The sequence below is a fragment of the Cottoperca gobio genome, chromosome 4 (genome assembly GCF_900634415.1).
Source record: "Cottoperca gobio chromosome 4, fCotGob3.1, whole genome shotgun sequence".
Classification (NCBI taxonomy): domain Eukaryota; kingdom Metazoa; phylum Chordata; class Actinopteri; order Perciformes; family Bovichtidae; genus Cottoperca; species Cottoperca gobio.
In genome coordinates, this window is record NC_041358.1 from 14048528 (window position 1) to 14120616 (window position 72089).

The window sequence follows — 72089 nt, forward strand, 5'->3', positions numbered from 1 at the left end:
GTGGATACAAGCAGATTAAGTCAGTTTTCTTTACAGCTTGTGAAGAAGAGACACCACCTGGACTTCTCCCTTTACCAAACATGTACAACTCGGAGGAATCCCCAAGGGAAACCAAGAAGACAATGGAGGGACTACATATCCCACCTGACCTGGGATTGCTTTAGGAACCACCACGAGGAGATGATGTGGCTAGGACATAAAGGACATAAAGGACTTGCCCTGTGTGGCCACAAAACATATAAGTGAAGAAAAAATGAATTTTCTCTCAAAGTATAAAACTATTTTAATACAGATATTTATAGAGGTGATTAGGGGGGAGTGTGGTAGAACAAGAATAATTCCTGTGCTCTTTATGCAGGAACCAAACAGCCTCTAATAACTTGTAAGCATAAGACATAAGTACTAGAGTGCTGACTTACAGTATGATGGGAAATCTACCAGGCAAAGGCTCAGCATACAGAGCTTTCCAACTAGCATTACAAGTAATGTGGACCTCTTAAGAGCAAGCAATGAGGAACGAACGAAGAAGAAATCATAAGAGGAAGAGCAACAGTGACCCGATAGCTCTGCTCTTTGTTCTGCATCTGACCTGTTTGTTAGTGGACATCCTGCTGCCTCGCACACCTGGTACACATTACAACGTCTACTTTGCATGTGTGTGCGAGAGAGAGAAGGAGAGAGCTAAAAGAAGGAGGAGATGGACAGATGAAGGAATTGAATGAGGGCTGTAGTTCAGTTTTAGTGGACTACCATGTGTGTTTCCATGAGAGAGATTCGGCTGATGATGTGACACAAACCATATGTGTGTTTGTCTTCAATAGAGAGGCCCTTATGTAACAAAGGAACAGATAAAGCACTGCAGTCGATGAGACAATGCTTACCTTTATCTGTTTCTCTTATCCTATCCCATTTGTACTGCAAAAGGCATTGCACTCACTAGAGGAGTAACTGTGTTAACCTTTTACCAATCTCCATGTATAAATGATATAGTATATACAGTTTGGAAGACTAATAATATATCATTGCAGAGTAATTGCACCCAACATGTCCTGCGGATGCACTTTACTGTCCCGTCATTAAGCAAAGTTTTTGTTTGTTTGTTTTTTAAACAAATGCTCCTGGGATTCTGAGATTAAAGATGATTAAAGAAAATATATTCAAATACCTTGTTATTTTTAATTGTTTCATGCCACTTCCTAGAGAAAACAATGAATCATTGCAAGCTTTTGGCCTCTTAAGTAAAATAGATGACATGGGAAATTTAATTCATCCTTTAGTTTCGCAGTGCACCATTTTTTGTGTGCGGGTGTGTGACTGTGAGTGGATACACTGACTATGTGTTACACATATTAAAACTCAGTGTGAACAACCTCATTCAGCACTGCTCCAAATCTGGGTAAGGACCCAAAAAGGAGTTGAGGGAAAAGTAACACCAGTCCCTAAATTATTCTGTAAAAATCTATCAAAAGTTATTGAGTATGTTACACTGCCAAAAGGCTTTATGAGATCCTGCAGTGGAATGTAGGCTGAGACCAAGTCACATTTTGGGAGATTTGCCTTACTAATAACCCTAAAATTGGGTTTATGAACATTTTTAAAAATTGCTCCCCAGAAAAAAAGTCTGAAAATCAAACTGAGCTGTGCAGAGTAGTGTTTTCCCTCCAACAGATCAACAGCTAAGGACCAGTGCATTCACTACGTGCTCCTGGCTGACTCTCGTTCTCTTTTTTTTCTTTGCAGAGAAAATGGTGCAGACTATTTCACTTAAACAATGTTTTAGTTGCAACTAATAGTGTCCATAAGACTTAGACGGTATGTTATAAAGGTAAAGCTCTTTTCTGGCTCGTTGTGATCAGACACGATTAATATTTGAGAGCTTTGGCCTGTTTTTATTTCTAAAAGTAAAGTATAAAAAATAAGTATTATATTGTTTAACAAAACTCTGGTTTCCTATCAGCACTAGTTTTAATAAGACTAAGAGCCTACAGCCAAGCTAGAGACTCTGGGAGGCTTGTCTACGGACAGTGGTGCTTCGAGCTAACTACCAAAGACATTATGTTAAAAGGCTCACAATGACGATGCTAAAATGCTGATGTTTAGCAGGTATAATGTTAAATGTTCACAATCGTACTTAGCTCAAAAATGTACAAACTATCAATAAACACAAAGTAGAGAAGAGGCTGATTAGTTAGTTGTGTAGGGATTCCTTCATTAATCAAGAATTGGACAAATTGATATTTTGACCGGATAATTGATGATGATGAAAAGTCAGGAAGTTGTTACAATCTATCCCGAGGGGAACATGAATGTCTATAAAATATTTGATATATTGTTGTTGAAATATTTCAGTCTGGATCAAAGTGGCGGACCAACCCACTGATTGCAATCCCTCTAGCCGATAGTGTGACTAAAATATGTTCAAACAATATTGTAGTCGGTATCTCTGGAGTTCATTATAACCTGTCCTCGAGATCTGTACTTTACCTTCTTATATATATATTCTTATATATATATATATATATATATATATATATATATATATATATATATATATATATATATATATATATATATATATATATATATATATATATATATATATATATATATATATATATATATATACATTTTTACCAAGAACAAATGCATAATTATCCGAATAGAGTATGGTAGACACTTGGGAGCATTACACAGTGTTGGACTTCCTCTGCTTTATAATTCATTATTTTGATTAATCTTGGCAATTATGGCTGAGGACTGGGGTACGTAATTTTCTGTTCTAATTTATTTTTGTTGGCCTGTCCTGGTGACTTTTACAAATTGGGCTGTGTCCACTTTCAACAGACTGTAAAACGGTAAGAATTAATAACTCTGCAAATCAAACAAACAAGAAAAGACAATGAGTGTCTGTGCAGTATCAGCCTGTCTGTGGTTTACACAGCGGCAGCCCCCACTGGCCAGTTTCAGAGACTGTTGTTGGACGTTGGTTACAGCACACTGGTATTCACACATGTAGAACAACAAGACACAAAGCCAAGGTACTAAAGTTTAGACGTGGTATTAAACTAGAAAATATTTTCTGTTCTCATTCTCTTGTTATTGTTGTTGAAATCTAAGCATCATGAATAGAAACAAAGGAAGGGAGAGAAGGAAGGAAAGGATATAGATAAGTTTGGTTAAGGTCAAAGGAGCTGTGTGTTTGTGTTTGAGGTGGTGAAGGGGGGGTTAGGTAAAGATGAAAGTTGCAGTCAGATGTTTTGCTCAGTGCGGTATCCACTGCAACCGTCTGTTGGTGGGAGTTGTGGAGGGTTGTTGACATTAACCCCAGCTGACCTCAACATACACACACTACTGACATACGCGCAGTACAGAAAAAAAGCTCACTCTCACGCCCGTTTTGTGCTTTTCCTTTGTCCGATTGTACATTTACAGCAAAGCTTGGAAGTGTTGCAAGACATAAAATACGACTCAGGTGTTCATTCAGCTGGGATAAAGCTTTTAGGTCTGAACCTGAACGGAGAGTTCAGAAAACACATCAATAAGAAACCAGACAGAATCTTTCAAGAAGCCATTAATATTGAGTAAGTTAGGGTCAGTAAGTAAAAGGTCATGGAGTACAGATATTTTACAGATATGTTTGGGGCTGTTGTGTATATGTTACACACTATCATTATTTAGTCCAGAAAAGAGTTTCTCACATATTGTGTTTAGTGATAAACATCAAGGGCAAAATCCAATACTAAAGATATTTCCCTGTGTTGATCTTTTAGCCTTTCTGATTTGCATAAAGAGAGACCAGCGGTATAAAACACCCACAGTAATGCCCAGAAAGCTGAAACAAGCTGGAACTGCTGCAGAGTGGACAGACTGACAGCTAAAAATAAACAGCATGGAAACTCCTCTCAAATCAAACAATGAAATAGCACACACACACGCACACACACACACACACACACACACACACACACACACACACATACACACACACACACACACACACACACACACACACACACACACACACACACACACACACACACACACACACACACACACACACACACACACTTCCTGGCAGGCAGTGTTAAGTGAATAAACAGGGCATAATTTTTGCTCCAGGCTGGAAGGATAATGGGGATATAGGGGAGGACGTTATTTTAACTAAAAACACAACCTTTGCTATTACAGGAGCCGTGTAGTGGGTGTAAAGATTCCACACACAAGGGAAGCAAGAGGAAGACTCTCCCTCTGTCCCTTTGCCTCTCGCAGCAGAGATGAAGAGTGACACTCTACCTCTGTTTACTGTTGCTGTGACGGATTCATTATACTCTAGGATCAGGATACTTTGTTGTGTGTTGTCACACTTATACTATAGCCACTTAATACTGTACAGCCAAAAAGACAAGATGGGTTCAAATCATCAATCACTTTTTCCCTCTGATTTGGACCATTACACCAGTGACAGTTAGATGGTAATGTAGCAGCAAGCAAACATACTGTTGCTACGATTAACTGCATTTTAATGTTCCTTGCCCACCGATTTAAACTGTTGAACAGAATTAGTTTGAGTTATGCCACATAGTTTCCATGGCCCTGGTATAACACTGAGCCGAGACATGATACTTGTACATCATATGATGTCCCAAATAAAGCCATACATGTGTTCTGTTTAATGTGCCACTGGAGCCCTTTGGCAGGACGTATTGTTTAAATAAAAAAGAGCAAAACATCTGCTTTGCACCAAAAGTATTATTTAAGCTTGGTGCATATGCAAAGTGGATGTTTTGATCTTTTCTATTGCTGTTTTTGCCTCCAGCAGCTTCTTTTTTTTCTTCTTGGTAGTGTTTTGGGAATCTTTTATTAAATCACAGAGAGAAGTACTTGTCCCATTCTTCATGTTCATATTTGAGGACAAGTCAGACAGAAAGACAGATCCTGTCCCCTCAAGATCAACAACTTATTTTATAGTTAAAGTAAGACTTTACCCTTTTCACTGCTGACTCTACTGTTGTTTTGGTGCTGCACAAGCTTCTTCTACAATGCAAGCAGTGAGCTTCACTAGGAAAGTTGTAGCATGCGGAGGGTCCACCCAAACTAACCAGTAGGAGTTGCTAGTGCAGCAAAAGTGACATGAACCCTAACAGGATTACCAACCACAAACACAGCCATATGTGTTTAATGGATCAAACTACCAAATCAGAGTTATTGTTACCACAAGTTAAACCCTTTACTCCTACACCAAAGACTTGGTTTTAGGGTTATGACTGGCTTAAGAACAGGGTTAGGGTTGGGGTTAGGCCCAAAGTGATTCATTAAGTAAACCTTAAGGGAATTGAATGCAAGTCAGTGAAATGTCTTTAGACATGAAGCAGTAGGCTACAAGTTTGAGTATTTACCTGTGCGCAGCGTCTGTGGTTTTCACACCAATCCAGAACGTGGTCACTCTGGAAGAGACGGAGACGATGAGGATTAAAACAAACACAGAGAGCAATACATCTTCCACAGACAAATCCTTTGTTTGACTCTTTCTGCCCACATTTGACCTACTCACGTAAGACTGCCGTCTAACATAAAGGAGACAGAAAGCTAAATATTGTTACTAAAACGTCACCATAACCAGAGCAAACCTGGCATGTAGACAGACACAACCTTTCTCCTAATTACGTAATTATCCTCAGGGTGCAAAATGACCTAACACACTGTGTGTGTGTGTGTGTGTGTGTGTGTGTGTGTGTGTGTGTGTGTGTGTGTGTGTGTGTGTGTGTGTGTGTGTTTGTGTGTGTGTTTGTGTGTGTGTGTGCAGTTACTGCTAAGTGAGTCAAGACCACCAGTAAACATGGCTGCTATAACCACCGTGACAGAGGGAGACGTCATCTCATGACCACAGGGACAGAAATACAGATTAACCAAACCAACCCCTCGTCCTAAAGTCAAAAATTGTTTTCCATCCAAATAAAACACCTCAAAAGAAACTTGTTCTCATCCATACTTGGTATTGAACGCACAAGGCAACGCAAAAACGGAAGGATTTTACCTGGAACACAAGAAGTATATTGATATCTGAGTATATACATTTATGTTGTCATTATAAGATTATTGTGAAATTCTCAAACCTTGTTATAATTAGATAAATAATAAAGAAATAATACCATGGTCAAGATAACTGGTAGCCTCTAGATTAAGTTCACACTTCCTATTATGGATTCATCTATTGATTGTATTAGATTAATCCAGCTTCAATTTACTTGTTTTGTTGAACTTAATTTACAAAAGCCAAACATATTCAATGACATGAAACAGAATAAAGGAATAAGAAGCTGGAAGAAATTAATGTTTAGTGTTTTGGATGGATCAATGACAAACAACCTATTATCAAACAATGTTTAGAATCATTATCTGTCAATCGACTAATTCATTAATCAATTTATCTTTCAGACGCTGCTTCTCCTAAACCCTGTTGGTTTCACAGTGCTGGTGTTACATTGCCTTTGAGCTATTTCATTTTAGTTAAATTTTCAGTTCTTAGGAGATGTTAGACCGTTTAAAAATGGTTCAAATGCAGACTGAAAACCCCGTCAGCTGTTTTTAACTCGCATTAAGACAGTCAGTGTGGCAAAACTGCTGCTCTTTGCTTTGTCATCATCCGCACAATCACGATGCCATCATCCAACATCAAAACAACTATTACAATACTGGAGTGTGTGTTTACAATAGTGTATCTGTCTGTTGTCATGTGTGTGTGCCTCCAGGGAGTATATGAGCCTCTAGAGTGTGTGTGTGTGTGTGTGCGTGTGTGCGTGTGTGTGTGTGTGTGTGTGTGTGTGTGCGTGTGTGTGTGTGTGCGTGTGTGTGTGTGCGTGTGTGGAATAAGCCCTCTTAACGACTCCTAAACCCTCTCCTGAGCTCGCTGTATTTAGCCTGAACCAAGCTCATCTCTTTCCCCACAAACACACACACGCACACACACACACACACACACACACACGCACACACGCACACACACACACACACACACGCACGCACACACACACGCACACACACACACACACACACACACACACACACACAGGACTTCTCCTCTTTTAAGTAGCCTTTGTGCTTCTGGGTTGGGGGTTAGAGTTGGGGTAGCAGTGCAGAGGTTGAAGGTTAGAGATTAGGGGTTCGGGGCTTTCACGGTACAGAAGATACTGAATTGACTCATTCATTCTTAACATTCAAAACAGATGCATACTGAATATTTGAGTATAATACCTGCAAAAGAAGCTAAATTGGACTTTGATGTATGAAGATGAAGACTTATTCCCCTTATAATATAAGCCTTGGAAAGACACTTCAAGCAGCAGCTTTGAGAATTTCCACTAGAACAGCTGAGGATTTTACTGAAGTGAGAACAAGATTAAGGCCAGGACATACTTTTAAAGACGTGCTGGTCGGATAGTACGGTAAAAAGCTTCTTTCTGACTGTAAGATGGGGAGGGCTGCTTCTCACATTTTTTGTACATTTCCAAAACTGACAAACCATTAGTCACGCCTGCTTTCTGCAGAGTCTGGCCATTAAGCATATGTGTGAAATTGGTCAGAGATCCAAGTTCTCCACAAGTTTTGTTTGCTTCATTTCTCTCATACTCTCACCCTTTTCCACCGCTACATCTGCTTACTATTGCCTCGGTTGTCCAGCTGTTGGCAGCAGTGAAGAGGTGGTTAGTTTTCAGAGAGGAGACATCAGGAGTGCAACCAAAATCAGAGTTTACAACACTTTATCAAAAAGGTTGTCAGGTTGTTGGACATAATCTTGGGAGAAATACAAGTGTAAGTATGCCTTTAAGACTAAATCAGTATTGATGGGGTGGACAGACACCTTTGGCTTAACAGTAAATCTGTGCTAGTTGTTAAAAGGGATAATGCCTCCTATAGAGACAAATGAGAGAGAGAAGAAGAAGAAGAAGAAGAAGAAGAAGAAGAAGAAGAAGAAGAAGAAGAAGAAGAAGAAGAAGAAGAAGAAGAAGAAGAAGAAGAAGAAGAAGAAGAAGAAGAAGAAAGCAGATCTCTGATGAATAAATGACTAACAAGTCTGTGGGGAACGATGGATGGAAAGACGAATAGATGAGGAGGAACAGAGGAACAGAGGAACGGCTGTCATGGTATCACTACAGAGACAGAGAAACACCCTCCTCCTCCTCTGCCCACCTTTTCTCTTCTTCCTACCGTCTTCAAGGCACTTTCTGACTACGCATAACTGGTGTAACTCACTCAATTAGAGGAGGTTCTTAACTCTCTCAAACATTAAAACACAGTTTTGAATAACCTCATTAATATGTGCTCGTAATGTTACAGACACTAAGTCTCCCTCTGCATTTTCACCATTGTCACTACTATCTACCTAAAATAGAAGGAGTCTCTGTCTGTACGCCTGTCCTTTTATTTTTTCGTCAACCGTTCATCTGATCGACTTCACATGGGTGTATTGCTGAGGACCCAAGGAAGTGCAGTGTCGAGTGTGAGCTTTTGAGATGTACTGTTACACCGGCCAAACGGCATGCTGGGTACAGCTCTCACTCCTCATTCCTCGCTACAATATTACCGTCGCTACAGTACATTCAAGAACAGATAAAGAGAGACGGGAGAGACATATTTGACATATTTTAGTAATGTTCTCAACAACTGTTCATCCGATGGACTTCATACTTTGCGGGTGTATTGCTCAGGACCTATAGGAGCGCAGTGTTGAGTGTGAAGTTGTTTGGATGAATTCTGAGGTCTAAAAAATGCATTTAAATTTCCTTCATAAAACATTTGCGAATCCAATGCTTTTGGAACATTTTGAAACCTGTATTGTTTACATCCAAGTGTACTTGCTGGCAGTCTTCTTCTTCATAGCCTTTGTCAGGGCATTGCTGATTTCTGTAGAGTTTAACCGCCACCTGTCATTCAGTGGAATAATGTGAAAACACTGGTAGGAATGTCTGGGTGCAGATAAACAAAACGGGGATCCACTCATAAGAACATTTCTCCACAGGGTAGCTTTAAGTTGCATTAGTGCTGCAGAATCGGGATGCTGGGGGTGCAGCGGAGAAGAAAATTCCACCCTCAGATCTCCTTTCAGCATCAGTTTGTGATGTTCAAGGAATATATAATATATTTTGTGATGTAGTGATATAATTTACAGCTTTTATTACTTTGGCTTCTGTTACACATTCCCCAGATTTACCACAATGTCTTTCTAAAGTTGCCAGATGAATATACCTGAGCTGGTAAGGCTGTATATGTATGGTGGGAGACCAATAAGTGTATGGGGGAAAGAGTCTTACAGCTGCAATGCAAAATCTGTTTATTCAGGTTGCTGTAAAGTAGAAAACAATGTTTCTGCCTCTTTAAAACATGTATAGATATGTCACGGTATGACTGCTGAAAAGTTACAAGTACAATGATAAGAAATACATCAAGGGAATGGGAGTTTCAACGCTATACACTGCTGTGGACTTATTGAATTAACTAAACACAAATGTGCAATATTGCTCTGCGTTGTCCTGCTTGTAGATGCTCAATCAAGGTGGGTCCTCCAACAGAGTGATGGTTAATTCAACCAACCTCCCTTCTGTCTTTGTTTTGGTAGAGAGAGAAAAAGATACAGAAGAGCACTCTGTTATTCTTTGTGTCTTTCATTTGTACCCTCCATCTTTTCCTTTCAGTCTCTCCACATGGCTGCCAACTTTTGTAAAAATGACAGGGGAGGACATGAAAATGATGGTGATGATATGTTGTAGATGCTCCACTCAAAGAACTGAGGACAGTTAAAACATCTCCAGATTTTCACTGATGAGATATAAAGCTGCTTTCCACACTGCTGGCTTCACATCTTCATTCCCCATCTTAATCTTTTTCACGCTCTCTTTCTTTTTCTGCCTTCAACGCCATAACATCCCCCTTTTTCTGTCACTCCTTTCCAGCCCCCTATGTAATACACACATTGGTGCACGCACACACGGATTTACACATACACACAATGATCCCAAGTCAATTTCATGGGACATATTTGCTGTCAGAGCCAATCAAGGCAGTTTAGATGGGCCTGTGTGCCGTACGGCTATTAAACGGTGGTCAGAGTGGGGTTTCGTAGGGTCTCAGATTGTGTGTGTGTCTGTCTGCGGCAAAACAGCTGCACATGTTGAAAAAGTCTGGGGAAAGAAAGGAAGGATTGGAAGAAGGTGACTGGAAGAAGAGAAAATAAGTTGGATGTGGAAGGCTGATAGGAAATGGGAGGGAGGGAGGAAGTTGAAAAGAGCAAAGGGAGACAGACAAAAGAAGGCAAAAGATGGAAATAAATATTAGTTAATAGGAGCAGCAAGGAGACTGGTGGATAATAGTTGTGAAACAGGACGCAATAAATTTTGTTGACTGCCGTTTGTCTGGCTGGAGTTATTTTACTAATGGGGAGCCAATTTTTAAGTATATTTTCATCCATAGTGGAAGAACTTTATTTAATTGTATTGTGGCACTATACTTCTGGTTATGGATAAAGTTGTATTTGATGTATTGATTTAGCAAAAGTTCTATATTTAAAAATCTTAAAGACCAACAAAACCTTTTGGTCGAAAAGCTTTTGTGCATGTTATGGTTCATGCATCAGAAAACATTGTTGATAAAAAAGATACCTTGCATGAAAAGTATCCCAGTTTATGATCCATGACTTGGAGCAAAAATGTTCAAAAATCCCATTAATTTTAATGATGGATTTCCACATGGCCGGATTTCATACCAACACTTTAAACGCAGGGTCTTAAACTTTTTTTTCGATCCTGGGATCCACAAGAGATATTTGTCAGAGTCTGAGTCCAGTCAGAACCAGAAGTGACACACGAAGTTAGAAAAACCTGCACTAAAGGACTTCCACATGTCTCTGATGACTGCTGAGTCCAGTCATCATTGTTAAAGAATAACAACCTGATGTTACTGGATGCAACAGCAGGAAAAAGGTAGGGACACAGACACACACACACACACACGCACACACACACACACACACACACACACACAAACATGTGCACAGACAACATGCACACGCACAGCTGCACACACCCTTCAGTGTTTGAAAGAGAGTGAGATATAAATCACACTTCTGCCAGATGCAGCGATAAAAACTGTGTGTGTGTGTGTGTGTGTGTGTGTGTGTGTGTGTGTGTGTGTGTGTGTGTGTGTGTGTGTGGAGAAGAGACACAGAGGCAGAGAGAGTGTGTGGACATATTATATGTGTGTGTGTGTGTGTGTGTGTGTGTGTGTGTGTTGTGGTCAGTGTTTGCGGTAGAAAGTCTATTTAACACGAGGCATTAACTCTGCTAATCACACCCAGATGACCCAGAAGCAATCACAGCTCCGGTGTGTGTGTGTGTGTGTGTGTGTGTGTGTGTGTGTGTGTGTGTGTGTGTGTGTGTGTGTGTGTGTGTGTGTGTGTCGCGTGTATGTGTTCTTTGTGTGAGTGTGTGTGGTGAAATTTACATCAGGACTTCCACTCCACAGAATATGAAGTTCTTCTAAAAAAGCCCATGTTGAGGTCTGAACATTCCCGACAGAAGCCCCAAATTAACTTACGTGCATGCGCCCGTGTGTGTGTTTCCGTGCACATGTGTCAACGTTAGTGTTTGTGGTGCTCCACATCCTGTAAACAACAAGAGTCACAACAAAGTGGTTGTTGTAGGTTCCTGAACTTTGCCTCATCCGACAATTACATCGGCATCCGTCTTTCTGTTTCAGTTCACTTCCTACAGCAGTAATGATGAAACTCAATCGATAAACAACATACTCTAAATGATCAACAAGTTAAAGGAAAAGTACAACATTTTGGGAAATATGCTTCTTGCTTATTCACTTTCTTAATGAGAGTTACATGAGAAGATTGATACCACTCACATATCTGTAAACTAAATAGGAAGCTACTGCAGAAAAGCGCTGGCATTTTTTCTTGCCTTGCGCATTCACATTCCCTCCTCCGCTCTGTTTCACTCCCACACACACACACATGCACACACACCTACAGTCAGAGACAGAGAGCGGAGGAAAGGAGAGGAGTGAACTACGCATCAGCACCCCCCCCCCCCAATTCCCCCATTCCCCTATTCCTCCATTCCCCCATTCCTCCGTTCCTGTCGCAGCATTTTTAATACAGGTAGCTCATTTGGACCTGGTCATTTTAAAAGTAGCTCACAAGCCAAAAAAGTGTGGGCACCCCTGCTCTAGGCGGTCGCATGTGGCCACATACGCTCTCGCCTCATTGGGAGCAATTGAAAAAAACACTATGTGGACATTCAGCCTTAGCTTAGCACAAATACTGTAAACATGAGGAAATCAGTTCTCTGGCGACCAGTGGAGACTTTTAATTTCTTTTTTTAGAGGTGCTGGTAGGCGGACACAGGCAGGCTAGCTGTTTCCCTCTGTTTTTAGTGTTTGTGCTAAGCTAAGTTAGCCAACAGCTGGCAGCATGCTTCATATTCGGGATATGAGAGTAGTCACCACTGGGAAGAAGAATGGATGCCTGGTTGCCTAAGTATCAGATATAATATGCCAAGTCTTTTTGTCTGCCTCTCTTTTTGGGGCTAGAAGAACAAAACCATGCCGCTCAATGCTTTGCCATTCCAGCTGTGATTTACTGTCTTGGAATTTCTTGTCCTGGTTTCAGGTGAGAGTCACTCCTACGCTTCCACAATTTTATCACCATCAATCCCTGGTTCTGCTGATCAAATGACAGGGCGATCACCAAGCCGCAGAAAGAGGTAGATGCTTTATCTATGAGGTGAATCAAGCAAGCCTTTGTCTCCTGCCATCACCCACCATTCTGCCTGTCTCTCTGCTTACCTGTCTGCCTGCATGTCAGTCCACTTTTTAGCCAGAATTTAGTTTATCAGGTTGTCTGTCTTCATGTATGTTTGTTACACCTGTCTGTGTGCGTCTACCTGCCAGCTCACCCTACCGTCTTTCCATCTCCCTTGTCTGTCTTCGTGCTTGACCGCGTCTGTCTACCTGCCTTTATCTCCCTGTCTGTCTCTGTGCAACCTGACCTGACCGTTGTCTCTGGACTTTTTCAGAGCGTGACTGGTTGGCTGACCGACCTCTGGGCTGATTAGAGTTACCTACCGCAGAGCAGCTGGGACACACACACACACACGCACATAAACATGAATGCACAGGCAGCCCATTCAGCCTCACACTGGCCCTCAGCCCTGGCTCGAACCGCTAGCCATCCGTTCATCAGCACCACAGACCTGTGAGTGTTCAAGACACGCAGTCTAATCTCATCTACTACGTATGTGCAAAAAGATCCAGCTCTGCAGGCGAGGCTGGGTTTTTTTCCCTTATTTTTAAGAGTTTACATCAAGGAGGAATTTGGGAATATGACAACATACCAGCCAATATATACTCATGAGCGCACACACACACACACACACACACACACACACACACACACACACACACACACACACACACACACACAGAGCTATAATTACACTATTACACCATACAAGGGAAAGTAGTGGAAAACCCAGAGAAGAAGCAGAACGCGAGGTGTAAATAGAAAACTGGTGACTCACATTCTAGTGGCTACACACTCGCCACACACACACACACACACACACACTGAGAGAGAAAGAGCCAAAAACACAGGGTTCACGCACATGAAGCCAGAGGAAGCAATGTGTGTGTTTGTGTCTTTGTGTCTGAGTGTGGTGACAGAGTAGGATGAGTAAAGCTCTATTTGCCCTCACTGATGTTATAGTTACTGGAGCCCTTATCAAAAGGTTTTTTGTTTTTTTAAACGTTATGTTCTTTAAATGAATGAACGCTTTAACACACAGTCTCTCCCGCCCATTAATCACTCTGTGTTCTGCTACACTGCCCTATAATAGGTTCAGGGAGTGATGCTGTTCCCCAGGATGTGGCTGAGAGGAAACTTGTTTCCTTGTTTGCTCAAAGTTTAGTGGCTCTTTTTAATTTGGTAAAACACACAGAGTTTTCAGTGCCTTTTTATATCCTGAAATTAGTTTCTGAGTCACAACATCGTCCTTTCCTGTTTGTAACCGTCCTACTAATCAATCAGTGTCGATTTCTTTTTCTGTAACATATTTCAATAAGGGCTGCAACTAACGATTCTTTTCATTGTTGATTAATCTAAGGATTCATTTTTTAATTAATTGTTGTGTATAAAATGTCAGAAGGTAATGAAACACCGATGTCTTCAAATGTCTTGTTTGTCCAACTAATAGTCCAGAACCAAAGATATTAATTTGACAATAGTGAAAGGATGAAATCCTCACATTGGAGAAGCTTGAAAAGCTAATGTTGTCATTTTTGCTTGAGAAATTACTCAAAGTTAAACATAGTTGCAGATTCCTTATCTGTCAATCTACACAATGCTAATTTCAATGATGAACAGCAAATAAATATGAATTTTAAGAATAACATTCCATGTAGCATTGAGTTCTTGATTTGATTTTTGATTTTCCTAAAGTGAGTAAAATATTACTTACTCACACCTTCCGTCGCAGACTGAAAACTCACCCGTTTCGACTGCACCCCGGCGAATGAAAAAAACAACTTTGTATATTGGCTTATTTGTAGCTAATAGTTGAATTTGTATCCTATTGTTTCTGTATGTTGCACTTGGTTTGGCTTATTTGAAGCTAATATTCTGCACTTAAAGAATTGTACCTATTCAAAGCTAATGTACTTGCAAGATTCTTGCTATTCGGAGTTGTATCCTCATGATTGTTTTGACTTATTGTACGTCGCTTTGGACAAAAGCGTCAGAAGCGTCAAGAAGTTTCATGAATCAACCTCTGTGTTCTTACCTGCTTTGTTTCAAGATGTTTACAGTCTTAAAATCTGAAAGAAACTATCCTGAAACAAAACAAATGTATAAATTGTAAGTGGAATTGTCTGAATGAATATAAATATTCTGATAACTTCATTTGTTTTTAATAAAAAATAAGATCTTAGGGGGGAATATGACTCTGAGATGGACAATGTGCTGTACACTACACCAAACAAAGTGGGAGGGTATTTCTTTTCGTTTCTGGATTCTGAGATATTTTCTCAACAGGTGAGTTTTTTAGAGTTTAGAGTTTATGGTTTGAAGATATCAGCGTATCAGTGAGTCAGACATTCCTGGAAGTCTAAACACACCATAGATGTCAACTAATGCCAAGAGTAGAACAGAAAACAAACTCACAAAAGAGATAAAATAGTTGTATCAGGATGCAATGCAATATTTTTGTTTACTAATAAAAAATGAAACCCAAGTAGAAAATGAATGTCTGCCCTGTTTGCTACCTCCCAGTCAGTTCGTTTCATTTCCATCGCTGTTGTTTGATGCTCAACATCTGACTACTGCACTCCACTTCATAAAGTTTAAACCAAATGTTCCCTTTCTCACACCTCCATTCCAGAAACCCCACACACACACACACACACACACACACACACGCACACACAGTCACACACACAGTCACACACACACACACACACACACACACACACACACACACACACACACACACACACACACACACACACACACACACACGCACACACACACACTCTGCAATAGAGTCATCCAGGGGCCAGCCTCATTACCCAATGCACAGGTGCCGGGAGTCTATTCTGGATGGACGAGGACCAGACCAAGCTTTGTTTTATACATGAACATATGCAAACCCACACATACACACACACATAAATACACACACTTTCTTCTACACACATCAGAGCCACTGGGGCTGAACTCTGTGGTTAATGACTTTCCCACCCACTACACAGCAAGCACATGTTGAAGCCGTTAACGATAAGTGGCTTTTCGAACTTGGTAACGTCCTAATGTCCCCGTTAATCTCACATTCCTCACTACAAAGGCCAAAGAACTTGGTCCAGCGATTTCACTGAGATGAGTAATTTTGTCAACTATTATATAACCTACATTATTTTCAGGGTACCTTTGGCCCTCTGAGTACTGAAACAAGGCAACTTCAATCAAACAACATCAAATCTTCCTGATGCAAACCATGTTGGAAACAGCTCACTGTTTAAGGTGAGATCACACAGTTTCTTCTGATTAATTATTTAGGCAGTAAGTGCTCCACTGTGCATGTTCTGTTGTGCCTAACAACACCTCCTAGCTGATCTAAAATATCTGCACAATGTGGCAATGAGAGGCCATTGTTTCTCTAAAGACCCATAAAAAGGAGAGAACTGCAAGCTTTTTCTTTTTTAAAGATTTGGATGATATCTACAAAATTGTAATGACTACTTACTGTATTTATCCAGCAAGCAACACAGTTCATGACAAGAGTGAGATGACTCAGTGATGCTTCAATGTTTTAATACAAGTTAATGATGCAATTAAAAGTTAATGCTAATATCTGTGGTCGGATGTATCATGAAGAGCAGTCATTTCTGCATACTGTAGTGCTGAATCTGAGAATTCACTGAGGAATCATCACGTCAGTGGATTATGAAAAAGTCATTTTTAAACTCCGACCCTTCTGATTTATTTAGCCTATCAATGTGACTAAAGACTGCACCTGATTGATTCAAGATGTCCAATGCCTATCTCCACTTCTGTTCCCCCTTCAGGATTCCCTTGTGTAATATTTAAGAGAGATGGGTCACTCTGAAGATTAAAGCAAAGAGTTAAGATAATAAAATAGCATTAAGCAAGACGATGTAACAACTATTAGGTACCACAGACAAAACCTCTACTGATCCCACTGAACTACATGCATGAAGACTGATAGAGTTGCAGTATCCAGTACACTGTCAAAACAACACATACAGTGAATGCAACATACAGAAAATCCACCTTTAAATAAAGAGTAAAGGGTAAAACAATCTAAAAATATGCATCTTAACTGGCCTTATATTTGAGGGATACAGTTTACTCACCTTTGATGGTCAAATAAATGTTTAGGTATTACACTAATGTAATTAGACTGGGGTTTAAGCGGAAAAATCCTCAGTGAGGGCTGTTTTATTTTATGACTTTGAATTTTATGAATTTATTTTGTATACATTGGTGTTCATGTTGACCGTTGACAGCTTGTCATATTCGACCTCAGGGACGGTAAACAAGATACAAAGTGGTTGTAGGTACCTGGAGGTGTCTGAAGGCAGCGGTGAGCTGAGTCATATGTAGAGTGAGGCACCTGGAGGTGCATCTGGCGTTGTTGATTTTCTCCTGAACATCCTCCAGCTCCGATGAACTCCTGCGGGCACGAGTCACCGCCAACACCGCGCAGAAGAGCACCAAAGCAGCCCGAGAAACAGACATTACACCGTGCAGAAATACAAGAAAACGAAATAAAAGGACGCACAAATTAAACGGCAGACTCTTCTTCCTCGTGTCCGGCTCGTCAACGCACTGCTCTCGCGACCCTTAAAGTTCAGAATGAAAACATCTGAGCGTTGCTCCTGTCTGCGCGCGAGCACTGAGTGGAGCGGCTCTACCCTCCTCGCGGACACTCCCACCTCCACCACCGCTACAAGTGCAGCCACGCGAAGTTATAATGGTTTTCAACCTCATTATTCTTATCAGCACCCTCATCCCCCACAGCGATTTCCCTCATGTCTTCCTTTAATAAGTCTTTTAGTTATCCTAAATATTATCACTCAAACCTCACTCCCATCACCTGTGCACATTTTCCATCTTCTCACTCCCTCACTCAAACCATCACTCCCACTGTGCCTGTGCACATCATCATTATCCTGCATGTCAACATTATCTTCACTGCCATCAACATTATCTTCACTGCCATCAACATTATCTTCACTGCCATCAACATAATCAATACAGTCACCTTCATCATCATCATTATCATCACAGGTGCTTATGTAACAGGCTATACAGATCAGCACCATGCTGCTAGGATACATAGACCTTTGTTGACATAAGGCATAGCACAGGTGTAAAAAAATATCTGTCCTGTTCATGCTAATGTTATTGTTTCATGTTGGCTCACTGGGACACTTGAATAAAACAAAGCCTTCATTAATGTTATCAGTAAAAACTTTGCTTTTCCTACTATTACAACATAATCAACATGTCTGCTGTTAAAAAGGCCCATTATTCATATCCATCCTCATTATCATCATCATCCTCACCTCCAACATGATGTTGATCCTTATTCTCTTCATCTTCATTATCACCATTATTTACAGTCTTCATCATTACATCATCATTTTCATCCTGGCTGCCTCACATCCACCTTCATCATCATATGTATTTTCTCTTGCCTCATCCTATCATCCTAATCTTCCTCTTTTTCAATCATCATATCATAATCATAAATATCATAACTAAAAATAAACAGAGCCATATGTAAACTATCAACAAGTGAGTTGTGAGATAAATTAGGAGCATTTTGTTGAAAATCAAAATGCTACTATAAATAGATAAAAAATGGGCAAGGTATTTATGGCATAATGGTTGGCACGACAGGCTATTGTTCTTAACCTATTAACACATTACTATTCATTTTATAAAAAACAAACTTCCCTTTATAGTCCGGGAATTCTCTCTGGTAGTTATTAGAGCAGACTAATAAAAGAACATTTATTAATAGGAAAATTACCTGAAGAATGTGTTGAGGTAGGTGTCGCAGAGCCAGTCAGTGTGTTAGTCACCACTTTTCATCAGCAACTGCAGAGCCAAGTGGTGTTTATTAGATCCAGGGCCAAGTCGATGTTTAGGACACATGGTTGAAAGCCCTATTTGTTTACATAAAATTGTAACCCAGCAGAGTAGTCATCTCTGTTGGCAATGAGATGTAGAGAGAATCACCTACATTTTGATTTAGGGGAAATGGAAACGTATAAATATTTAGTATTGGCAGGACTGCTCTTGGCCCTGCAGTGGAAACCCGACTTGATTGTGTCCTCATATAGAAAAGACTGCGTACTGCAGGTTAGTATAATAATCAAGAGCAGTGATTTACAACCATTATGGCTTGTTAACCCTCAAAACTAAGATATTGGTATAGCTGTAACTAATGATTATTTTCATTATTGATTAATTTCCGGATTGCTTACTCAATCGATTGATTAATAGTTTAGTCTGAAGTGTCAGAAAATAGCGAAAAGTGCCCGTTATAATTTCCTACAGCTCAGGTTGATGCTTTTAGAGAGCTTCTTTTTTTTGACCAACAGGCCATTTAAGAACCCTGAACCAGCAAATGTTTGTCATTTTTGCTTGAAAAAAATAGCTACAACAATTTATTTATTGCCGAAAAAGGTTACTGATAAAATTCCTGTTGGTCCACTGATTGATATTTGACTAATTGTTTTAAATATATCAGCTACTAATATGTACTTGTGACCCCTCATTATCGGCCCTGGCCTTGCCTTAACATGGACATGAGAGCCAAATGTTCTTTATATTCTTCCTTATCCCCATAATTATTGTTACCCCTAAGATTTATCTTGGGATCCTTTGGGGGGTCCAAACCCCAGCTTGGGAACCACTGGTCTTGACAGTGTAAAGGCTACAACAAAACCTGAACAAAACTGCATAACTACTACAAGAGAGAGAAATATATAAAGTTAGAGACCACATGTGAATAAGTAATGTGCTGTGAAGCCAATGTGTAGTCATTGTGTTCAGAAGTGTGTGTGCGTGTACGTGCACACCTGACCTCAGAGGACCGAAGCAGTCCTTAAATCAGAAAGCATGAAATCAATTCTTTCACACACACCCACACCCTCACTCGCACACGCACACAGTTGATGCACACACAGTAGTTGCCCAATGCCCATTATCTAAATGACCAAAAGAATATTTTCATATTTTCACAAAACACCCTGCTCAGGTTTCTGAATAAACCTTTAGGGGAGCAAAGACCCTCCCAAAACACATACTCAAACATCTCACACACACAAACACACACATACACAGACACACGTACATAACAGAAGCGTTCACCGTCTGTCCAAATCTGCTCATTGATTAAAGCCAAATGTCTTCGAATTTCATGAAAAGAGAGAAGGCGAAGAGGGATAAAGAGAGAGACAGAAAGAAAGAAAGTGGAATTGACTGTATTCGGTGTGATTATCAGGCAAAGTAAGTAGAGCTGGAGCTCCTATTGAGGACACGACTTTAGTGTTTCAAGTAATTTGTGGATTTAAATGACACGAGAATGAGTTTACAATCTGCAATTATACGAAACAATTCTTCAATATCTGAAGTTTGTCTATTTATTTGTAAATGCAGTGACTTTGTTTTATTTATTAAACATTCTGTAATAATGCTACGTATTATCATGTAGAGATGTGGGGACTTTCAAACAGTATTTTACTCAAATGTATTTGAAAGAAAATTAAATAACTTTTTAACTATTAATATTGTCAATGATTTGCAACGGCATACAGACTTCAACTTTTAAAGGATTTCAAATAAAATCCCTTTACATGTAAACATACTATGGCGTCGTTTCATTTCTTACATTTCGCTGCTGTGTTTGTGTGTTATATGTTCAGTGATTATCACTACAGATGTGTAAATTATTATGGGCTGAGTTTCTGCTGAAGAATGATGCATGTTTAAAATGTGCTAAACAAAAAAAGAAAATACATAAAACGTCTGCAAAAAATGTATCAACATAAACCTAAACTTCAGATGGTGGGTTTTTAAAGACTGCTGTTTTATATAGTGTAAATCATTACTTGTGACTGTTATATAACAGTTGAATTAATAAGGACATATTTCTATTTGTGTAATGGCTTTTCATGTTCACAGAAAAGATTAAGTTTCATGATTCATGATAATAGTGGAAGCTATACTGCTACATGTAGCCCTCTGATGATATCTGCTTGATATCTGACTTCTGGACCTTCATCACAACTTACTACATAAACACATTTTTATCACAACCAAACCCAGCACAATGAACCGTCTACAAAACAAAGAAGCTGCTTCCAATTTTCAAATATAATCTCTAAGTATTTAACATGTCACTGATCTAATCCAAACTGTTTCATCTGCTGAATCCCAATCCATTTAACTGTTTCTGTCACAATTCATACATGTTGTTATTATTCCTGTCCAAGATTATTGAAGTGGTCAGAGATTATTCCCTGCAGCTGGTACTACTCACCGCTCATCTGTTAGTCGTCTGATCTCTGTCACCTTCAAAGTCTTCAACAGAACTGATTCTCAAGCCATGGTCCAGGGACCCACAGGTGGCTCATTGTGAATGCTTAGTGCAGTCGGTGTTTGTGAAGAGCAAAGAGAGGAAGGCTGTTTCTGAATGGAGCTACACTGTCACTATGTGGCATATTACAGCAATTGCTGTTGCAGTATTGGGTTCATAAAGGACTGTACTGTATACATCTGTAGTTTCAGACAGGTTACTTAAACTTGGCATTGCATGTATGACAATCTTATTTTGGGGTTAGCTTTTGAAAAACTGTGTAAGCATGTTTGTGAATGTAATGGTTGTTTGCAATATTATTTTGTTAACACATTTTCACTACCTCTATAATGATCATTATTACATCGCTTTTATTAAGGTAACGCTTTTATCTAAAGCGATTTACATTACAGTAAGTGCATTCGACCATGTGGATGAAACCCAAAAATTGCTAGAAGTTTGCAGGTACTAACTTAATCAAATATGCTGGAATGCTTCAAGTGCTACATTTAGAAACATTAGGAGATAAAGAAACAGGCAAAAAATACAGTTCAGCAATACAATACAGTTCAACTTCTGAAGTACAGTATGTTTGTTATTATTAATGAATTTACCAGATTCAATGTAATCGCCGAACTCTTCCTCATACATGTCTAGCAGGCTGCCCTTCTGCTGAATTACTGTCCATCTGTCTGGTTGTATTGCTGTAAAGGGTAATGTACAAGGTGAGTGAAAAAAAAGTATCTGCCATCAGTGGTGGAATGTAGCTAACTACATTTACATTTACAAATTTCAGGTTCTTTATACTTCTACTTTCCTACATTTGAAAGGCAAATATTGTTGTTTTTAATCCACTACATTTATTTTACAAGTTGTTTTTGTTACTAGTTACTTTGCAGATTCAGATTATCAATACAAAATATAAATAACAAATAAATGATTATGTAATATTATGGATCAAGGTACCAAGCATTAAAAAGTAAGTAAAGATAAAAAATGTTTTTGGTTTTAGTTTGAATCCCCTTGCCATCTACACATTTACAAGGATACAAGGATAATTTATGTTCATTGTACAACACAGGGTTGCGCAACAAAAAGCAGTTATAAGAGAAAGAAAAATAATCCAGAATTATTTTTTCATGTGGAGTTTCATGAGTTCAGGCATCTCAGACCCTGAGGTAAGAAGCTGCTCTGTAGTCTGGAGGTACGACAGCAGGCACCTCTTCTCCCCAATATAACTGATGCTCGGTAGATAAATCAATAATTATATTCCAGTAATATATATATATATATATAATTTTATACTTTTACTTTTGGTATTTTCATTTTTAATAATGCTAATACTTTTACCTTGTACCTTTACTTAAGCCAGGTTTTGAATGCAGGACTTTTTCGTGCAACAAAGTTCTTCTACACTGTAATCTTGCTACTTTTACTGAAGTAAAATATGTGAATACTTCTTCCACCACTGTCTGCTGCACAACCTTAAAACACTGTGGTGTAACCTTGGTGAAAAGAATGTGTTTGTGTGAAGCAGTCATGATAACATAGATACTGACTCCCGACTGACCTTGCACGAACGTACTCCCACAATATGAATGTATTTGTCTTTCTCTTTTGAGAACACACACACTGTATGTGCATGCTGTGCATCTCTTCTCCAACAGGACAACAACTGCTTTCATTTATCACAAAAACAAAATCCACTCCAGTCCAGCCTCTGGCGACAACGTAGCAAACAGAGGAAGAAATTGTCGTAGTAGAAGAAGAAAGAGGCGGAAGTGCAGCGGATGTTTTGGGAATCTGTTGGCGTTACAGTAAGTGATCTTACTGGGCTGTGAAATACACATTATTCCTACTGGAACAGCTTTATTCCACTCACATAATGTACGCGAGACAGTTAGCTAGCTTCTACGGTGGCGGTGTTGTTATTATTCATCAGCTAGCATCAGTTTAAACAAGCTAACGGTAACATGTAACTTTATATTGTGGTTGTGTGTCGTGTGTTGTGTATCTAACAATCAGCTCAACACTTTTTATTATATGGTTTTACATATGACATTACTTCAATATGGACTATTCTATAATTTAATATATAGTTATGTTTGTGTCATTACACAGTCCTCCCTGTGTTAGCCCCAGTTTGTTTTCATGTAGTAAACAACTGGGTTGTATCTTTGAATTCATGACTACATCGATTAAGTTACTTTAAAAATGCAGGTAGAATTGTAGACAGAGAGCCGCAACGATGAGTCGACTAATTCATTAGTCAGAAAATAATCCCCAGCAGATATTTAATTTATCATTATGTAATTGTTCATGCTAAAATGTCAGAAAATGCTGTTTTCAGCCTCTCAAATATGGACATGCTCTGCTTTAACCCAATATCTTTGAGTTAAAGACATTCAAAGACATCACTTTGAGAAACTGGGATGAACATTATTCAATATTTTATGACATTTTATAGGCCAAAATATGAATCTAGAAAATAATCGGCAGATTAATCAATAAGGAAAATAAGTGTTATTTGCGGCACTAGACAGAATATTTAATCATGTAATATTAAGGGATATTTCTATTTTATTTTCATACTCCCTCATTAAGAGAAGTTTAATTCTGTATTTGTTAGACATGTCTATAGCACATTGTCCTGTTAGTTTATGTTGAGAGCAAAAGAAGGTGTTCATTTATTGAAGATCAAAATGGATTGTTGTATAATCTTGTTGTATATTCACTAAAGACCTGCTTTTCAAAATTGCATTCATAGGAAAATGTCAAAAAAGTCCAAAAAGAGAAAGCGCAAGAAGTTTTCATCGTCAAGTGATGAAGATGAGAAGGTAAGAAGGCATTCAACAGTGTTTTGTTGCTAGGAGCAGACGATATGGATAAAATCCTCTCGTTTGAAACATGTCATATCATGATATCAATATATTGTGGTATAATATCACAAGTGGAAAATCAGTTGAGAAATTGTTAATGGGTAAAATTATTATCAATTATTCAGCCTTTTGTCTATAGAATGTCAGAAAATTGTGAAAAATACCAATCACAATTTCCGTACATAGATTAATATCGCTTGTTTTGTCCGACCAATAGTCGGTGTTTGGGATAAGAGATATTTGGAACCTGCAAACATTTGGCCTTTTTCAATTTCTAAAACTAACAAATTAATTAACTAAATTGTTGCACATTCATTTTCTGTTGAGTGAAATATTGACAAGTCAACTAATTGTTTTAAATTCACCCTATATACAGTATATATTGTCATATTAACCGCCCCTAATTGTTTCATTGATCTACTCCGTATTCACTGACAAGCTGTTCACAAGAGATTACTCTTTTTTGGTTTTCCATGTTTTCAGGCATCCAAGGAACAAGATGTCACCAAGAATTACAAAAGTGGCAAGAGGAAGCAAGATTCAAAAAGTCAGAGGTTAGATTAAGTATACTTGATTTATAGCATCAAATGAATGTTGATACTATGTAGCCTAGTTGAACACCATTCACTTGGTTGCTATGGTCATTAATTATCTCTGACATGTGACATTTCTTCTGTTCTTCTACATGTAGCTGTGCAGCAAAGCAGGAAAATTGTGCTTATTCTTCCGTTAAAGATGTTTCCCAAAGCCCCCGCCACATCAAAAGGCCTGTCTATAGACGGGCAGAAACACAAGCAGCAGACCAGAACCCTGTTAAAAAGGAAGAAGAAAGTACAAAAACAAAGCATGTCTATGTTTCATTCCATGGGGGAAAATGCTCTAGTAAAGCAAGAAATCACACTTCAGGAAAAGATCAAACTGTCAGTGGGAGTAAGACTGTGCAAAAGGAATGCTCAAAACACTCTTACAATGCAGGTACATCTCCTCAGAGGACAGAGAAGATATCTAAAGGCAGCTTGGATGAAAAGTTTTCCCAGAGGAGCCCATCCAAATTAAAAAAGCACCTAACGAGTCCCAGTTTGGTTTCTGCTGAACAGAAAGAACAGAGGAAGGATGTACTGAAGAGGACGTGCAGAGCCGAGAAACCCCCAAGGACGGGAAATTACAGCAACACTATCAAGACCACGGAACCCAGCAAGACCTCCCCAGTCTCCAAGGATTCTGCGTGGAAGAAGAGGAGTGAAGTCTTCAAGAAGATGTGCCAAAGGCATCAAGAAAACAAGGCCAAAAAGAGCACGTGTACAGAATCAAAAACTCCATCTGCCTCTACCACAAAGCATTCCTCCACTTCATCCAAGCACACTACCTCTGTGAGGAGCTCAAACGTGGTGAAGAATGTCACTTCTGTCGCAGAGAAGGTCACATCAGTGTCACATAAGTCATCAGTTGCTCAGCAACAACGCTTTGTCGCATCATTTGTGCCTTTTAATTTTAAGATACCAAAAAAGGCTCGACCAAGGCCAGTCGATAGCACCAGTGTGAATAACGATGCCGATTCTACAAACAGGAAACCTAAACATGAGACTGAGTGTTCAGACTCTGGGGCCTCAGGGAGCAACTCCAAGCAGCAAACTGTCCAACAAGCTCACAGCTGTTTGGATGTCACACCTAGTGTTTCATCTGAAGGACAAGATAAAAGGTCATCTTCGCCAGACCAACTCCCAACTACGTCTCATACTGTCACTGGCTCGTGGAATGACCAGGTAATAAAAAGCATCATTCATTTAATCTGAAGCAGTCAATGTTTGTTTTACATTAGTTGTTTTCTTTCACGAGAGAACGGATTCTATTGAAAGCAATTTGTCAGCTAGTTTATTAAAATGACATTAGAACTTTGTAGTTGCATTGGTTCAAAATGGCAGAGAGGATGTTTGCATTTTGTTTGTTTTTAAATTGTGTGTTTCTGTAGATACAAGTGGTTGAAGAGCTTTATCTTGCCCGCTCAGAGAAGAGATTGGAGGTGAATGTAATGCAAAGCTATGGGGAACTCACCTGTATGGATATAGACCCTCCAGAAGAGGGAGTTGCAGACACACACTGTGAGTTTTATTGTTTTATTGAGAGATGCTTGAAATGTTGTACACTCATCATAAGTGTAAAATATAACCTCTTTGTGGAATGACCACATGGAGGCACTGTCAGTTAAAAAGGAATTATGACACATAACCTTCACAGGCACTACACGTTCGCTGAAATTATTGTGTAAGATTTGATTTCTTTTAGTTAGTTGTTCACTTCTTGTTTTTTTTGCAGGTAAACAACCTCCTCATCAAGACCTAATCCTTGTTCTGGACACCAACATTCTCCTCAGTCACCTGGATTATGTGAAAAAGATCAGATCTCACGGCCTTGGAGGTGTTTAAAATGATTTCTCGTTGAACGATTTATGGTTATTTCACATGTTATTATACAATGATATAACATTATATACATTATAAAAGGTATGTTAGTTTTCACTAATAACTTAGAAGTTATTCCGCAGCTGCGCCTGAAGTATTATTACACATCATCAAGATGTCCTCACCCTATTTAAACACAAAACCTTTCCAATAGAAAGAAGCAATACATGCTCAACCCTCTTTGTATTATTATTGTATTTGCCCTTCCACGTACATTTCGTCATTGTAATTATTTGATTCATATTCTAGGAGGAGACCATGTTAACAAGCATCTGCTCATAAAATCACAAAATCAATACAGTGGAAAAGGACATAAAAAAAACTCCTCATGATGAAATGCACTTATGTTATGAAATATTGAATCATCACTACTTGCTTTCTCCCTACTTGTCTTAGCCCTGGGCTTCCCAATAGTCCTGATCCCCTGGGTGGTGCTTCAGGAGCTGGATTCCCTAAAAAGGGGGAGAGGCCTGACAGGTTCTGTTGCCCACCTTGCTACTCCGGCCATCTCGTACATTTACAACTCTTTGAAGAACCGTGAACCTCACCTCTTGGGGCAGTCTATGCAGCAGGCCACTCAGAGCAGTTGTGAGTGCTGATTTCAAGGAAAATAAGTGAATTTTCAGTGCGTTGAAAGTAGTACTGACTTATTACAACCAAGTATGGAACCTAAAAGTTAAGATTTGTGTTGCCTCCATAACCGGTCCATGAGCTCATGTCAGATTTCTACTGGGTGCTGTTATCTTAGACAAAAACATGGTGACTGAGCCATTGGTTACAAAAGAGCACACATACACGTTACAGAAGGCGCAGGCAAAACAATTAAGCACTTTGGTAAAAGCAACACAAAAGAACAATCTTTCTTTCAACACTCCGGTTGAATGTGATCTCTCCATGTGTGAGATCTGTTAGAGCTCATCATTGACTTTTAAATGATTACATAAAGATGAGTTTGCATTATTTACTTAATATATTTGTAAAGCCAGTATTTTGGTAGTCTTGGGCGGAAATGATGAACATAACTATTGGCTGAATAAAAGGTCTGCACTTATTACACTTCTCTACCTAAACTGTAAGTTGTTATTGTACACACACATACACACACAGCGACAGAGCTGCCATGCACCCCGCACCAACACTAGGTGGCACTATCACTACTCTGGTCCTCCAGAATTCCTCATCAGAGCATACATTGTAAAACATCTCAAGGACGGGGTCCACCCATGCATGAGGTAACCCACTTCTTAGCTGTATATAATAATGATCAGACATACATTTTTCAACAGTGGTACGAATATCCCTTCAAAAAGACATGTGATAAAGGAGATTCAGCAGAGATATTGTTTACTATTTCAAAGTATTTGAGAGCATTTAAGCATTTTGTTCATCTCTTGAAATCTCCATGTTGTGTTCTTCATCTTCGAATCTTCCCCCTTGTCTTTAAAAGAAAAGCTGCTCTCTTGTACACTGTGTTAACACGCCTACCGCAAGCTTTTTTGTGTCATGAAATAAACATTTGTCCTCATACAGACTGTCATGTTTGCCTTTGTCACACTTGTCTTTCTCTTTCTCTCTCTCTCTCTTCCTCTTTCTTTTTTAAACCTCTTTGTCCCCAGATGGTCTAAATGCTGAGAATAATGATGACAGGGTGCTGCAGTGCTGCCTGCAATACCAGAGTCTGTACCCAGAGTGTGCTCACATTCTATGCACGTGAGTTCCCCCTCCCCCCTACCATATACTGCTGCTGCTGCAGAGTCTCTGTCCTCTGCAATAATGCACATGCATGTGACTGTGAGTGGGTCCAGCCAGATAGTTCCAGTTGGGGTTAGAGAAAGAGAGAGGCAGACAGAGTAATTGGGCAAGAATAGATGTGCTGAGCAGGGAGAGTTTAGCTCAGGGATTTTTTTTGGCTTACATAGTGGGGTGGCCATTGTAATGATTCACCTTCTTTTTCCTTCTGACCTATTTCTCTGACTGCCACTATTTCCAGACACATGTTGCTAAATTAACAAACAAAAGTGGGCAGACATTCGATTAGGCTGCTGTAAAATATATGTGACTGAATGGTCTTAATGTTGTTTGTGCTGTTCTCTGCCATATAGAAACAAACATGGTGTCCCCTCTTTCTTCTTTAGTAATGATAAGAACCTATGCAGTAAGGCCCTCCTGAGCGGAGTGAAGGCCCTCTGCAAGAGTGACTTGGAGACAGAGGTTGGCTTTCACCCTCTGCAAAACATTAAGACTTCCATGCTGCCTCACATCAGCCCTCAGGTCTCATCACAAAGGCAGAGCCGGAGCTATGCACCAGTCCAGCCACACAGTCAAGAGAGGACAGGCCTTTCTGTGGAGGAGAAAGGTGAGACAGGGATTAATGTGCGCTTCTCGCAAAACAGGAATTACTTGCCATATTCCAAAATGATGTAATAGTTAACGGCACATGGAAGAGAGACTGGCAAACTGCCTGGTCCAGTATATAAGAAACATTTCTTAAGAAAGCCTACATACCTACGTATATTCCCAGCTAACACACCAGACACGCCTTTATGGGACGTAACACATTACCTTTACTTAAAATTAATGCTTTTTGATTTGAAAACTATTATGTATAGGGCCATGTCAAACTGGAATAAGTTACCACTACATTTAACTCATCATGTTAAAATCAACAGCCATTATTAAGAGAGGAATCAGTTTAGGCGTCATATGATACTCTGTATGTGAAGGTTGGTTATCTTGGTGCTGCCTAATAGGGAATTATTATTATGCACAATTAGCATTGACCCCAGGAAGAATAGTTGTTACTGCGGTAATAACTGATGGGGATAAAGCACATAACATCCATCCATGCACTTTCCATGTCTTCACACTTCTTCCAATTTTTCCACATGTTGTCTTTGCCTCCATCTGTGTTCAATTCGGGTGACATTTTAGCAGGTTTAACAAACACAAAATAAGATAGAGAGTAAAATGCTCACCTACACACACACACACACACACACACACACACACACACACACACACACACACACACACACACACACACTCAGTGGACAGTAATACTCTGGACGGTGCATTTGCAGGAAAACAGCTGTCATATTACCTGTGTGTGTGTTTGTCATTTGCTCCTGCTGCACACATATGCAAATGATGTGTTTATTTTGTGTGTCTACTCATTTACAATATGTATACAATTGATCACAGATATCAAGCGAGAGGATAAAGAGAAGACAAAATGGGACCCCAGCAGTGTTTCTGAACTAGAGGGCTGCCTGCGTGAGGTGCTGTCGGAGGTGTTAGAGGTGGAGATGAAGGCCGCTTACGAAGACCTCTGGCTAGAGGTAAAATTGTGTTTTGGAATTTCACTTTCTCTTTTTTCTAAATGCGTTAAAACATGGTTAACTAATGTCTGGTGATTAAAGCCGCGTATTTAGTTTACTCTTTGCATGAGTTTTGCACAAGTGTGGCATCTTAGATCAGATGTATGTGTTCTGGGTGGAAGATGATCACATCTCCTCGTGTGTGCTATACAGGAGTTTAGATTATTTTTCATATTGCCTGTTATTTAATGTGGGTTTGTTTCCGCTGTTAACAGATCATTTACATAAAACCACCCTGGAGTCTTTTAGATGTCATGCAATGTTTGAAAAAACACTGGATTGCTGTCTTTGGGCACATTGTCCCACGGAGGAAGCTGCAAACTGTTTTAAACCTCATCAACTTCTTCAACTCGGGTATGTAGGTGCAGAGGGGAAGCAACTATATATATATCTATATATATAGATATATATATATATCTATATATATATTCAGTGGTTTTCAACAGTCTTCTGATGAGCACATCGTTTTTAAATGGGTTTTTTTTTTCTTCCTATGAACAAAAACTGATTTTGTTTAATTATATTACGTTATATGTTTTTTTTGCTCTGAATATGGTTGCAACTATGACTGGTGCAATCCTCAAGGTTAACTGAACAATTTACTTTATATGAAAAATAATGAATACAAACAGATAATGCATAAAACATATAACAGTGGATCATGTGGCCAGGTAGATGTAGGTTACTATAAACACCTAAGCACCAAGTGTACAATTGTACAATAACTTGAGAAATGTAACTACATTAACATGGAAAGTGTTGTGAAAAGTAATATGTAACTCAGTGAAAACATGGATGATCTATTCCACCTTGTTCAGATGGATAAATCAACTGTGGATTGTTAATATGGCATTCATTATGTGCAGCACATCGACTCAAATTGTGTTAACATTGGGGTTTTTTAGCATATCTTTGGGAAGGCTTGATAACGTTATACACTGTGGATGGAAACATTTGATGGCAGCTCATTTTAATCTTCACCTGAATGAAAACAAAAAACAATAATAAACTTGAGATACTACGTAAGATACAAGAGCATAAAATGTCACATCTGTGAAAACAACCAGGCCGAACTCCCAGAGGTCTCTAAATGCAAAGATATTATTTGTTCCACTATAACGGTTTAAAGACTGTAAGTTGAGCATTGTCTTTTCTTTCTTTAATATATTTTATATATATATATATATATATATATATATATTTTACATATTTTTCTCCGGACAGAGTTGAGATACTGAGTCATCCCCCAGATAAAACCCTTACTCCTCTGGAGCATGACGTGGTCTGCCCTGCACTGCGCTAGAGCCCTACAGAACTACATGCAGAATCAGGTCATCTGCTAAAACAGGGCACTCAAATGTGTGTCAAAAAGATGCTGAGTTGTCCACCGCTGCACTTCTGGTTATGGATCTCATTACTGGATCTAATTACATTACGTTTTGTGTGTGTGTGTGTGTGTGTGTGTGTGTGTGTGTGTGTGTGTGTGTGTGTGTGTGTGTGTGTGTGTGTGTGTGTGTGTGTGTGTGTGTGTGTGTGTGTGTGTGTGTGTGTGTGTGTGTGTGTGTGTGTGTGTGTGTGTGTGTGTGTGTGTGTGTGTGTGTGTGTTGACTGCCACAACGGTGGCACAATAATGTTTAATCCTTCCAAGAATGGTAATAGCTAAAACAATGGAGTTGTGCCCTTGCTCTGTGTATCCTTGGTACACTAACATGATTCTGGAGTTCTTGGTACCACGCAGCTTGGCTCTGTGCCAGGACTTTAAGAGTAGGGCGAGGAGGAGGAGGAGGAGGAGGAGGAGGAGGAGGAGAAATAAACTGTATGTGAGGCTAAGAACAAATCTAGGAGTGGAAAAGTACTGCATGCAAGGTTTTTTTCTGTTCTCCCTTAAGCAGGCTGGGAGTGTGTGCGTAGTGAGTTGTAGCAGAGGACAGATAGTTTACAGCCTCCTAAAATGTGACAAAGGTTTAAGGCTAGAGTTAGATTTGCTTAAATGTAAGATAGGTCAGTGCTAGAGAATGGTGTCACCTGTCATTGGGCCCAGTAGATTCATGACGACGCAGCCTGATGCCACTACAGTTCCACTACACTAAGGGATGGGTCAACTGGGTTTAGTAAAGTTATGTGTCTGTTCTGTCCTTTAAAGTATTCAGTATAGCAAAAGTCTCAAAAGAGAGTTGGACACAAGACACGTACACACATGCTCACAGTCGGTCTGAGCTAGAGCTGAAACAATTAGTCGTCTAATAATAGATCAATTGTTTAATGAGACATTTGTGATGCAGAAATGTCAAAACATGTTGTTTTCAGCCTCTCAGTTCTGGAGAGTTCCTGCTTTTCTGTTTCATATGATGTTACAGTGAATATCTTTGGGTTTTGGACTGACAAAACAAGACTTTTAAAGACATCACCGTGGACTTTGAGAAACTGGGATGGACATTTTTCACTCTTTTCTTCATCAATGAATCAAGTAATCGGCAGATTAAGCGTGTGTTAGTCATGTGTTAGTCACAGCCCTTGTCTGAGCTGACTTGTTTTGTTTTTGGTCACGGTGTCTCACCGCCGGGCTCTTTTGTTTTCCATCTTTATATTCATAAAGGTTCTTCTCACAAGGTCACACATCCTCTTCACTTTTGCCTAGATGTGCCAAAACAAAAAACTGCCAACAGAGAATGTATGTCTACCTTTATTTGCATCTCCTGGCACACATGTGATGTCTGTCTATCATCTGTTCACTCAGGTAGAACAGCGAACTGTAGCGCTACCTCAGAAGCCCTGCAAGAAGCAAAGGGGCTCGTGGAAGCGTTTGGGAAAAGTTCAAGACGTGTTCCCAGTGCCATCTCCATAATGGACAACATTTACAATAAGCTACAACCGCAGGTGAGCTAGGAGCACATTTGAAGTGCACTTGATGTAATCACAGCTCAAACACATTCCACTTCTGATCTGTTCAGAAAGTGAACTCCTTTTTCTACCACTGCACTCTCAGAACTGTGTTTTTGTTTTACATTGTGGTGTTTTGGAAGCACAGCAATACTCAAAGATATTAAACACATCTTATTGTGTTTGTAACCAGAGAGCACTCTGGGGAAATCTATTCTCTTTGAAAGAGTTGGTAATGATTACTTTTACTCTAATTACCCAGACAGCAGGATGCATTTCCATTAATTATACACAACAGTTTTTATTGTACACTGTTGGATTTTTATATCTTCATCATCCGTGTGTGTGCAGTGGGAAACTCCTGCCTGTGATGTTGTCATGAATGATGATGATGATGAAGACAAACAACCCATGCCTGCTCAGGTCTCTCACCAGGAAGTGTGGGCCCTGTTTGAGAACATCTGGTCGTATGTGTGTCAGATGAGGTGGGTGTACCAGGGATTTAGGATGATTATACTGCAGAGAACATTTGAGGATTATTTGTTTTTGCAGATTTTCTTGAGAAAAAAAAATGCCTTGATTTCTTTGAAGTAGCAAAGCACTTTTTTTATTGCAACACGTCTGCTAATCTAATAAAAAATGGAGAGGAAATAGGAGGGGGGGGTACAATTTGCAGGAACAACAACAGCACTTTGGAGGTTGTTTATTTTGATATATATCGTGTTTATTATCCCATTCCTCTGGCCCCTGAGGTCATTTGTTTCCGTCATGTTTCAGCTTGGAAGTGTTCAAAGCGGTGGGCTTTGACCCTCACACGATGCAGAGCGTTCAGCCGGTGGGAGGTCCTCCGCCACCGCGGGACGCCGTGGTCTGTTTGCACAATCTGTCCTCCGTGGTCTCACAGCTGCTCCAAATCTTCAGCAGGTATCTCAGCCCACTCAAATCACTGCTGTCAGTCATACAACTAGACATTCTGCTTCTCTGCCTGTGAGCCACTATATTAATATTCAGTCTACTCACTTTGGTCATTTGAGTTATTAGAAAATAATCTGTTATTACAAAATGTAAATGGCATAATATCTTATTACTACGTATACAAAATTACAATTAGATTTGCCCTAGCTCTATTCATATGCAAAATGCGATACAGGCCTAATCCTTGGTGGGTTTAAGAGCCGGGAGTCTTGAGCTGGAGAATAAATTGTAGTCTTAAAAGAAGTTTCTGAGCAGGAATTCATGTGGCACCTCTGACTGCCTCTGCTGCAACAACCTCCATAACTATTGTGTCGATCTCTTTTCATCGTCCCCATTGGACCATCTTCCCTCTGACTGAACTTTCCTCATGCCTTCACACGTGTGTTTCCCCCTCTAAGAAAGCCCTTTAAACTGTCCTTCACCTGTCCTTAACCAGCCTGCGCCTTCTTCTGTGTGTGTGTGTGTGTGTGTGTGTGTGTGTGTGTGTGTGCGTGTGCGTGTGTGTGTGTGGGTAGGTATCCTCTCAGCTCTCAGGCTCTATTTGGCATGTAGTGTTAGTAGTGTTAATCTGCTTGACCTTGTAGCTTTGCCTTATCACCTTTCCCATGACGCAAAAGACAGCGCTACACTGCAGCACTGTTTAGTTTCTCACAGTGTCTTCAAGAAGAAAATTGCTAACTGTTATCGCAGAGATGTCTTCACCTCCTGTAGGCTCTGCCAGTGTATACTTGGGCCTGCAGTGGCATCTGAATATATTTGTACTTGCTTACATTTCACACACATTTAAACACATCATCCAGCAGTCACACTGGTAATCACAAAGGGGCAAGAATCTGAGTGTATCTTTGGTTGAGTGCAATGAGGAATGTCCACTCTAAAGAATTGAAGCCATTGTAAGACGACATTATTGGTTTTGTGCTCTTTTTCTATCTTCTTTGACAATATCAGGATATGTTTCTCAAGCTGACTTCAGTTGCTTGCGGTCAACTTGTTTCCCGTTAAGTTGCTGTCATGACAGAGCTCTTCCTATTAGTATAACTACTTTAGAAAGATGGCTCGACTGAGAGAATATTAGGTCACCCAAGCCTTCACAATGTGTCCTATTTCTTATTATTCACTCTCTTTTGCACACACAGGGCAGGGCACCATAAACTCCTCACATCCAAAGGGCAAAGTGTCTGTGGTTCCCTCTGTGTCATCCAGGTGTCACTTTGGATTCCTTCTCTGTCGGTCTACAAATCACTCTAGAAGACTTTTCCTTTACTTTGACACTTTTAAGGAAGTTTCACTCATTTAGTTTAGGCCGTGCATAACAAGACAGATGTCAGCTCATCGATCATCTCTGCACTTGCCACCCACTTCAGTTAAATGGCTGTAGCTTTATATCTTGTGTTATGTGTCTGCTGTGCTTTGTTTTGTTATCTTTGTGCTCCCCTCCGAATATGCGACATATTGCTTCACACAGGAAACGTCTTATAGTGAAGAACCTGAACAACCAATTAAGAATCGTGATAAGATTTTATACATCAAGACAAGGGTGTTTTTAAATATTGATCTCTGGTGACGTGAGAAGGAAAGAAAATGATGGTCTGTTGCTGTGTGGCTATAAAACAGACAAATCCGCCGTCTCCGATCATAACCCACTAAACTCCTAAGTGTGTGTCCCAAGTTCACTTTATTACCACTCCAGGCCTCTACAGCTCCCCTGTTTGTTGTGATTGCCAGTATATGAGAAATGTAGTGGTATGTTATTACCAGATTGTTCTCTTATCTGGAAGGTGTATATTTTGATTTCATGGCATGTACTTGCTATGTGTGTTAGGGTGTTTATCTTCTTTATTATTTCCTGTAGATGATGTCATGTTACAGACAGTACACAGCGGTATCTGTAGGTCTTTGTCGTGCGATGTTAAGGGAATATTTCACCCACCAAATGGCTGTTTGTATCTCAATTACTCGCACTGTGACGTGTTTCCTTGAATTCTTGAAGAAAGCTTTGTCTCGCATGCCTCCACCGTGAACAAAGAATTAAAAAACTGAGAAAATTCTTGATGAATTGAAGTAAATGTTTAACAACAGCAAAACTATATCCAAAACATACATTTACAAACTCGTGCAGTACAATCCAAGTCTCATTTATCCGGTCGTGTGCTCACTATCTCCCAAACACATGCTTTTATGCTGAAACCTTACTGTTTAATACACTTTCGCATACAGTAACAGCAACAGTCTCCCGCTACTCTTTATGTGGAACTAGTGTGCAGACTTTGTTGTTCTGACACTAAGATCCTAAGCGCACAATCAGGACCTAAATCTGGTGACAGATGTTAACTCTGCTCAAAAACAAGCTGTGGGTTTGCTTTTAAGTGTTGTTGTTTGGGGTCTTGTATTGTAGTTTTATGTGAAAGTTGTCGATGGATTTCCCCTTCCGTTGGTGTGAAGCACATTGAGTTGATTTATGTAGTAATATAGGCTGGTGATGACCTTCCAAATACAACACCTGATGGTTGTGAGTTCAATACCAGGCTGCCACCATTGTGCCCCTGAGCAAGGCACTTAAAGCTGAGTTGCTCCAGGGAGACTGTAGATAGTCGCTCTGGATAAGAGCGTCTGCTAAATCAGCGGTCCCCAATCTTTTTTATGCCACGGACCGGTTTCATGTAAAACAATATGGGGGGGAATAATAAATATGACGAAATAAAATGATACGGCCGGCATAAAAACAAATATAAAGTGCATAAAAAAACTCACCATTACGCTGAATTAGTGGGAGCCCTGAGCTTGTGTCTCTGCAACGAGCCGGTCCAGTATAGGGGTATAAACTCTTCACCAATGGTAATAGTAATAGTTGCTTGTGGGCATCATTTCTTGAAGTAAAGTATCACGTGACTGACGAGCGTCTTGAAATGTGTCAAGAGGCACAGACGCACAGACAGATGTATCCGGTGATTTTTTAAATAAAACCTGTACCGGTCCGCGGGGACCGTTGGGGACCACTGTGCTAAATGACCTGTAATGTATGCAACACAAATACATTTGACTCACCTAAGTGTTCGTCTGCAGGAAAACAATAATGAATATATCTGTTCATTAACCTCAGAGCATGAATATTATAAATAAATAACAGTAATTATGTTTACACATGCACAATATACAAATGGCAGTTGTGCCACATTTCTTGCAATAACTGAATGTTTTAGAAAATACTTTGTAGTACGACGCTATCTGCAGGTCTTTGTGTATACTTCATGTGTTTGCATCTTCGCACTTGTGCGCTTATATATATGCTCATGCTCATGTGTATGAGTGTGTTGGGCTGCTCAAGTACAGTTGCCTAGGAGACCGGCAGACACTCATTTTCACACGTTTGAGCAGAGCTATGTCTCATTCTTTACATTCTTCACTCATTTTTCTCATTCTGTGGACACTAGATATGTATAATGTAGGTCTCTGCTCAAATCACCATTTTCTATTCCTCATTCTTCCCTCCTTACATTCATCATTACTTATGTTTAATAACTATTATCTACCAAAGCATTCTAGGTCGCCGTCTATAATGCAGTTGTAGACAGATGGATGAGAAAAGTGCTGGCTATTCATTCTGTTGGCTGCTCTCACTGTGTTCAGACTAAATGTGTGCCAAAAGATTGTATATAAACTAAAAAAGAGAATTATGTATATGTGCTTTATGATTGTCTTGACTTCAAAGGTCTCTTAAGAAATGCTTGAATCTATATGAAAGGGCAGAAGACGTGTAAAGAATTCTTACTGCACATAATTAATGCACTCTCTTACCGTGGTGAAAACAAAAAGGTTGTTTAGTTCACAAAATAAATAAAAATGCTGCATGAGTCAAATATCACAACTTTTCAAGCTCCACTTGGAAATCTCTAAAATATGTGTGTTTCTGTTCATCCCAGTGTCTTGTCCTCAGCTCCTGGTTTAGAGCAAGTCCAGACGCTGCTCGACATCATCCACTCTAATAAGGTTGGTGGCATTTCACAGTTATTGGTTTATAATTAGATTGCGGCCATTAATTAAAGTCGTTCGACCTTTTTCCGCCGCAGTGGTCTCTGTCATGTTGAGCTCACTTCAACCTGTTCATCGTATGTGGCTCAGTTTATATCATTGTGTTTCAGATTGTTGATGTGGATTCCAGATTGACAGCTAAAGACCTTCTTGATTGTTTCTCACAACAGGACTACAGGTAGGAGGACACACACACACACACACACACACACATTAAATATATATATACACTTATATACACTGTCTAGTATCCCTATCCATTATACATTCCTCACACAGTAAATTATTAATACAAATCTCAGCTATAGAATATTTTAAATGTTAAGGGAAATCTATATTGTGCTTTTTGCGTGTTGTATTATGTCCACATTTTGTTAACGATAATAATCGAACCTTTGCTAAAAGATTACTGATAAGTTTAGTTAATATTTTATTATCACAATTAATTAATAACTTATAGGTTTAAAGTCTGGAGGAGATTCTCCATAACTATCTGGTTTCAAAATAAAGAAAGGAGATCATAGTTTGGTACGTAGATCTTTGATGATTCGTATGTGAGAATGAGTCGACACCTTGATTCCATTGTCTTGTCCCGCGATTCCACTTTAGTTCAACGGTCAATTAAATCCGCAGCGATATTTTCTATATGTATTGGTATTGTATGTACTGGTTATTGTTTAACCGTTCATCACTGTTCTTCGCGTCTGTTTGTTGTTCTCTTTGTCTCTGGCCTTCGCGAACATGCTTAATTTGATTGCGCTTCTAATTACTGACAAATGCGGCAGATCTCTCAAATCCTTCACAAATATAAACTTATACCTGCTTCAAGTTTATGTTCTCGCTTCCATCCGCTTTGGAGGTTAAGCGCAATAAAACAAGTCAAATACGTCCAGCACCGCCTTGACTTGAGATGTGAGTTTAATGTAGGCGTATAAACAACTTTCTTCCGACCTGATACAGAAAGTTTGATTGCAAAACAAACGTTCTCAAGTTCTCCCAATTCGTCTGTGTTGAAACATGCCCGGACATGTACGTGTGTTGTTTCTACAGCTTCGTCACAGTAGCACTTCTCAAACATATCCCCAGCAGAGCTCCGCCATCCGCTGTGGCCATGTCAACAATTCCAAACAATTGTTGCGCTCGACAACATATTTCGAAGGAATGCTTAAAATATCTTTGTACTTTTGTCCTCTAATAGGAACAGCACATTTGATATGACTGTGAGGCCTCTACTCAGTTGCCTGGATCACAAATGAGTTGTTTTGTTAGCTGTTAAAATATAATCACACGTACAGTGTCTTGTAGAGTCCAGGATTTATCTGTTGCATAGACAAGATTTAATGCTGGTTCTGCACTAAGTTTTTTCCTTTTCAAGTGGCTGTGTGAACTATAAATAAATGTTTAGTGACCAGTAGACTGTATTTAAACCATGGAGATTAAACAGTTTATGGACTGCTGCTGAACAGACTCCCATAAACTCATAAAGTGACAGAACGTGTTGACTAAGCGGAGCCAGGATCACAGCTGAAGTGACTTACTGTATTGTACTGTACTACATTTCATTATTTTAAAGTAGTAAATTATAAGTATCTTTTGGAAGGAGGTATCTGTATGCAGCTTTAGATAAAGAAGAGCTGCCGGAAAGGCTGAATTTAGGACAACAAAGTGACCTCTCTTCTCTCACTCGCTCGTGTGACACAGGCTTTACTTTTACGCCTTCTCTAAGATTATCTCGCCTGTTTTAAGACTAAATAATAACGCATACAAATACAGAGTTATTCTACTTAGCCTGCTTATACTTGGGAGCGTTCTTCTGCGTGTCACTCATAATGTGACATGGTTTAACATAAACTGCAGTTGATGTTTTTTGGATTTGTTAACAGCTGAGTCACAAATGCTCACTCACAACTCCATGTTTTTATATTTAAACGTTAGAGATTATATAATGGTAATACAAATGTTGTAGTGCTTAAAGGATCAGTTGATTGTCGGTTATCGGTCGCCAACAATTTTAACAATTACCGTGCAAAAGCATAAAACAAATGCTGACTCCAGCTTCTTGGATGTAAGCATTTGTCATCACATTTTAATATATTTTTGCTTTAGAATCTTGGTTGAAAGTAACACAATTTATTGACATTTTATCGACTTAGCAAATAAATTATTATTATAAACAAATTGACAGATTAATTTATAATAAAAGAAATGATAGTTAGTCGCAGCTCTTAATATTTGCCTACATTGCATTTCTTTGTAAAGAAACTACATTTTATTTCATAACCGCAGTCCCTGAAAAATCCGTAACAGCTTGCACACGTACATTGATGAACAGAATCAGTCAATCCTGGCGCTCCAGGTCCATCATGACAGACTTGTGAAGATAAATTGTTAATGCATTTATGACTCATATCTGGTTGATCCGGCAGCTTCCATGGAAACAAACCACAGCTCTATGTTTTCAACAGATTATCTGTTTTCCGGCCATTATGTGTCATCTCTTAATGCCGCCGCCTGACTGTTTCTGATGATCTCATAACCCCATAAAAGATATTGACTTATAGTATAAGTGATTTTATAGCTTCTCTTGAAAGAGATATCTGAATTAATACTGTGGTTGTTATATTGATAATGATTCATGTAGTATCATTACCAACAAGTTTGATCATCAGCTACCTAAAACTAATATTTTGCTGCATCTGAAAGAGTTTCTTGCTTGGAATAGTGATGCGAACCCGTGATGAAACCAAAGGTTTATGCCGTATTAAAGACAACATCTGCTGCGTCACTTCATGGAACAGCTTTGCGGGCACTTACCAGTCACGTCATTCCAGCTTCTGTAACAACTGACAGATATAGTTATAAACTGAATGTGCTTTGATTGTAAATATTTTATCTGGCACATTTACTGTGATGTGATGTGATGTAGGCCTTTACTTAGCGGACGCATTAGCTGTGGTGTTAAATATTTCATTTCGGTGCTCAGTGTGGCGGTATGATGTCATGGGTTATATAAAGCCTTCGGGAGGCCTTTCACAGGAGCACGTTCGGTCACCGGCGGGCAGCTTTCAGTTCAAGTGGGCCTCAACCGCAGATCAGATTTTTTAGAAATGTCTCCAATATTTGTTCTGCGTTGTCTATCATTCTCGAAAACAAACACCTGTTATAATAAAAAAACAAATGAAGACGTATCCCCCTACATGTATTTATAAAACTACTGGCATAGAGCAGTTTTTAGCTGTTATCTTGCTACTGCATTTGAAGTACGTATGCATTCAGTAAGGAGAGCATTCATGTGTTTTGCAGGAAGGATATAGTATATGATACACTCTCATAAATGATTTGCAACCCGGTTGGGAGAGACATGCATGCACTTGTGTTTACATAAGCCCTCTTCTGAATGCCATCTCAATTGTACTGTTTTTTTTTCTTTTTAAGAGAGTGGGTGGGAACGGAACAAAACAAATGTGCTCAGTTTGCCTTCTGCTAGAATACATTCAGGTCCAAGAAATGTTTGAGTATATGCAGCTTTGAATCTATTTGATGTTTGCTGTGCATGTGTGGTGCTGGTTTGTGGAGTTAATTGTGATTTGTGTGGTTCTTTTTCATGTTTGGATTTAACATCAGGGTTGATGCCAGATGTGTTTTAACAATGCTGCTGCGCTGTCTGTTATCACAGCTGATAGGTGAGAACAAATACCTCAGTGGTTAGGTATCAGTGCTCTCTTACGTTGTATGTGTGTGAAGTCGAGCTTGCGTGTTACCATCCGTGTTTAACTTGCATATCAACTTTTACATAATTCATTGACTCGGACAGCCGACCCTAAGCGCCAGCTTCTTATCCGTAGCGGTCACTGCTTTCAGCATTGTCTCACATCGTAATATTCACACATTAGTCTTATGACAAACGGACTGACCATGGGGGATCACTGTATTGATGTTTCATAAAACTAACCAACCTATAGAGCAGCACACAGTTGATATTAGGAAAGCCTAAAGCTTACATTAAGTACATGTTCTGTAACTTCTTTGTGTTTAATGAGACGGGTCATTCACTCTAAGTTGTTTTTTTGAACAATTAAATAAATAAAGACATATTTAAACTGTTCTTTCATCCTCTTCTCCATAATATTACTGAAGTATAATACTTTTTCCTGGTTTACTAATGGGACTGCACCAATTCTTGCACAAAGTCTTTATAGGTCAAAGATTATATTAGCAAACCCAGTGGCACCTTGTTATCATTAACGTTCCTTCACCAGCCCTCCTGTGAGCTGTGAGTCACACTCGTAAGGGTCAAATGGGAAACATTTTTATAAAGGGTGTTGATATTGAACAGTAGCGTGTGGAGACCGAGAGTTGGTCACCAACGTGTCCGTAGCAGCATTACACGATTGGCCGCGGGAGAACAGTGATCAGTTGCATCATCTCAATGCATCGTGTGCAAATCGTTACCGTCTCCCTGGGATATCCATTAATGACCTGTCAAACACATATACGCTGTTATGTAACGCGCAGAAGCAGCGCAGCGCTCCCTCTTTGTGTATACGTTGTGGATGTGGGTCAGTGACTTTGTGCACAATTCATGTGCGTCACTGACTTTATGTGTGACTGCGTTCACAGATCCTCTCTTCGAGAGCTCGATGCTCTTTGACGTGTTGACTTTTGAATCTGTAGCAAAGTAAACACACTGACGTGAAGCCTTTCACTCAGTAATAATGTCCATGGATCATGCTGGAATGTAAAACCAGATTATATTCTGAGAAGCCGAATCCCAGAAACAAGTGAAGAGGAGTTAACCTCACGTTGAAAACACACAGCTGCACTCTTGGATGAGGAAGGGGAACTGGACGGACGTACGTAGGGGGGAAACAGGGGGCGTCAACAGCTGGCAAATACTGCTCTTTCGTTCCTCCTTCTCTCCTCCCCGCAGTTACATAATGTTCCAATGGAAACAAAGCCGAGGAGGAAACAAACAAGCAACAAGCTCCCTCAGTGTCTTCACTGCTAGGCAGCCGTTGCCAAGGCTCTCGCAGCCAATTTGTGTTTGTGTTTGTGCTCACGGTGAAGACTGCTTGTGTGATTGTGCATTTGCAACTGCATGCATGTATGTGGCTGTTGTAACCAGAAAAATGTAATTCAACTGGAGAAAAGTGTGCGTAAATAGCTTGTCATTGAGTCCCAGGGTCTCTGGAAGCTGCAGCCTACACAGAAGCTCTTTTGTCTGTTATGGACATTCTGTGCTGAACACGATCAGCACATGGAAAGTTCACCCATCAAGATGTCTGTGTGGAGTCATCCAGGTTCACCCTCACAGTACGAAGTGAAGTTTTTCTCCACTGGACAACGTAATGTGACGTAAAGAAACGTTTTGCTTGCCAAGAAGGAACCCATTCATTTTTGGAGGGGAAGCAAATCCCGGGGCAGACACCCGCATCATTTTTCACTTAAGGAAACAGCCTTGGCGGAGGTCTGCGCTCTCCGAGTGCCCTTCTAGTTGATTAGGAGTTTAACACTTAAAAACTCAGTCGGTAACATTTACAAACAATCCCACAACTGTCACAAGATTTAGATTCAAATATTGCTTAATGCAGATTGGGGCATGAAAGCAGCTTTTTCTACCCACTTTTTAAATCGACCGCAGCAAAAGACACAAATACAGACCTCCAACTATGGCAGTGTTCCTGTAGGTATACAGGAACATGTTAACAAGATGATTGAGAAAATAGCTTTTTAAGGCTGTCTATTTGTCTTTGTATCTAATGTATCTCTTTACTTGTGTTCCCAGGGAGAAGCTGGGAGTCGGAGGGAACCAGTTAATGGGGCTAAAAGAGGCCTTGGATCGTTGTGTCGGGATCACAGGTCAACACATCACCTTCACCACGTCACCTCCCTGATTGGATCAGAATCAGAGCGTCTGCTAAACAGATGCGCTGTATAAACTAATATCCTTTACTTGAAGTAAAAACATTTGAAGGGGTGTCTGCTCATCGTCTGCCTCTGGCAACTGGATCTGTTTACCTTTTTTAATTTCCATTCATGTACAGAATGTTTCTTGTGACATACATATTCTGTTTCCCTGAATGAATGGATGTCTACAGATGTTCTCCATCATTCTAAAGAGAAATACATTTGTATTTTCTGTATCTGACAGTATTCAGTTTAATTGCATCAAGAATTGCTTTCAAAGTCCTCCAATATTCCTTCAGCTACACCTAGTTTTCATATCTCCTGCCAAATCACAGTTGAGCAGCGATTTCTGTTGTGATCTTTTTATGTTTTAGTTCAGTAAATCTATAAACATAAATGCAAAAGTCAAAATCAAAAGTGATTAGTTACATCACAGAGCTGGCTTTCATTATTATTATTATTATTATTATTATTATTATTATTATTATTATTATTATTATTATTATTATTATAATATATCAAACATTTATATTTGCTTGCAGTTTGTAACATGGGGTGCAAACATAGAATTGTTATATTTTTTGGACCGTATGAATGTGCAATGATGCAACGATTTCTGAAGCTCTAGCTTTACCCCTCGGCCACTGTGACAAATGTCAGACAGCTTCTTTTTTTTTCTTTCTTTTAAATAACTTAACTATTTTTTAATATCTGTTACTATTTTTGAACTCAGACACTATTAAACAGTTGGTTTCTATTATTTATGATTGTTCAACTCCAACCAAAGCTTCTTACTTCCACTGGTCTTAAAGGAATAGTACTACATTCTGGTAAATATGCTTGTTCACGTTCTTGCTGAGAGTTGGAGAGGAACGATGCCAGCCTCATTAAGTATTAAGATAGATTAGCTTAGTTTAGTTTAGCATGAAGACTGGAAGCAGGGGGAAACATCAAACGTGTGTTTAATCCGCAAAGAAAATTGTAAAAATGAGCTGTTTCCACCTTCCTGTCTTTTAATTAGAGACATAAAGAAGCATCGATCCTCTCGTCTAACTCTCAGCAAGAAAGTGAATAAGCATATTTTTAAGAGTCTAAGAAGGGAACAATTGTTCAGGCCTTTTTTAAAACAATGATATATATTGTTTTCAAAGATGTACGGCGTTCTTTCTGTTTTACTTTATAAAATACTCAACCATACTTTAGACTTTACACAACTAACTGCACATATAGCTTAGAGTATAAAACAAAGCAATAACACCTGATGGAGAGGGAGGTTTGACACTTTCTGTAATCATGATTCTTGAAGGCCAACAGATTGGACTGTCCAAGTGTCCCAGTGAGAAGCTGAAACCAGGTGGCTGTTTATTTATTTTTTAATATAGCTGCATAATCATAAATGATAAGGACCAAGACTTTAATAGTCTAATTTGAAAACCAGTGAGTTTTCAGCTTTTGAAAGTTTTGGTTGATTTTTTTAAGTAGAAATGTAAATAGTTTGAGAACAGAAAATATATTTTATGTAAAAGAGTTAAATGTTTACAAGAAATTAAATGTTTTGAAGCTTTGTCTTTTTTCTTATATGCATCTTTTGCCTCCATTAATCTTTGAATAGAAGTGATTTCCAAATGAATTTAGTGAATCAATTTAATCTTGTAGAACTGCTTTCCTTGTACTTCCTGCAGTTTTTCGGAGAAACTGTGTCGTACAGTATGTGTGTTGTATTGTGACAGCCTGAGTGTGAGCTCATGTGGTCGTGTGTGTGTGTGTGGTGACTAAAGGGATTAGAGTGCAGGTGTCTGAGATTACACCCACTACTGCTGCTGACACACACACACACACACACACAGGCTAAAGCATCAGACGTCACGCAGGTGAAGGGAGGACAGGGGAGAGGACAGGTAACGAGGGCCAATGATGAAGTCAGTGAACTGCCTGTCTTGTTAAATCATTGCAGAGTTAGACGCTACGCAGACGCAGCTATTGAACATTTTGTTCAGTTGTAATGTTGGACTCCGACCTTGACTTTCCTGCATCATAAATTTTTCAACTGTCCTAAAAAAAAACACAATCATTTATAAAAGTGTGCGTTGAATTTTCAATATCCTTTTACTTCATTTAGAAATTTAAACCACGTTCATGCCAGAGCAGTCTGTGCCAAGGGAACTTGTAATCTGAAAGCTCACCTTGAGTCAAGGCGAGCCTTTCTCTCTTTAGATACTGTACAATCAAGTAATGTGAAAATAGCTTTTATTTTAGATTGATGTGATATAAATGTGCCTTTATTTCCACAAAGGAACAACCACCAGTTTTATCTCCACTTAGTTTTCTTTTTTTTGACGTCCTTTTTATGGAGGGTATTTAGTTTTTGCCGGTTGTAAATTGTGACTGTGTAAACAGGAAGATCCAAAATGACTTAATATGTTAATACTAGATTTGCAAATCTAATACTGGTTTTTACAATAGATTATATAGATTGCTTTTGTTAATTTGCCACTTCTTTGGTTCAGTCTGTTACATAAATCCTAGAGGAAGCCAGCAAAACTTGTTCCCAATTAACGGTGGAAGGGGGGGTGGCTGGACGGTAGCCTACATTGTTTTTTGTCTCGCCACATCCACAGACTCATCAGTGTCCAAGTATTAAATCCCTGCTTCCTGTAGCACATGGCTCATCTGCTGCCTCTCTCCCCCCCCCCCCCATGACTGTCAGGTGTGTCAGCACAGATTAACAGAGGCTAATTTGTGAAAGAGTGCAGGGCAAGGATTTAATAAACTGTCAGTCAGTGATGTCTGAGGTGATGCAGATGCTGGTCCTTCTCAGCACTCCCACAGCCCACAGTGACGTCGTTGTCCCTTCCTGCTGAGGTCCGTTAGCCGGCTTAGTATAATCGCTCCTAAAAGACACTTAGAGGAGCAGAAAAATAACGTGGCTTAGTGTGGTAGTCCCTGAGGAAGAGGGTGGGACTGAAAGCTTAGACAGCTACTTAGGCTACAGTAAGAGCAGAACATGGGGAGACGAGGTGGTAGTAAAGTCTAAATTTAGGGTCAGCAAATCAGCTGTTGGTACTTAGGCTTGACGCACCTGGTTCAGCTGCTGATCTACGACTTAAATATGCTGAAGCCTAAAATACAACCACCACCAGACATCCTTTTCAATATTTTACTTCTTAAAGTGCCCTCCTTAGTTTAAAAACAGTCCTGGCAGAGGTACAAACCTAGAGCTTAATAATGTATGACAGTATGGCCACGTTATTGCCCATCATCACTTAATAACGTACATTTATAAAATAGGCTGGAGACAAATCTGATTTAAATGATTTATTAATTAAGAAATGTTACAAATGTGATAATTCTCGTTTTAACATTCCCTCCAGAAGAATCTGCCAATGCCTGACACTTTAAAACACAAGAGAAAAAAAAGAATCTTCAGTAAACCGCATCTCTACATACATCGATTAGTTAAATCACAATAACAAAAGTTTGGTTAGCAGAAGCATGGTTGTGCCCGTGTGGTGTGTGCACAAAAAAATATTACTAAAACTGGCACTGGTTAGATTCATTGGCTTTAAGCCGTCTGCTACTACTTTTATTTTATCAGTAAATCAGCAGTGTATAAAAAATATAAAAAAAGGCCATTGAAGATTCAAAAAGCAATCCAGCTTGTTTAAAATGCCAGAAAAAGCCATGAGGTGTTTTATCAACTCGCACTCTGAGTAAGGCTTCAAACCACTGACCCTTTAAATGTGAGCAAAATTACATTTTCACAACAGAAATATTCTTAAATAAAACTTTTAACTTTCAAAAGCCAATCGTCACCACTCCATACTGCCACATTCCAAGTGACCATTAACTGCTGGCTTATCTGAAAACCCTCAAGTGACAAACCTTTCAACTCTTAAGAGAAAAAGAAAAGCACTAAATGTGTATTAAATGTTGGCATATGACAAAAAATGAGGAAGAAACAATATATACAGCACGAAAAACATTGTATGCAATATGCAAAGGCGTCATGTTGCTTTGGGCAACAACCCCCCCCCCACCCCTCGTTCCCACCTGCCAAATATAAGCCAGTCTTCACTGAAGACCCCTCATCCCAACAACCCCCACCCCCCCATCCCAACACACATTCACACCAACACACATCCATAATTACTTCACTAAGCCTGTTAGTTTGGAAAAGGTGAAGCGCTGTGAAACTCCCAACCCCCTTTCCCTCCCTCCTATTCCTCCTCCTCCCATTTCCCCGTCTCCCTCCTCTTCAGTCGGAGAGGGGCGACAGGGCCTTGGTGCAGTCGTTCCACTCGTCCGTCTCGGGGTTGTACACCTCCACCGTGTTGAGGAACTCGTTTCCATCAAAGCCGCCCACAGCGTAGATGGCTTTCCCCAGCATGGCCACGCCCGCATTGCTGCGGGAAGAGGTCATGCTGCCCAGCATTCTCCACTCATTAAGGGCGGGGTCGTACACCTCCACACAGCGGAGCGCGTGGGAGCCATCGAAGCCGCCAACGACAAACAGTTTGCCTGGACAGAATGAGAGACATTACTATCAACATAGTGACAAAAAGTGAAATCACCCAAAATGTTATTCCCAACATTTTTGCACCATCTACCGATAAAGAAGTTGCCATAGATCAGCAGCCGGTTCAACCGTTCACACCCGTTTGTGGTCGTAAGCTTACCTTCATGGACAGCAACGGCGGCGCCCCTGCGAGCCACGTTCATGGGGGCGATCAGGGTCCAGGTGTTGTTCCCAGGGTTGTAGCGTTCCACAGTGTTCAGGCAGTTCCACGACTCCGCCCCTCCTATCACGTACATGAAGCCATCCAACTCACACACGGCCGCCTGGTGCCTCCCTGAAAACAAATTGGATTCATGAATACAACTTTCCAAATGTCCCCTCGAGCTGCAAACATCACACGAGCTATTGTCTGATGAATTGCCGTCCTACTTTTGGTCTCATTCTTAAAATATTATTAATCTCTGTTCCAACTTCCCAGAGGGAATAATTAAAGCTTTTTATGGAAGAAATAGTCCGCTGAAAAATATATTATTCGGCTTTACGCATGTAATACGTATCAGAGGGCAGGTTCTGAGTGTATGTGGGACTGTGTGTGTGGACACGTACTGATGTTAAGGGAGGCACAGTTGGACCACGTTTTGATCACAGGGTCAAAAGCATCGCAGTTCTTCAGGCCCTTCTGCCCGCAGGGGTCCGACCCTCCCACAACGTAGAGTTTGTTGTTCAATGAGCAGACACCTTTAAACGGAGAGGACAGGAATTAGCTAAGAAAGGAAAACTAGTCTCAAGTCAGTAACCGAGAGGCTACTATATTTTATACATTCAATAATTAGTTCATAATCCGTGCAGGAGGGACCGACCTGCATTGCAGCGGTTTGTCCTCAGCTCGGGCACTTGAGCCCACTCATCAGCATGTGGATCGTACGTCTCCCCGCAGCTCAGCTCATCAGAATGTCCATTTGATCCTCCAATCACGTACAGCTGACCCTGTAAAATGTAAATGAATGCAAGTGAATGAAGTCATTGGATGATGACACTTTACCCTGACAATCACATTTAAATGTTGGTTGCCTTCTATACTCTGAACTACAAGAACCTACCGACTTTAAACACAATTTCGAAACCCAAATATTTGAACAAGGAGTAAGGAAAGGCGCAAGTATTTGCACAAGATAATTGAAACGGTTTTAAACACTGCATAGGTGCAGTCCTAGGTCAATATTCAAAAAATCACTTCATTGTAGAGTCAACACATCTGAGATTAAGATGAATAGTAAATTGTACCATGAGCACAGCCATCTGGAATCGAGCCCTTGGAGTCCGCATGGGAGCGATGAAGGTCCAGCGGTCCTCTATGGGGTCATAACACTCCACAGTCCTCAGACACTCCTCTCTGTTGTAGCCTCCTGCAGGGACAAGATGCATCACGTTACAGTGGATCTCTGTGGGGGTTGTTTCTACATAACCCCCCACATTAAACTATATGTATTTAAAAACACTGTAGACATTGATGGTACTTGGGCTACACAAAGAAACTAACACGTCAAAGTAAATGTCTCCGAAAATTAAGTCAAGAGAGAAGCATGTAGCTTCCTAAGTATCCCAACCTCCTTTGAGCTCCATTTATATTATTCACTTGATGCTCTACATTCCTCTTTAGTGCTAACCTGCAGCGACGAGTCTTCCGTTCAGAGCTACGGTGCCCAGACCAGAGCGAGCATAATGCATGGGTGAGAGCGGCTGCTCCTCCAGCTCCTCGGGCTGGGCCTCGAAGCTGAGGCTCTTCATCAGGCAGGGGGTGGCAGAGGGCGACGTCTGAGGGCTGCTGCGACCATGCAAGAAGATCACACACAACACACCGTCCAGCACAGCCAGACACAGGTAGATGTTGTCTAGAGGTACGATAGGAGATTGTTAGTTAGAGACATTTGAGGGGAAATTTGAGAATCTCATTCATTTTGTGCAGCCTCAATGGGACAATGAGGCATATATTTAACATTTCTGATTTGTCCTGTGACAAATCAATTTTAGTTCATGCACACTTACTTGTGGTCTTCTCAGAGGCGATGTACTTCCACTCTCTCCTGCCGGTCGGTTTCGGGGCATTAGCTGCTTGGTTGGAGGGCGACAGGCTTCCTGAGGAGCTGCAGCTCATCTGTCTCTGGGTGCTCTCCCGTACGGGTTTCTTCTGCAAGAGCACAGTGCAGCTATAGAAGCCAAGCTTGCACCACAGGCCCACCAGTGGCCACAACACCAGGTCATCACACCCCAAACTACGCTTTGATCCAGCTGGTCTAATGTAGACGTTTGTATAAAGTATGTATTGAAATCTTTCGCCATCTGAAGCCAACAACACAGCACTGCAAACAGTCTCAGACCTCACTACAATCAGACCTAACAGCACACAGTTCAGTCACGACAGGATAAAAAGCTAAGACAGCCATTATTGCTCGCTCTGTACAAGTCGAGATTAGCTTTTTACTATATGCTCAACAGCATAGCCAGGCAGGCATCATAGCTCATCTACTGACCTTTGTCTTAACATTGTGGTATTTAATGAGCCATATCTACTTCTTGCCAGACACACACTGCCAAGCAAAAACGAGACTTCATTACAGTGAAGCCAGGCACAAGCTGTTGAGTACCTGCACAAACTGAAGGTGGTCCTCCTCGCCACCAAACACCTCACTGTGCCCATCAATCACCAGCCCTCCATCCACCAGCTTATGGTCAGGTGAGTAGTACAGCGTTTGCACCTGAAAGACAAACAGCAACAACACACCCATGTGGCTGTCTCCATGGCAACACACTGAGAACCCCAGCATAAAAAGGGGAGAGGAGGGAGGGAGGGAGGGAGGAGGAGGAGGGGGGGCAGTGCTGTGAAGAGGAAGAGGGGGATGGGACGAAGGCCTGGATCTTCTGTCACTTAGATGGAAAGCTTCCTTTAAAAAGACACACACACACTGCTGCTGTTACTACTGCATAGAGTGCATTAAGTGTTTGAGCTGAAGGTATCTGACCGTTTGCATCTAAAAAAAAAAAAAAGAGGGAGCTGATGAAGAATGAGAGACTGCATCTGGAGAGATCTTCTGTGAAGAATGAAGAGGAGGAGGGGCTGCATGTGGCCCTCTCTCCTCCTCTGCTGGGAAACCGGTCTTCTAGCTGAACAAGTTGGTCATTGTGGTGGCAGCCACAATGGGCAGTCAAATCCAGAGGACTATATCGGCAGTAGTGCTGTTGTAACAGCTATTGAGCTAATTTTAAACATTACCCAATAATAGATATATTATAAGAAATAAAAGCTAAATGAAATGTTCTTTTGAGACAAAACGATGAATATGTGTTGCAGTCACTAAGTTGCCCAACTGAAACGCAAATTTAGCAAATTTTCTTGGAAAAGGACAATAAAGAATCTATATCCTATTTTAGAAAATAATGGAAAAAGCAAAAGGCTAGAAATGATAATTTCACCTGGATCATTCGTTTGTAGTCCAGTGAAATACAATATTTGTACTGAGCAAGTGACTATGCTGATGTGCTATGCTGTTTTCTGTCCAATGCCCAATTTAAGTGGTTTTAAAATGTGGTAGTGAATAATTAGGCCTGTATGAGAATACAGTGTTGCAATAAACGCGGCATTCAATTAGATCTATTTGTGGCTTAAGTTTGGTTTTGTGAGCAATGTATTCTGGTAAATGCAGAAATGGGATGCATCTGTATATGTGGCACGGACAGATGGGAGCTCAGTGTTGCTTGGCTGCAATGAGAGGCAGTAGTGCGCCTCTCCTCCCTCTCTTTTCTCTGACTCATTACCCTGGTGGCTCAGTCCTGGCTCTTCAGTCTGGTCTCCTGCTGCTGCTAATAAACCTACAAGAGAGATAAATCAACGGGGAGGAGTGTCTGTTAGTGCTGGAGCAACAAACACGCACCTGTTCAGATAGTAAAGTGGCAGTGAGACAGTAGAATCAAGGGTCACCCCTTTTGAGAACCTGTGTTTTTGTGTTTCAAAAGGAGAAGAGCATGGCGATACTAATACTGGGGTTTAATGCAAACCAACCACATACCCAAAAGAGAACAGTGGAAACAAAAAACAAGAGCAAACAGCAGCTCTTTTCGGCTCACCTCTAATTTGTAGTATGGTTCAGGGGTACAGAGTTTCTTACTGCAAAAACGTCAACAAACCAGAGGAAACAAAAAGAACAATCCTGACATAGCAGCATGACAATGGCATGCTTTTTCTACTTCAGCCCCTTTAATGACTTCTTAATGTCAAAAACAGGAGACAGCGGGAGGGGAAGGGTCAGGGTGGGAAGGAGGATCAGTCTGAGAGTTCAGACTGCACGCCCTTGTACTGACCTCCTCCATCAGTCGTTCCAGTTGGTCTCCATTCTCCCAAAGGCTACGCTGCACCCAGTTGAGCACCTTCGAGTAGAGCTTGCCATTGCTGGGCAGGGTCAGGTTGTCTTCTAGCATTACTTCTAACTGTAAACACACAAAGGGGATGAAACACGAGTTAGATTTACACACAGAGAGAACTAGAGAGACTGCTTAACTGAAGAAATTAATACCATGATGATCTTTATTGTTCCAATGTGAAACTTGATCTTACTGGCTAATTATTAATTCACCTTAGAATTAGGTGCATGTGATTCATTACCTGTATAATCCTTTGACTTTGCCAGTGGCAGGAATTACCGTAGTATCATACATACATACTAAACCCCTTGTGCAAAATTGAAAACATGTTTGGAATAATTACTGGGTGAAATGTATTTTAAGTGTCCCAACAGACATTTTGTAGGCTCGGGCTGCTTTTTCTAAATAAGAACATTCGTAAAATGATTTTCTGTGTCGCTACAAGCGACTAAAGTAGGACAGCGGCAATTAGCTAATGGACCAAATAGCTGCCCGTCATCAATATTTCTCAAAGTGATCAATACATGTCAGGTTTGTGGTTCACTTGAGGAAATGTTTAATTACCCGGTTGATCTTTTTGTTTTTACACAATTTTCTTTAATTAACTAAAGTTTGGTATTTAATAGATTGAGTGTCATTGTTAAATAAATAGTTACCGATCCATTTTCTGACCAATCAACTAATCATTTCATTTCAGCACTACCCCCGTCTAATGAACAATCAGGAAGAAGCGCAGTGAAGGCCGGACAGAATGCGCATTTGTATTCCAACCCAACAACTTCATTCGATTTATCCGACTTGCTCAACCAGAGTTCTCGTACAGTACCTGGTGCAATCCTCATGTTGAACAAAAACCTATACACTGTAACCCGCCTACGCTAGGCCTTATTGCACAGGTTTTTAAGTCCCCTGCCCTTAATACATTGTCAGCAGGCTTTAGCAGTAGGACCATCTATAAGAGGCACACCTTCATACCTTAAAGTTGTTAATCTCATGTCAAAGGTAAAATACAAAGCTTAATCCAGTGTGTATTACTCAAGACCATCAACACTGGCTAGTTTGTGTGGAGCCAAGGGGGACTAGAATAGACAACTTTCAACCTGTGTTGACTTGTGGATTTATGATCAGAGAAAGGCCCCAACTTTGTTTAAGTAGTACTCGTACAGTATAGATGATTTGACAGACTGAAATACTTAAAGTGGCATATGTGCGTATTTAAGCTAGTACCTTGAGGCGGGGAAGTTTGAGGAAGTCCTCCTGTTCGGACACTTCCAGTAGATGGTCCTGGATGAAGGCGTCCACCTTGGCCAAAACTCTGGCATCTCCCATAGCGCTGGCAAAGTTACGAAAAGAGATGGCGCTCTGGGAATCCATTTTAGAGAGCAGGTAGTCGCCACAAATCTGGGAAGTGAGTGGGATATGTTAAAGTTAAATCAAAAGTTAAGTTCTTTGTTTGTAACATGTAAAAATCATGCGTGACAAATTGTACTATAGGGGACGCAAATGTGATTAAAAAGCGGACGAGTAAAAACCTACCTGTTTGACTCGCTCCATCTTAAACCTTTTGGCTGCAGAGTAAACCTCCTTGACCAGTTCTTTGTCTGCCTTTAGCCTGTATTACACACAGAAGACAAAGTGTAATTAAGAGGTTGTCAATCATTTTTAAATGTTTAATTTTGCTTAGATAAAATCAGAGGCTAAAAGGTGCTACTAACTGGGCAGTATAGGCGTAGTTGAGCAAGATCTCCACAGCCTCTGGGTCCAAGTCCTCAAAAGTGACATGCGAGACTCCGTGAGGCTCAATGTCACTATTAAAGATCTCAAACAGATAGGGACTGCAGCAAGCCAGAACAGCACGGTGAGCCATCAGCTCATGACCACACACCTGGACAAATGAAGAGAAAGAACACAATTAGGATGTATACAAGTTTGTTAAAGGGAAACAACTGCTTCCATACTAGCGTTTCAGCAATAAAGGACAAAATAAATAAACCCAATATTGATTTAGAGAAGCAACATGATCAATAGTTAAAAATCTAATCCATTTGATTAATTCCTTTACTTTAAGTCTTTCAGAGGTATGTGTGGCGCAAAGTGTGCAAACAGGTCCTCACACTTGAGATTGGAATGGAAGCATAACAGGAAACGTAAAAGCGCACATTTTTCTTGTTTCTAAGTGTGGTATGCACAGTGAACTATGCAGTCACACACAGTCTCTCACACACACACACACCCCACCCCTCTGTGGCATGTTTGCATTAACCGTACCTGCAGTCTAACATCGCAGAACTGACCACTCTTTCTCAAAGCGTTCATTTTGGCCACTGTGGAATCCAGGAAACTCTCATCCTCAAAGATCAAATAACCGTTTGGAATCATCTTAGTGAATTGTGATGGTATGCCTGCAGAGGAAATGTAAAGAAAGAAAGAAAAGGTTTTCCCAGTGAAGCAATAACACCCAGCTTGCTCGCCTTCTGCACTTTGTCCAACATGCTCTCAGCCGTGCAACATTGTAATAGCTGGCTTTATTAATTGTTAACAAAAAAGTGGAATAGGATTAGTTTCCTGTAATGTTCATTGTGTATCATTATCGGTCCTATGCATTAGTCGTAGCCTTACCTAATAGAGAATAATGCAAATCCAGGGAAGTCGAACCGGGGGTAGGATATATGCAAAGCAAACTGAGATCACAGTGGAACTCAAGTCTTCTTCATCCAAGGAGAGGGACGGGAAGTTGTTAGAAGAAATGCCAGTTGACTAAACAGGCGTGAGCAGAAGGGAGAGGGGGAGCAGCCGCACGGACAAACTATCAGGCTTGAAGCGACTGTAATCAAGTCCTCAGGATCCCGTTGGCTATAGAGTTGTACTTATTCTGTGTTGGTCATACATTATAACCTAGAAGAGAAGAAGAAAAAAAAAAAAGGGGTGACATGAGTTATTTTTGACATGGAGAGAGGCCCTTTTCTTGGCACCCATGCAATGCTAGCATGAGTCAGTCCCACCACGTGGTAAATCAAGGCAACCGTGCACACAGGATGGCAGTTGAGAACATTGCCCCCCTCTTCCAACGTCCTTTTCACAACCTATTTTCCAAACTTGTACAGTACACAATGTTTCCATATTCCCCCAATTGCATAAGAAATTCAAGAACAGATGATCCGATTCAGGAAACACTGGTCACGTTACCCTCATCGAAGCCGAAAGAAAATAAAAAATAAAAACTGGAATTAAAAAAGGTGTACAGCGTTGTTGGCTCACCCTCCATTTAGCGCTTTAAATCTACACACCTGCCTTGAGCTCTGTCTCCACTCTCCCTGAAGCAAGGGCACAACAACTCTATCCTATGTTACAAGCCCCTTTGACTGGCTCCTCCCTATTGGAACCCTAACGTTTAAGCATAGACCTATAAGGGAAACGCAGATTGGAACAACATGTAACAAGAGTTTCCACAGCCAGTCTATTGGTGAGATACAGTGATTGTTATCTGTTGCTATGAATTGTGGTTGGCCACCATAGCTCTCCATTTATACAACATGTAACCCTGGCCCACAAGCCCCACCCACCAACACTTGCATGTCACATAAAAAAAAAAGAGATGAGATCATCCCATATCTGTCTATCAATATATTTTATTCTGCTATTAAAGAGTTTGGATTCCACTAGCTGTAAAGCCTCCAGCAGCCTCAACTGAGCCAACAAAAACACACAGAGCTCACTTGTTCTAATCAGATGTTAACAGCAAAAATTAACACAACTGAAGTAATTTGATGCCTAACCACTTCCCCACTATGCCATCTGAAGTCTGAAGAGACAGTAAATAAATGACATTGCAGTCCAAACTGTTTTATCACTACACCAAATGGGGAGAGGACAAGACGGACCACGGCAGCTGCCCATAGTCTGAAATTGTATCCACACTGCATGTGACCAGGCTTTTCTGGATAGCCCAGCTTTGTGCGAGTGTTCTGTATCCAACTCGCATGTGATTCCAACTCATTAGAAAACGCTGTGATTTACTCAACTGCTGCACATAATATGTAATGTAAGTGCGACTAGCTGCTGCCAGTTGCACATTCAGCAGCAGCATGTGAATCGTTGTGCAAGAATCTTTCAGTGAAATCCTCTAGTAAGTGCGCAAAACCTACATTACTTTTAAAAGATGAAGCCTAAAAGCCCTTAAATATTTGTTCATGTATTTTTTAGCCTTACAGGAGCTTGATTTAGAACTATGTAGGTGTAGTTACAATGTGCAGATATGGGTATACTTTAGCTGCAGTGCTAGCATGATACAGACATTGTAAAAAAATGGGGACTAACATTGGGGCCGACAGCAGGCTCTTTGTATGCTGTTGCACAACCGTCTAGCAAATCCATGTCCATGTCTAAAAGACACTTTTATACTGAGATAATATTTTTCTGTAACATTTGTCTTCAAGTGAAAAAACAAATGTAATGCACCTTGAATTAAAGTGTTATTTTCTGCTGCCCTGAGCTATGCATTTTCATTAAATTATTCTTATAGCAACAACTACTACATTTGTGTAAAAGGTGCCAAGCAACTGGTTCAACAAGTAAATCACAACGCCATTTAGGCGGCAAAAGCAAACCTTACATATCACCCTTCCCAGATTAAACAACATTAAGTATGGCGATGACTAATGCCCGTCATCCAATAGTAAAAGAAATCACCCACAAAACACAAATACACGTGTATTAATACTAAATCCAGTGACCTACTATACTCAAAAGCACAGTGTGAATTTAATAATCATAAATCAAGTATCAGAAGGAATTATTAAGAAAGTTTAGTTAGAAAGGTGAACACACTGAACGAACAAACATCCCAGGCTGTTTTGGTTTTGGCGAAGACGTGGGAAATGTGGGTGTGTAAAACTACCAAGCTAAGACTGCTGGGAAATGTGCCAGAGATTTTATGGGTAAATGCTCAAGCACATGATAGAATATGGTCTTTTTGTATTGCACTGAACAGCATGGAAAGCTACAATTCACTCTGTGTGGATGGAGGAAACACTGACCCAGTTTTGAGTCGTTATGCAACATCTGGCAGACGACTCTTTAAGGCTCAAAAGCTCAACTCCTCCATATGGTTGGGTCCACCACACTCGCCTGTTGCCTTCTTCCCCACCTTACATTTAACCAAACACTGCCAGGCAAACCACACCCTCAGCTCTCTGGATAATTATGTAATGCAGAGTTTCTGCCTTAATCACAGCTGTGATTAAATAATAATAACCTTCTGTAAACTGATAAAGACATTCTTGCGCCATGGCCAGTGTCACTCTGGGAACCAGGAAATGGTTTGGCTACATGAAAACTGCTAGGTTAAGCATTACACGCTGCCTTCTAGGAAACGGTCATTTATGTGGACACAAGATTCATGTCCAAAAACCAGAGTGAGTGTGTGGAAAAAACCAGTGACAAGATCAGACAAGTTACCGGGCATATGGGAATTTATGTATAGGCAAAAAAGACAGACTGTGTGAGCTGTAAATGTGAATATATTTGCACAATCACTTGAAAACCAGGCAACAAATGAGAACCAGTTAGATTGTTCACAAATGTGTCACAGAGAGTAGCCCTGAATGTATTCTCTTCTCCATGTTTCCATCCGATTAGTCAGTCACAAAAGCGAGGGTCTGACACTGAACAATCAATGCTTGTTAGACACCCCTCCAGTGGTGAAGAGAGGCATTGCTGGATATTTCACCCACTTTTGCGGTGTAGAAATGTACTGCTTACATTTAAACAATCATGAAAAGGGGGAATCTACTAAAGGTGTGACAAAAAAAAACGAATAAAGGAGCCAGTTAAAGTTGTATAAGCGTATAATAATATAATATGTCTGAGCATGACCACTCAAGACAGTAATGATGTTTTATTAATCATCTATTGTATAAGCCATAAAGAGCCTGCTAAATGTTTTTTTTTCTCCATAAAATCACTAATCTACTTGGACATTTCCCACATGGTTTCCAGCTTCAGAAACGGATTAAAAGCACAGTAGGTCAAATACTACCATGTCATAAGCACCCTGCAGTCGGAAGAGACTGAAGCACTTTAGGAAATCTGAAACGTTATGAATCGGCTAGACAATTTATTTTTACTAGACAATCGATACAATACGGCCAATACGGCTCAACGTCGAAAGAAACAGTGGCGTGGCAATATTATGTCAAGACCGATCACAGCCCATATAACCGGACGAATAGCACTAAATGGAGGGTGGGTAAAGGACAGGATGTTCCCATGCTACTACGTTACCCACCCTGCCATCCCCCAATGGCCACCCAATATCTCGAGTTTGTTCATTCGCTGCAAAGCAATGTCATTCATCTGCCTCCTCCTCCTCTGGTGGAGTAATGTACCAGGGCCGTGGTGTCTGGTGATGTGCCAGAAATCATATAGCTAGTCTGTAGTTACGATCCCGCCACCCGAATGTGGGTCAGGAACGAGAACCTACCGAATAACGTGATTAACTCGACTTTTACAAAAGCAGATATACTTTATTTTACAAGCGAGGTAACTATAGGCAACGAGCCTAGCAGCTAGCAACCTGAAGAGAGATGGAGAGGTCTGGCACGCTCGGAAGCTAGTGCATGTTAGCCTTAAAGCTAGACAACCTGCTGCTTAGCTAGGATGGGAAGCCATGAGACAGACACCGGCTGCATTTATTCACCATAGCGAATTCATTCGGTAGTTTGCCCGTGTCCGTGCTCAACTTCATCATTTTGTTAACTGGCAATATGTCAAATACCTGCGTAATAATAGATAACGCTAGACATCGTCTGCGCCAGTAACGTTACAAAAGGTATGTCTAGCAGTTTCCATCCATTTTGAGCAAAGACAGTAGCTAACATTCATGTCATGCAGAAAGAAAGACGGACACGTTAACATTCGCTGCAACGGATTTAACGTTTTCTCCACATTTTAATGTTACCTGACAAATACGTAAAAAAAGAGCACTATTTCCGCTTTGGTTATTTATTTTTTAAGAGAGAAATACAATCTTACCTGAGGCGTTTGACAGCAAACGATATTAGACATATTTAATGCGAATTCAGAGTTGGTTTGTTCGGGTTAAAGCAAAGACGCAACGCAGCTACAGGCACGGCTTGACGGGCTGGTAGTAGATGTCTGATCCCGCTCTGTATGAGAAACACGTCCACTCTGGGTCTAGTCCGGACTAGTTCTGACAGAATGGCCGGTTGGGGAAGGGAAAGCGCGTTCCAGACAAAAACGACCGCCACGCCGCCGTTGACGTAATCAACTGTGGGCGGTCCTACAACGCCCACTCCTCCTCCTGAAAGTGATGAAATCCAAGGTTTAGTTTATGAGTGGCTCATATGTATAATATATGTTTTATAAATATATATACTATATATTTTATATATATATATACTATTATTTTTTTACTTGAGTAAAAGTAGCAATACTACAGTGTTATGTTATGTTTAACAATACACTTATATAAAATAAGGACAGATATAATGTACCAGGTTTTAGCAAATTATATTCCAACTGTGTCCATGGGCAGGTAGGGAAGACAATCAAAATGAAATAAATTAAGAGATGAGGATGCACCGGACAGAAAGAAGAAAAAAATGAAGGGAGATGATATCAACAATATTTTATGACAGTCAGGTCAGGGAGCATATCAGCTATAAAATAGCGCCCCTGTCTGCTTAGTAGGATTACCTTAGTGGGACACCTTAGCAGTGAGTACAATCCAAGTCCACTTGATCTTTGGTCTCACCTGGGGCCAAAGTTGCTCCTCTGCCTTTTGCTTATCATGTCTGTATGGAGATCTCTATTTTGCATTTTGTGTCTCTTGTCTTTTTAAATGCATTATCCATTTAATTTACGCTGCCACTGAGCCACATTAATTTGCCACGGGTAATTTTCTCTTCCACATGTGTATGTGATTCATAACAGCACATAAGAAATTTGATGTCCATTAAGAAGGAACATCCAGGCTAAACCCTCTCCACTACTGCACATATGCCAACTAGAGGAAGAATGACCCTTTCACCTGACTTAAGTGAGTACGTCAGTAATTAGATTAGAGGATAAGAATTGCTTTAATACCAAAGTATCAGCCAGTGTCTGTACCTGTATGGGGAGTATGTGTGTGCATTTCTGTATGTGTCTTCATTTTAAGTTGTTTGTAAAAGCCTGGCACCAAATGTAACGAGAAAATAGTTACCAGAAATGTTCATCCAAAATTGAGTTAGCATCTTTTAAATACCTAGGGTTTTTAATTGATGACCACTTGTCTTTTAATTCACTTTTACAACTTTTTATCAATCACTTTATACTTATATTATTTTTATTCTATTTAACTATTGTGTACTCGCCACTTTACTTCATATGTTCTTTTGCTGTAATAAGGTAAATTTCCCCGTTGTGGGACTAATAAAGGATTTCTGATTCTGATTCTGAACCTAAAACAAAAGGTAACATATATTAATGCTAAACTTGCACAAATAAAAAGGTTTTATGAAAACGTTTTTTTTCCGGATTTCTCAATACTCAGTGACTTCAAGAATAACTCGTTTAAATGTGAGTTATGGAAATTGCAATCTCCTTAACTGAATCAGGAAAGAAAGCTTTTAGAAATGATGCACCTATTGCATGGAACAATGTACCGACTGATCCTACACTCCAACACATATTTAATGAATGAGTATGAGTACTATGTTCAAATGAGTCCAGGCTGTATGTGTGCAAATGTTTTATCTGATCATTGCTATTGTTACGTATATAAAACATATGTGCTTTTATGTTAATTAGAACTCTGTGTTGCTGCTAGTCTTGGCCAGGTCTCCCTTGTAAAAAAAGATATTTGATCTCAATGGGACAACCTGGTTAAATAAATAAATAAAATAAACTAGGTGACAGCAGCACAAGAGCATTTAGCCATAGCCTTAAAGGCCCACTGACCATTGTGTTGAAAGCCCCAGTGTTAACACCCAAAGCCAGGGGTCCAGTCAACACAGATTAGGTTTATCAACACAGGGTAATCTCTTGTGCTGGTATTATTGCCCCAACACGTTGTGCTTCCATCCATGTGGGGATGACATTCCTGACAAGGTGAAAGAAGTTATTGTTGGCTCATAGGCAAGAAAACTAATGGCAGGTTTCCAAGAATAGCCACCTGCATCATATTTCACCCCTATTTCTTTTTTCTAGCTGTGTGTATGTGTGCCTGGATTGTGGAGGGAGGGCCTCCATACAGACGGCCAGGAAACCAACCAGCACTAAGGTCATATCACCAAGGATGTTTTCAACAAAACTAATTAAAGTAAGATACAGTGTATGCCGTTACTGATGCATCACAACGCATCATCTACGAGATTGCCAAACACATGCTTATGAAAATGTAAATATAAAAACCTGACTTGAATTCATGAAGTGCAAATCCCAAATCAGTACAGCTTCCTTCAACTCAAGGTGTCTTTCGTTCACTAATCACTGTCAGTTTTGTCTTTGCAGAAGCTCCTCTGGGCTGTCTGACTTCAGCATTCTCCTGCAAAGGCCAGGCACGCAGTCAGTCCATCACCTCAGCACAGTGTCTGGAGACTGGGAAGTGGTGATTACAGCTGATGGAGTGCAGCCAACCAGTGGCAGCCTAACTTAGTTTCTTAAGTAGGTGTTTTTACGAATTGGAGTGGGACCAAAAAGTGGGAAGGCAACTGAAGAAATTGAAAAATAAAAAATTCTTATCCAGAGTGACATTATCATATACCTTTAATAGTATTAATTCTACAGGCAGATAAAGAAAGTGGAATCAACGCCACTTTTGTGAAGTTTACGACGAGCAATGTTTGAGACTGTGGCAGACAGGTGTGGGTTCAACCCTGTGGTCATTCTGAAGTGGTAGTTTGAAGTTGGACTTTCTTTTTACATTAGTGGACAAAATACCATGAACACCTTGAAATATACAAAATCTTGCAACACCATAATCACATCAACAAGAAAAAGATGTATAAATATGTCCGGAGTAGTTGCCAAAGGAATTGAACATTCACAAAATGTATTACTTGTAGCACAGCTGTTGAACCATTGCCTTATGGTCAACACTTCTACTCCACAACAATCAGTACGGCTCAGCTTCATCACACATATGTGACAGTAAAATCAAGAGATATACTATGGAAGGTGAACATCTTCACTGAAATATCTATCTTACCAAGTATTGAATCAACAACAAAAAACTGTGTGTGCGTGTGTGTGTTTTAGCTTCGTCATTTCAACACAAAGGATACAGCCTTCCTTTAGCTGAGTCATCTTTTAAACTCTGGCGCCCCCTTCATTCTTTCATTCTACAGAGATTTGTTCAGTGAGGCTGCATCAATGTGTTCTGACAAGGACACTATGAATATTTTAGGTAACTGCGCGCAGCAGTAACACGTGACTGGCACTAATGGGTGGACGGAGTTCAGGCAAGCAGGAGGTTTAAGTCTTGTGAAGACTTTAGAGTCACACAGCAGTGTTAAAAATGATTTGACTACTTATTTACTTTTAATCAAAGTACTTTAATGCCATGACGGTCTTACCAGCTCTTTACTGATTTAGTATTTGGTATAACTGTGACACCATATAACTTGACATTTTGAGTCAACATTAATTTAATGTAATGGGAAGGATTTCATTTGACAGTATATTGAATTAATTTACTGATATCTTGCACTTCATTCATTCTCATTCTTCTGTCAATGTGGTGAATACAGTTCTTAGATCATCAAAGCTGTACGTGCCTTTTGGAGTCATTTAACTGGACAAACAGAGAGTTCTGTTGATATCACCACTTTCCTACACTGCTAAATGAAACAGTGCCACGTGAGTGTGGCGTTGCATAGTCCTCTGATAAGGTACTGATAATCTTTGAATGTTAACCTCATGACAGACCGATGGCATTGACGTAACAGAGGCAGTGGGTTTGCAAGGGGGGCAGCTCAAAGGTGAAGGGAATGTCATTAAATTTGAGTTTTTTGGCATCCAAGTTGAAGCTGTGAGGTCTGAGACAACACAAGTGAGGTTTGCACACATTTTCTCTCCACCTTTGGGAACATTTAAAGAATAAAAGAAACCTTAAGATATATCTTTTCAGCCGGGCTTTTACTTAGGGTGCCTCATCATTTATTGCCTTAGTTTTTAAGTCTTACTCATTGGTTTTCATACTATTGTTATCTGTTTTTATATTTATTTGAATGACTTTTATTTATTTAACATTTTATATTCGTAAAAAAAATATTGGCAAAATTCTATTTATTGTTGTCTATTTATTTATTTGAGCTTTTTTCTTTTTGTCTATGCTGTTTTAATCTAGCTCTGTGAACCACATTGGAAAGGTGCTTTTAAATAAAGTTTAGTTCAGTTGAGTTTTTCAAATGAATTGTATCCCCAATAAAGTCATCATATAGTCCTAACACACTTTGAGCTACAAACATGTGTGTATGTAATTAACCATAACTTTAATTGGACTGAACGGGAATACTTTCATTCCAACCAGTCAACAGTGGCCATGTCAGCCTGTGAATAAGACTCTGATAGTGTGGTGTGTTGTGGTGTATGCAAAAACAGTGTTAAAAAACATACTACATAAACTTACTACATTTTCCAGACTGCTTTTTTAAAAGTGCATACAACTAAATGTGAAAAGTAGAGCTTGTCATTTGAACCTGCACCACTTTACAACCTGCAACCCATCAAACTTCTTCTGCAGACATAGCTGACCCTGTGAGCTATCAGGTAGAGTTAAATAATTGCAAAGCTAACAACATCTGCTGGAACTGATTACCCACAAAGGCTCTCTGTAGTCAAATGCCCTCTCTGGTCTTTCCCACAGATCTGTGCCCAGCTCCCCTCTCGTCCCCACAGGACGAAGAGTCACAAGAGTGTCACGAGAGAGTCTCGCTTTCTGTCCCCTTGTAAGTACACAACATCTCTCTCAGACGCTTAGGAAGTGGGTCAGTTCAATGAGAATAGAACGCACAAACACACACAAACACACACAAACACACACAAACACACACAAACACACGCGCACAAGCTAGATTTTGTTGGAATAAAAGACTTGGTAAGCGGCACACTGAGCTGCTAGCTTGACCTAGTGTTGCATTGATCTCCCCGGAGGACACACTGCCTTCATGTAAACGTACTAGTGGCTCTAATCAACTCGGAAACAGTTTGTGTGTTTTGATTAAAACACTGCGTTAGACTCACTCTGTCATTTATTTTTCTAGTCGCCTGTTCTTAGATTCAGTTTTCAAATGATCTTTGCTAACAAAGAACTATTTCCACTTCTAACCAACATACACAAAAAGCCCTATGGCTCTGCATTGAAAACATATGTGAGGAATTCAAAGTCACACACACATATGAATTTGCACTGAATTTTAAGCTGAAGGACTGCACACTGTATAAGCGGCACTCAATACACTCACATTTGACGGTGGTACGTCAGTGCAGATAGGTCCAGAGGTCATGATCCTTGAACACCACTTGTATCATGTCTTGCCCTCTGACCGCTGCGTTTTCAACAGTGATTTAACAGCACCAGCTATACCTGTTAGTTTAACAAGTGTAAAACGTGACAATAAATGAGAAGAATTAATAATATCCTCACCAAGACATTATCTTGCTCAGTGTTAAATAAACACATTCTACCAAGTTAGGACAATTTCAACAATGCACAATGCATTTCAGGCATAAGCGTGTCCACAACAAGACGTGGAATGGCAGTTAAATGCACAAAAGTCACAAGAATCACGAATGCCAACCCTTCCACCAAGTTTCATAAAAATCGGGACAGTACCTTTTTCTGTAATTCTTCTGACAAACAAACAAACCTAAGACGTAACCTCCTTGGTGGAGGTAACAAGAACAGTGCAAAATATCCCTCTCCCCACACTGTCCTCTGTCAGATAATAAAAGAAATGTCTCACCTGCTTTTCACATTTCAAGCGGGTTCAGGTTTCTCCTGTACATGTCAAGAAGTCGCTCAACAAACAGCTTTTTAAGAGCAACATGAAACAAGGAGAATCAATACCTAGGTCAAACGATCAATGACTATAAAAAATATCATATCTACATCTAACGATTGACTGATGTGAGTGTGTGCAAATGATTGGATGTTGCGTAAATGATTAAGACAACACATGATCTATCATACTGTGCTAATGTTGAAAACATTGAAAACATGCAAATCTGAAGAGTTGCATGTGACAGTGTGTTGTATCAAATAATTCAAATCATGGCCGCTCCTATTCTGTCTCTCTGTCTCTCATCTCTTTATTTTCATTCTTCAGTTTTGTGCTTTGATTCTTACCTTTTTCTCTTTTTGTGTTGATTTGTTAGACGCTCATTTTTTTCAAACACGTAAATAACGTCATTCTTTTTACTCTTCATATCACTTGTCGGTATTTTAGTCTGTCTTCTCTTTTCCTGGCGACTGTTAAAACAGAATTATCTCAATTCATTTCATAAAACCTTATATATATATATATATATTACACAGAGCCAGGAGCGAGAGTTTCTGTGATCCAGGGAATTTCTCAAGAAATAACATAAGAAAATTAAAAAACTAAATAAATATCAGTATTGGAGACACATGGAAGCCTCAAGTCAAAACTGGAGGAGAAAACACAGTATATCATCAAACAAGCACATGTTCACAACTAAATTAATCTGTGGACATCAATGATTTATAATACTATCCACATCACAGGACTGCAATTTTCTGTATTCCCACTTATACAGCAGATTCTTCCGGGCTCTGTGTTTACACCAGGACAAGTAGCTGGGTGGAGAGACAAACACAACAGCTCTCCTCTGCTTCTCAATATGGAAAGTAGCTCTAATCCAACCTTAAAGCTCTCGTCATCATCTTGATATTTTCCCTCTTTTCTTAGACTCTAAAATCCTCGCTATAAAATGTTTTACTTTACATTAAATAATCAGGGTTCAGCACTTTATATGCTGTTTTTGTGAACCTCACTCTGATATGTTGAACATGCACTCTACCCTTTATATACATTTTGTTGTTTATTTCCTCCATGTCTTTCTTAACAAGATTTTAATATGGCTTTCCTCTTAACTTACTTCACCCATGGTGATGGTGGGATGCTGAGACAAGCTGCCAGCAATACCTAATTAGTTGTATACCAACTGGTTGGTGATCACACTGGGCTTTCCATAATGAGCTAGTGAGCAGCATATCCTCTTTGAGGAATAGTACAGTGATACATATTAGTGTTGTGCTGACAATGATAGCCCAAACCTGTTTGTTTGTGAGGTCATGGCGGACGGACCGCTTTATAAACATCAGTCAATTGCCTTAGAAGCATACATGGCCAACTAATAAATGTGATGATACAGCAAACATGCGGTGAGAGAATTTGGATTTTGAGTGCAGTTAATCATTATTCTGTACACACTTGTTTAAAGGGAATGTTCCTGAGAGTGCTATCAACTAGGGCTTAAAGCAAGGCTGCTGGTGTTGTAATAGGATATTTCAGTGTTTGTCCTGCTATCCTTATAACAGGTGGACATGAAGTTCGACCTAGATAATGTCATAAGTCAAACTTCAATCAGTGGAATCAGGGAGACACAGCTCAAGCACATGTTACATGCACATGCAAACACAACAAACACAATCACACACATCCGCATACACACAGTGGCCGGTGGCTATCAGTAATATTCCGGTTCAGTGGTTTAACTTTTAACCAGTTGGCCTCCAGAGAGGAAGCCTTACATCAGCTCATCATACGGGCAAACTGCTGTCGTGGTACATTAGTATCTAGTTGTACCTGAGATTCGCCCTCATCAGCTCAGCTGTCTGGGTCGAGGAGCTTAACTCAGAATTAATCAAGAGCACCACAATAAAAGAATAGATTCTTTTACTTATTAGCAGGAGAAATGACACACACACACAATTCTAGTTAGATCTTAGAGCTTCAGAATTGAGTGGCAGAATAAGAAGTTCTGGACATTCAGGCCTTTGATTGGACAGTTGACCTGGTTTATGCACTTTACTCTTTAAAGTGAATTTGGGCTGCAGATTTTATTGTGGCTGTGAAATTTAGAAATACTTGAAAAATTCTTCACAGATAGAATGCATGATTATTTTAACCTTTGATTATAGACAGATTGCCTCTTCTTTTGCAACTTTAATGTCTGTAAATGAAGGATTAACTGAGCAGGCAGATGATGTCAAAGTTTATCCCCAACTGAGCAGTGCTGTAACAGGAGAGGCCATGACATTTACAGTCCAGGCTTGTGGCGCGACTTGAGTGCTTATGCATGTTGACGGATACGTGGTAATTCTCTGTATATCTTTTGTATGCTGCATGCATTACAGAAAAATACTTTGCAGATCTAACAAGTGCGAGCAAACAGAGTATGCATTCTGTTTAAGACCTGCAGAGGTAAAAACTGGCATTAATGTTTCCTGTTTAAATTCAGCAGCACAAACAGAAATAGAGTAGCCTTGATCATATGTCTGCACTCTCTGCTCATTGAAGTATAACAATTACAAGACCATGTGCTTATCTTGTGGAAAATCTGCACATTATCCTCCATGCTGTTGTGTTATTCCAGCAGCTTCTTTTTTTATTATTGTTGTCAGTGATGTGTTTTGTTTTGTCACCAACTGCAAATGTCAGCAGGCATATTCCGGCGTCGCAGACCATAATATTTACTTTATAAATTGGATCATAACAAAGCCATTGCTGTCTCGCTCTATATAGCATTGCACATAAAAATACATAATTGAACATGGCACAACAATGTATTATATCATTGCATTTAGGAAAATGACATATTCATGAATAAAAGCTTGATAAATAAAAAGGTTTTAAGAGTGCTTTCAAGAAATGCTTCTCACTTCTTTCGTTATTAATAAATGTTGGCTTCATGTTTTAATGCTGTACCTTTTCAACTACTTAAAGTGCACTTTATATGTGTACAAATACCTGTGCAGATGTCTGTATGTATCAAAAAAATACAAATTTGACTGATTCTGCTTGTGACCATTACAAAGAATGAAAATAATTGTGCTCAGAACAAGTTGATATGATAGAGAGCAAAGGAAAGTACTTTCTTGTATTCAAAGCAATTAGAAAGAAGAGGGCAGTGGATAAATTGCAGCGGCGAGACAGCAACACGAAGTGCCTTTTTTGTAGATGCATTAATAATGCAACTGCCTCGGATGGAGCTGCTTCTTTAAAAATAGTCCCGTGTTGTGGCTCGATTCCACGTGTATCTTGTATTTTTCTCAATGTCACATTCCTGTCATGAGGAGCAGTGTTGATATTTTGGCCATGATCTTGTGTTTTGGTCAAAAACAATCTCTCAGTTTTTTGCAATTCTTTCTTTGGCCTTCCTAAAGGTCTCACCAAGCTGTTTTCATGTTAAATAGAATAAAGACAGACAAACAGTCCTCACTGTGAGGCTGAGGAAAGGTTTTGAAAAGAGGTCAGCTGTAACTATCATGTTTTCTAGGTCAGGGTTACCATCACTTCCTTTTTAAAACAGTAGACAAAACAACATTTCAATCAGGAGACACTTGTTTCTGAGTGAACAAAAATGTATCGACATGTGCACAAGATGAGAAATTTGAGTAGTTTTTGGCGATTAGACCCCATCGTGATAACATACATATACTGTATTTTAGGGGGAGGTGAAGCCATTAGTAGAATAGGATGTGGATTTGAAGAAAAGTGGACTTCTGATGCATTGGATATGATGAGTGGAGGTGAATGGGGTGGAGGAGGGCCGCAGCAATATCACCTGAAAGAAGAACAGATTTAAAGTTTGACAGCAGTGACATGATTAGCTGTTGGAGATTGTGGTAAAATCTAGTTGGTTAACTAAAAGAGTGAATGCCCATAATGAGCTGATCAGAAGCAACTAGAGGAGTGAGGGACATACTTGAGAATAAATGAAGCATCAAGCTAGTCTTCCTGATTGAATTTACACTGAGCTTCATTTGTTTTTCCATTACACTGAGCCAGTTTAATACATGTTGGTGCTTGTTGGTCAGTCAATTCAACATTGTTTATTCATAAAGGATGGATTCATAAACTCACAAAAGGCACCTTTAGTTTGAGAAACTTCAATTTCCTCAATCACTGAATAATTGGGTAATCGTCTGCTTTTTGCTGCCCTCCCTATGAATGCAGATAAACAGCTATGACCTGAAATATACTCAATTCCAAGAAAAGTGCTTTAGACAGATAACTGCCCTTTTAGTTTTTACCAGAGGCGATTGTGAAACAAATTCAATATGCAAATCAGAAAACAATGAGATTACGTAAACCAGAGTTAAACCATTGTGTGTCATGTCTGGAAGAAGTATCACCAGTATCACAAGATGTTCCCATAGGAAGTATAGCACAGTAGCAATGTAAACATACTCAGAATGCACAAGAGTAAAAAGAGTAAAATACATACGAGTAGGCACAATTCAACAGTTTGGAATGCTGCTTTAGCAAAACAAAATTCCTTCCTGAAAAGAGTGTGTGGGTGGTTGGCTGTGTGTAGGTGAGAGGGGAGAAAAAGAGGAGGGGAAGCGTGGTGAGATCATTGGGGTAGAAAGATTGATAGAGGACATACTAACACTAATTAAATCAAGGAAGTAAGGTTACTGAAGTTGTCCTTAAGTGGCAGATTAATGACATGAGCAATGTTATAGAAGAGCCGCATAATGACGAGAAAATTAATCAAACGTAAACATGCATGATGAATGGATCTTTATTTCCTTTTTAGTGCTACTCCTGTCACGTCACTTCAACATGCTCAGACAGTTCAGAAATAAATCCTTGCCTCAGTCATGACCAAAGTCACTGAGATGATGTATAGCACAGCATCTCTACCTGAAAGGGGATATGCTGGACGAATGTTGTTGTTGGAGCACAGTCCGCCTGTGTTGACTGTTCTTTGTACTATTTCAGTAATGATTCATTTTTGTCAGAATTTTTTCATTTAGAAAAGTGACAACAAAACAAGAGATTCAATCTGTCACACCAACCTGTATACACACGCTTTGCAGTAAATACACAACCACACACACACGTGTAGGAAGATAAATACATTTGTTTAGCACATGCAGTATGTTCCATGTGTGATTGTATTGTTTTTTTAAAGCATAATTATATGTGTTATGTAAGTGTGATGATTACAATTGTCTGTGGAGCACAAAGCAACAATTATGTGGAAAGGCTGTAAGAAAATATGTGGTGGGACTCACACGCTAACTAATGAAAACGAGCACACATAATGGAACACTTTCTGACCTTGTTCAACACAAGATGAGGAAACATTAATCATACATTTTGTGAAACATTGCATTCATTCATGCCATGGTTTTAACAAGAAAAAGAAACCTTGGTCTCATTTGACTGAACAGATGTTCCATGCTGGAGCTTGTTTGTTAGGTTTTAGTTCAACTAAAAACAACAAAAAGCCTGTATTTTCAAACATGCATATGCAGCATTTTCTATCATACTCTTATGTAAGATAAACTTCCATGAGTCAGCTTCCTCAAGGCCATGGGAAGTGAAACTTACTGATGAAACTCGCCTATTTTTATTGACTTATGCTTCCTTGTGGGGGTGGCAGTTTGGAAACATTCTCTTCCCCTACATACACACACGTACATGTGTATGCACACATACATTCCTAACACACACAAAAAATGCTTTAGAAGACTCAGAGTGCTGTGAAAGACTTTATTGTCAGAGAATAAACTGTGATTATGATAAGTTCATATTTGGTGCGATAAGGTCAGGGAAATGTTTTGAGAAAAGGGTTGTATGGGAAGAGATAAAGTCTTCTTTCCCATAATATTCTAGTGCACATGGTGTATCTTGTGTGTGTGACTTCTGCCTAAATGCAGGTGTGTTGGTTGACATAAAAAGGTGAGGAATATACAAAGCAAACATCAGCCAGACAGAAGAAGACAGACACTGTGTATTTATAGCACAATAGTCATGTGTAGTGCATGTCCTCAAACCCTCTGCCTCCCCTTTCTCTAAGCTATTACTTTATTCTCTTCAACCTAAATCCCTGCTCACTCTCCATCATCCCTCAATCCATCCCGCCATCCCTCTCTAATTTTATTATTTATGGCACAGTCCTTTATTGTTGTCATTATTTGTCCAGTTTTTACATGATATGATTCTTATGTCCTTTGATTTCTACAGAAACTCTCAATAACACACATGCATGCAAGGGTTGAAAACAGGAAGGAAGACATGGAAAGGAGATGTTCGTGACTGAAAGGAAAAAATGGAATGACATCAGAACATAGGTTGAGAAGGATACAGAGAAGGGGATGGTATGGAGGTGGAGAAATACAAGGAAGTAGAGTACCTGAAAATATCAGAGTGGAAGCTGTACCCTGATAGAAACAGTCATATGGCTAACCCAAATGTTCCTGCACAGAGATGAATGTTACAGTA

General features: G+C 39.9%; 3 protein-coding genes across 6 annotated transcripts in view; 1 reads left to right on the top strand and 2 right to left on the bottom strand.

The window, feature by feature from the left end:
* LOC115007208 (anosmin-1-like) overlaps window positions 1-17370 on the bottom strand; it is a 41668-nt gene extending 24298 nt beyond the window's left edge. Inside the window, 2 exon segments of the mRNA XM_029429970.1 lie at window positions 5397-5444; window positions 17135-17370. Coding sequence (XP_029285830.1) covers window positions 5397-5444; window positions 17135-17311 — 225 coding nt within the window. The 5' untranslated portion in view covers window positions 17312-17370.
* A 5518-nt stretch (window positions 17371-22888) lies between these two features.
* swt1 (SWT1 RNA endoribonuclease homolog) lies at window positions 22889-45248 on the top strand. 3 transcript variants are annotated; one of them, XM_029430185.1, is made up of 17 exons: window positions 22889-22981; window positions 23932-24001; window positions 24527-24597; window positions 24735-25806; window positions 26013-26142; window positions 26357-26458; window positions 26899-27090; window positions 28119-28212; window positions 28638-28858; window positions 29704-29840; window positions 30095-30233; window positions 32617-32756; window positions 33111-33244; window positions 33537-33683; window positions 37655-37721; window positions 37874-37941; window positions 43549-45248. In XM_029430185.1, the coding sequence occupies exons 2-17, from the start codon at window positions 23936-23938 to the stop codon at window positions 43655-43657; spliced, it is 2889 nt and encodes a 962-aa protein (XP_029286045.1). In that variant the 5' UTR covers window positions 22889-22981; window positions 23932-23935; the 3' UTR covers window positions 43658-45248. The 3 variants fall into 3 exon arrangements, with proteins under 3 accessions (XP_029286045.1, XP_029286044.1, XP_029286046.1); XM_029430184.1 differs by lacking the exon at window positions 22889-22981 and adding an exon at window positions 22998-23051; XM_029430186.1 differs by lacking the exon at window positions 22889-22981 and adding an exon at window positions 23002-23132.
* A 1722-nt stretch (window positions 45249-46970) lies between these two features.
* On the bottom strand, window positions 46971-59826 carry ivns1abpa (influenza virus NS1A binding protein a). Of its 2 annotated transcripts, none has more exons than XM_029429451.1 (15): window positions 59635-59826; window positions 55222-55497; window positions 54871-55004; window positions 54318-54487; window positions 54139-54214; window positions 53830-54003; window positions 52543-52668; window positions 50832-50942; window positions 50233-50374; window positions 49854-50078; window positions 49471-49592; window positions 49047-49173; window positions 48793-48924; window positions 48347-48520; window positions 46971-48188 (listed from the first exon to the last, which is right to left on the bottom strand). In XM_029429451.1, the coding sequence occupies exons 3-15, from the start codon at window positions 54979-54981 to the stop codon at window positions 47926-47928; spliced, it is 1953 nt and encodes a 650-aa protein (XP_029285311.1). In that variant the 5' UTR covers window positions 54982-55004; window positions 55222-55497; window positions 59635-59826; the 3' UTR covers window positions 46971-47925. The 2 variants fall into 2 exon arrangements, with proteins under 2 accessions (XP_029285311.1, XP_029285312.1); XM_029429452.1 differs by lacking the exon at window positions 59635-59826 and adding an exon at window positions 55890-56024.
* Window positions 59827-72089: the final 12263 nt, after the last annotated feature.

Excerpts from the sequence above, each read along its gene's own strand:
- swt1 (XM_029430184.1), top strand. Across the intron at positions 24,598-24,734 it reads CAAGATTCAAAAAGTCAGAG|CTGTGCAGCAAAGCAGGAAA; the intron begins GTTAGATTAAGT and ends TTCTACATGTAG. Across the intron at positions 28,213-28,637 it reads TGTGCTCACATTCTATGCAC|TAATGATAAGAACCTATGCA; the intron begins GTGAGTTCCCCC and ends TTTCTTCTTTAG.
- ivns1abpa (XM_029429451.1), bottom strand. The coding sequence starts at position 54,981 with ATGATTCCAAACGGTTATTTGATCTTTGAGGATGAGAGTTTCCTGGAT. Across the intron at positions 54,215-54,317 it reads AACTACGCCTATACTGCCCA|GCTAAAGGCAGACAAAGAAC; the intron begins GTTAGTAGCACC and ends TGTGTAATACAG. Across the intron at positions 50,375-50,831 it reads ACCACCTTCAGTTTGTGCAG|AAGAAACCCGTACGGGAGAG; the intron begins GTACTCAACAGC and ends GTGCTCTTGCAG.